Genomic DNA, 60000 nt, shown 5'->3' with positions numbered 1-60000 from the left:
GGACTTTCCCCCTGGGAGGGAATCCCGATCATAGACGGTAACGGTAGCCACGCCCCTCAGAACATACGCGACTTTATGGTCATTATTTTAATTAATGGGACCATAATTTTCCAAAAAGAATATTATGACATTAGAAATGAGACTTTAAACTAGTGACTGGAAGCAGAAAGTATTCATGACCATGTTTATTAAGGTAATACAGTCTAGGTGAAGTTGGGCCCAAAACTTTTTTGCTTTTTGGGTCCAGTCCAGCGCCACAACAGGCCATTATATGAACTACCGATTTCAAATGAGGCTTCACGAAATATCTGGCTGACTGCCCCCCTGGTCATAACATGTCTATGGGGACTGTTATGAAACAAAACCTTTGCAGATATAAAGAGGATAATTCAAGCTTTCCAAACAGCTTGTTGGTGAGTTTAACGTTGTTTAATACAATCAATCAGACAGGACTTTGGATGTATGGGCTTTCAATGCCAGAACGTTACGTGCATACTGCATAGCCTCTATTTTGTGTTGTCCTTTTAGCATAACCTCTGACTGTACTACCTTTACTGTTTACAAAGTTGTTACCCCATTCTGACCTGAGATCAGATTCATACAAGGTTTCCACTGGACACACACTGGTCTGATGAACCCATTCTGACCTGAGATCAGATTCTAAAAATGTCAGTCGTTCTTCGATTTTTCAAAAAATAGCAGACCTACAAGCTCGTATCGCGCCACTCGGTGGCGCGATATGAGCTTGTAGATCTGCTATTTTTAAATAGCTAAAGCATAACATGATGCTGACACCAAAATGGGTGCCCGGTCAGAATGGGTTAATAAAGTATTCAATCAACCAATCAACCAATCAATCAAATGAACCTGGCGGCCTCAGCTCTGTGTCTCTGCTCCTCTTCCAGCTCCATCCTCAGCCTCTCCTGGGTCTCCTCCCTCTGCTGCTGCCTCCTCTCCTCCTCTCCTCTCTCCCACCTCCTCCTCTCCACCTCCTGCCTGCGTCGCTCCGCTCGCTGGGCCAACTCTGCCCTCTGCTGGTCCTGACGTGCCGCCGCGCCGCGCAACTGCACCTGGAAATGAGGATCCAAAAGTTTAAAGGTATATTCAGTGATTTCACTTAATTCAAATATCACTTATTTTTTTGTTTTGTTGTGATAATCCTCTCTACTATAGAGTATGCTGGCCATATAAGGAGTTCCTCCCCTGTCCCCAGTTAACCCCTGGGGGTCAAAAAACCTTAGGTTTCGTTTTTGACTCTCTATCCTGATTGGACGAAAGGCTGGGTCCCACAGCCAAAAACGAAACCTACGGTTTTTTTGAGTGAAATCACTGAATGTACCTTTAAATTGAGCTTTTTAAAAACAAGCACCTGGAGTACCTTTTGTTTTCGGATTTGGGCATCTACGGTTAGAAAATGCCAAAATATGGTACAAATGGAATTCATAACATCACCAAAAATGTCCAAAAACATTGACAAGTATAGTAATACAAACGTGTGTGTGTGTGTGTGTGTGTGTGTGTGTGTGTGTGTGTGTGCATGTGTGTGTGCGCGCGTGCGACCTCGGGATCGACTGCGTTCAACATCAGCTGCTCCTCCGTTGCCGTGACAACGGAGCATGAGGACGACAGGAGGCGGTTACGGGATGACCGGGGACACATGTCCTCCGCACAGGAAGTAGTGGATTTCCTGTCAGCTGACTGCTGGGACCTTGCCGATTGGATGTCAGTGCCGTCAGCTGACTGCTGGGAGACTTCTTCTGATTGGACCTCAGTGTTGTCAGCTGTCTGCTGTGAGCCTCCCGATTGGACGTCAGCGGTGTCAGCCGAGTGCTGGGAGAATGCCGATTGGACGCCAGCAGCGTGGAGGGTGTGTCCATCTGTCTCCATGGCAATGTCTCCGTCTTTGTCTGTCGACAGTGGTGGAAACACACATTCTTAATTCAGAGGCTGACATAGGTCTACGTCAAATGGTCCTTTAACCCATTCTGACATGAGATCAGATTCATACGAGGTTTCCCCTGGACAAACACTGGGTCTGATGAACCCATTCTGACCTGAGATCAGATTCTAAAAATGTCAGTCGTTCTTCGATTCTTTAAAAAATAGCAGACCTACAAGCTCGAGTGGCGCGCTACGAGCTGTATCCAAGCCTAGCAGGCACACACCCCACCAGTGAGACACAGAGTGAGTAGACAGACAGAAATAAGCATTTGTGAGGACCAATTATATGAAGATGCTGTTGAAAAAATGATTGAAGTGCTTATTTAAGTAAAACAGAATCTGTAGTACCTCTTCCACCACCGTCTGTGGGTCTGTCTGAGTCCGTCTGTCCGGGGGCGGGGCTGAGGTCGAGAGGAACCAAAACCTCTTCCTGTCCCTGCTGTTGTTTGACGTTGTCGCCCTCTACTGGTACAGCATCGTTATGTTTACCTGAAATCACTTTAGTTTATCATTTTAGTTTAACCACTTACTGTAGAGTAGACCCTCTATACACGAGGATGGTGTTCATATAAAACGTCAAAATAAAGTATCGTTTGCTGCTGTCATTTAGACGAGAACCGTGTTCTCAGGAGGTGAAAACGCAACGAAGTGAAACCGCCTCCCAGAGTGGAAATCTTTGAGAACGCCGTTTCCTATGGTCTCCATATGAACAGGCAAAACGGTGAATCCGCAAAACTTATGACATCATGGCTCACGTTGGCTCACAGCGCATATGTTTATTACATTGATGCAGAGCAATATCACAAGTAAGACGCGCAAACGCGGGAAGCGAACGCAGCTCGTGTGTGTGTGGTTGTGTGTGTGTGTGTGTGTGTGTGCTACAGCTGCGCCCTGTGTGTGTGTGTGTGTGTGTGTGTGCTACAGCTGCGCCCTCTGGTGGCGGGCGGGTGGTGTAACAGCGTGACACACACACACACACACACACAGACATTCAGCCCTTGCTGTCATAGTAAGTGGCTCACTGCGTTCGCAATTATGATATAATGGAGTTCCTGAACAAGCCTCCCTCCTCGCCTACAAAGTGATGCTCATCAGCGATGTTGAATGTAAAACCATGATGTAAATAAAAAGCCTTGTGATAGACGGCAGCAGCGTTTATTTAATAAATATATATCATCCCGTGGCGCGCCCAGAGCAGTGTTGCACCGCTTGCGTCTTCTTCTTGTACGTGGGTGACCTGTCTATTTGGCAGCCCGTTATCGCCATCTAGCGACAGTAATAGCATAATAGCACATTATATCATAACGTGTGCGTTCTCGTGTAAAGGGTAAGAAAAAATTAGAACGCAACGGGACTTTGACGTGTTATATGGAGATGGTCGCCGTCTAAAAGAGGCCGTAGTAACACAGACCTGAGTGTCACTGTACTTGCATTCTTCTAAATATAAGGTTGGATAAAGTAAAGGGGCAGTCCATAGTACTGTCTCCGACCACCGAACTTTTCGTCGGAAAGATCTGACTTAAATTTTTTCTCCGAAGTAGAGTTCGGCGAGTCACAACATCTGGGAGTGCAGCTTTCAGAACAAGAATTCGGAGGAATGCGTTTCAGAAGTTGCGAGTGACGTCATGTTGTAGTTTTACCGGAGCTTTCAGAGTGACGTCATGTTGTAGTTTTACCGGAGCTTTGAGTGACGTCATGTTGTAGTTTGTACCGGAGCTTTGAGTGACGTCATGTTGTAGTTTGTACCGGAGCTTTGAGTGACGTCATGTTGTAGTTTGTACCGGAGCTTTGAGTGACGTCATGTTGTAGTTTGTACCGGAGCTTTGAGTGACGTCATGTTGTAGTTTGTACCGGAGCTTTGAGTGACGTCATGTTGTAGTTTGTACCGGAGCTTTGAGTGACGTCATGTTGTAGTTTGTACCGGAGCTTTGAGTGACGTCATGCTGTAGTTTGTACCGGAGCTTTGAGTGACGTCATGTTGTAGTTTGTACCGGAGCTTTGAGTGACGTCATGTTGTAGTTTGTACCGGAGCTTTCAGAGTGACGTCATGTTGTAGTTTGTACCGGAGCTTTGAGTGACGTCATGTTGTAGTTTGTACCGGAGCTTTGAGTGACGTCATGTTGTAGTTTGTACCGGAGCTTTGAGTGACGTCATGTTGTAGTTTGTACCGGAGCTTTGAGTGACGTCATGTTGTAGTTTGTACCGGAGCTTTGAGTGACGTCATGTTGTAGTTTGTACCGGAGCTTTGAGTGACGTCATGTTGTAGTTTGTACCGGAGCTTTCAGAGTGACGTCATGTTGTAGTTTGTACCGGAGCTTTGAGTGACGTCATGTTGTAGTTTGTACCGGAGCTTTCAGAGTGACGTCATGTTGTAGTTTGTACCGGAGCTTTGAGTGACGTCATGTTGTAGTTTGTACCGGAGCTTTGAGTGACGTCATGTTGTAGTTTGTACCGGAGCTTTGAGTGACGTCATGTTGTAGTTTGTACCGGAGCTTTGAGTGACGTCATGTTGTAGTTTGTACCGGAGCTTTGAGTGACGTCATGTTGTAGTTTGTACCGGAGCTTTGAGTGACGTCATGTTGTAGTTTGTACCGGAGCTTTCAGAGTGACGTCATGTTGTAGTTTGTACCGGAGCTTTGAGTGACGTCATGTTGTAGTTTTACCGGAGCTTTGAGTGACGTCATGTTGTAGTTTGTACCGGAGCTTTGAGTGACGTCATGTTGTAGTTTGTACCGGAGCTTTGAGTGACGTCATGTTGTAGTTTGTACCGGAGCTTTGAGTGACGTCATGTTGTAGTTTGTACCGGAGCTTTGAGTGACGTCATGTTGTAGTTTGTACCGGAGCTTTGAGTGACGTCATGTTGTAGTTTGTACCGGAGCTTTGAGTGACGTCATGTTGTAGTTTGTACCGGAGCTTTCCGACGAAAGGGTCGATGGTCGGAGACAGTATGGACTGCCCCCTTAAAGGAGAATTCCATGCTAGAATGCTTTCTTATCTTTCTTACCTTTCTTTGTAGTTGTTACGTCACCACCAAATAGGTCCAGGTGGTTTTTTTTGTGCAAAAACTCCTTATTGGCTATTTCCCCTACCATAAGCCCTCAATGAATTGCATTGAATTGAATGGGGCTATGGGGTGTTGTGCTAATTCGCTAATTTCCATCAAAATAAGTAGTAAAGTGTGCCGCTTGGGATATTATTTACATTATGAAGAGATGATATATACAAAGAAATTATAATTTTGAGCGATGGAAATAAGCGAATTAGCACAACACCCCCATAGCCCCATTCAATTCCCATTCAATTCAATGCAATTAATGTAGGGCTTATGGTAGGGGAAATAGCCAATAAGGAGCTTTTGCACAAAATAACACCTGGACCTCTTTGGTGGGGACGTAACAACTACAAAGAAAGGTAAGAAAGCCTTTTAGTATGGAATTCTCCTTTAACTTATTTACAGAACTACTGCTATATAGATTGTTCAGCTTTACCAACAACAGATTGTTTCAGTTTCTTCCTCCTTTTCGTCCTCTTCCCAGCGGACAACACCTCCTCCTCTGGAAGGGTTGCTGCTCGTCTCCCTCCTCCTCTCTCCGCTTTCATCCATGGTTCTCCTCTCGCTCCTCTCTCCGCTTTCATCTTTCTCTTCTTCAACAAACAAACAAACAAACAAACAAACAAAATGTTTCATTTAATGCCAATGTGTAAATAATCTAAAACAGGTGGTTTCAGGACCCATTTTTTGGGAAAACACAATTATAAGGATTTAAATTATAATTTAAAATGAATAATTTGTTAACAAAAAGACAAAATAAACAGTCATAATTGCCAGCTGCAGCAAGCTCTTGTTTGTAATCCGTTTGTGTGCCTCAGCAGCTTCACGTTGCAGCGTTTGGGTTTTATTGAGCATGCAAACTTTCCAGGAAAAGAATGGCTGTAGTTTGTATTAGTCCACCAATGAGACTCGCAGAAATGGTGCTATCTTATAATGAGCATTAGCGAGGACCAATAATTATTATATTAAGATAAAGTTGTAAATGGGTGAAGTGCTCCTTTACAGAACCAATCACTCGCACCACATTCTGGACTGTAGGCGTCTCCTGGGTCTCTGCTCTGTTGTGATTGGACCTTTCCATCCCCTGGGTCTCTACTGCGTTGTGATTGGCGCTCTCCTGGGTCTCTGCTGCTTTGTGATCAATGCTTTCCTTCTCCTCGGTCTCAGCTGCTTTGTGATCAATGCTTTCCTTGTGGTTCTGGCTGTTGATTGGGGGATCATTACTTCCTGCTTCCTGTCGCTTGCCGTGTCCTCCCCTACCCTTCTTCTTCTTCTCTTCATGTACTCCTCTCCTGCCCAGAGAAAGAGTTATGCTTCATCTACTGTTTATCCATTTGTACGACTGTCACTCACGGAAAACAACCCTCTTACAGTTCATGTTCATGTTAGTTATTTGTATTAGCAAGAAACCCCCGACTAAAATCACCATGAAGTTGAATAAAAAATGAACAATCCAGAATATGCTAGGTTGTGAATTTGTGATGTTATATGGGCGTGTTCGGAAATACACTGACGTACACTGTGCAATGCAAACTAATAGGCGAGTGCGCTCTGGTGCGGTATTTCCGAACGCGCCCATAGTCCCGTAATGTGTTTCGTTAAAAGAGACACACCCTTTGTGTCTTTGGAACTGTGTTGAAATTACCCTAACTGTGACCTCCACCGACCTCTGACCTCCACTGTGCTGCCCTCTCCTGGCAGGCTGGGTTGACTCCTCCTCCACTTCTGTAGCTCCTCCTCCTCCTCCTGGCTCCTCCTCCTCCACTCCTCCTTCCTCCCTACGGACACGCCCCCTCCTCCTCCCAACATCCTGCTTAGCATCCTTCCTCGTTTCCTTCAATGTATCTGTCCTCGTTTCCTCGTCGGCTCGCGTTTGTGATTCCTCCTTTGTCGTGGCTGTGAACACAAAACACTCTGTGAACATGAGCCAATCGAAACACTCTGTGAACATGAGCCAATCGAAACACTATGTGAACATGAGCCAATCGAAACACTCTGTGAACATGAGCCAATCGAAACACTATGTGAACATGAGCCAATCGAAACACTATGTGAACATGAGCCAATCGAAACACTCTGTGAACATGAGCCAATCGAAACACTCTGTGAACATGAGCCAATCGAAACACTATGTAAACATGAGCCAATCAAACACTATGTAAACATGAGCCAATCGAAACACTATGTGAACATGAGCCAATCGAAACACTCTGTGAACATGAGCCAATCGAAACACTATGTGAACATGAGCCAATCGAAACACTATGTGAACATGAGCCAATCGAAACACTCTGTGAACATGAGCCAATCGAAACACTCTGTGAACATGAGCCAATCGAAACACTCTGTGAACATGAGCCAATCGAAACACTCTGTGAACATGAGCCAATCAAAACACTCTGTGAACATGAGCCAATCGAAACACTATGTGAACATGAGCCAATCAAAACACTCTGTGAACATGAGCCAATCAAAACACTCTGTGAACATGAGCCAATCAAAACACTCTGTGAACATGAGCCAATCAAAACACTCTGTGAACATGAGCCAATCGAAACACTCTGTGAACATGAGCCAATCAAAACACTCTGTGAACATGAGCCAATCAAAACACTATGTAAACATGAGCCAATCAAAACACTCTGTAAACATGAGCCAATCGAAACACTATGTGAACATGAGCCAATCAAAACACTATGTGAACATGAGCCAATCAAAACACTATGTGAACATGAGCCAATCAAAACACTATGTGAACATGAGCCAATCGAAACACTATGTGAACATGAGCCAATCGAAACACTATGTGAACATGAGCCAATCGAAACACTATGTGAACATGAGCCAATCGAAACACTCTGTGAACATGAGCCAATCAAAACACTCTGTGAACATGAGCCAATCGAAACACTATGTGAACATGAGCCAATCGAAACACTCTGTGAACATGAGCCAATCGAAACACTCTGTGAACATGAGCCAATCGAAACACTCTGTGAACATGAGCCAATCGAAACACTCTGTGAACATGAGCCAATCAAAACACTATGTGAACATGAGCCAATCGAAACACTCTGTGAACATGAGCCAATCGAAACACAATGTGAACATGAGCCAATCAAAACACTCTGTGAACATGAGCCAATCGAAACACTCTGTAAACATGAGCCAATCAAAACACTCTGTGAACATGAGCCAATCGAAACACAATGTGAACATGAGCCAATCAAAACACTATGTGAACATGAGCCAATCGAAACACAATGTGAACATGAGCCAATCAAAACACTATGTGAACATGAGCCAATCAAAACACTCTGTGAACATGAGCCAATCGAAACACTATGTGAACATGAGCCAATCAAAACACTCTGTGAACATGAGCCAATCGAAACACTATGTGAACATGAGCCAATCGAAACACTATGTGAACATGAGCCAATCGAAACACTATGTGAACATGAGCCAATCGAAACACTCTGTGAACATGAGCCAATCGAAACACTATGTGAACATGAGCCAATCGAAACACTATGTGAACATGAGCCAATCGAAACACTATGTGAACATGAGCCAATCGAAACACTCTGTGAACATGAGCCAATCGAAACACTCTGTGAACATGAGCCAATCAAAACACTCTGTGAACATGAGCCAATCAAAACACTCTGTGAACATGAGCCAATCGAAACACTATGTGAACATGAGCCAATCGAAACACTATGTGAACATGAGCCAATCGAAACACTCTGTGAACATGAGCCAATCAAAACACTCTGTGAACATGAGCCAATCAAAACACTCTGTGAACATGAGCCAATCGAAACACTCTGTGAACATGAGCCAATCGAAACACTCTGTGAACATGAGCCAATCGAAACACTCTGTGAACATGAGCCAATCGAAACACTCTGTGAACATGAGCCAATCGAAACACTATGTGAACATGAGCCAATCGAAACACTCTGTGAACATGAGCCAATCAAAACACTCTGTGAACATGAGCCAATCGAAACACTCTGTGAACATGAGCCAATCAAAACACTCTGTGAACATGAGCCAATCAAAACACTATGTGAACATGAGCCAATCGAAACACTCTGTGAACATGAGCCAATCGAAACACTCTGTGAACATGAGCCAATGAAAACACTCTGTGAACATGAGCCAATCGAAACACTCTGTGAACATGAGCCAATCGAAACACTCTGTGAACATGAGCCAATCGAAACACTATGTGAACATGAGCCAATCGAAACACTCTGTGAACATGAGCCAATCGAAACACTAGCCTATGTGAACATGAGCCAATCAAAACACTCTGTGAACATGAGCCAATCGAAACACTCTGTGAACATGAGCCAATCGAAACACTAGCCTATGTGAACATGAGCCAATCGAAACACTATGTGAACATGAGCCAATCGAAACACTCTGTGAACATGAGCCAATCGAAACACTCTGTGAACATGAGCCAATCGAAACACTCTGTGAACATGAGCCAATCGAAACACTATGTGAACATGAGCCAATCAAAACACTCTGTGAACATGAGCCAATCGAAACACTCTGTGAACATGAGCCAATCGAAACACTCTGTGAACATGAGCCAATCGAAACACTCTGTGAACATGAGCCAATCAAAACACTCTGTGAACATGAGCCAATCAAAACACTCTGTGAACATGAGCCAATCAAAACACTCTGTGAACATGAGCCAATCAAAACACTCTGTGAACATGAGCCAATCAAAACACTCTGTGAACATGAGCCAATCGAAACACTACTGTATGTAAACATGAGCCAATCGAAACACTCTGTGAACATGAGCCAATCAAAACACTATGTAAACATGAGCCAATCGAAACACTCTGTGAACATGAGCCAATCGAAACACTCTGTGAACATGAGCCAATCAAAACACTCTGTGAACATGAGCCAATCGAAACACTATGTGAACATGAGCCAATCGAAACACTATGTGAACATGAGCCAATCGAAACACTCTGTGAACATGAGCCAATCGAAACACTATGTGAACATGAGCCAATCAAAACACTCTGTGAACATGAGCCAATCAAAACACTCTGTGAACATGAGCCAATCAAAACACTCTGTGAACATGAGCCAATCAAAACACTCTGTGAACATGAGCCAATCAAAACACTCTGTGAACATGAGCCAATCGAAACACTACTGTATGTAAACATGAGCCAATCGAAACACTCTGTGAACATGAGCCAATCAAAACACTATGTAAACATGAGCCAATCGAAACACTCTGTGAACATGAGCCAATCGAAACACTCTGTGAACATGAGCCAATCAAAACACTCTGTGAACATGAGCCAATCGAAACACTATGTGAACATGAGCCAATCGAAACACTCTGTGAACATGAGCCAATCAAAACACTCTGTGAACATGAGCCAATCAAAACACTCTGTGAACATGAGCCAATCGAAACACTCTGTGAACATGAGCCAATCAAAACACTCTGTGAACATGAGCCAATCGAAACACTCTGTGAACATGAGCCAATCGAAACACTCTGTGAACATGAGCCAATCAAAACACTCTGTGAACATGAGCCAATCAAAACACTCTGTGAACATGAGCCAATCGAAACACTATGTGAACATGAGCCAATCAAAACACTCTGTGAACATGAGCCAATCAAAACACTCTGTGAACATGAGCCAATCAAAACACTCTGTGAACATGAGCCAATCAAAACACTCTGTGAACATGAGCCAATCAAAACACTCTGTGAACATGAGCCAATCGAAACACTACTGTATGTAAACATGAGCCAATCGAAACACTCTGTGAACATGAGCCAATCAAAACACTATGTAAACATGAGCCAATCGAAACACTCTGTGAACATGAGCCAATCGAAACACTCTGTGAACATGAGCCAATCAAAACACTCTGTGAACATGAGCCAATCGAAACACTATGTGAACATGAGCCAATCGAAACACTCTGTGAACATGAGCCAATCAAAACACTCTGTGAACATGAGCCAATCGAAACACTCTGTGAACATGAGCCAATCGAAACACTATGTGAACATGAGCCAATCGAAACACTCTGTGAACATGAGCCAATCAAAACACTCTGTGAACATGAGCCAATCGAAACACTCTGTGAACATGAGCCAATCGAAACACTATGTGAACATGAGCCAATCGAAACACTCTGTGAACATGAGCCAATCAAAACACTCTGTGAACATGAGCCAATCAAAACACTCTGTGAACATGAGCCAATCGAAACACTCTGTGAACATGAGCCAATCGAAACACTCTGTGAACATGAGCCAATCGAAACACTCTGTGAACATGAGCCAATCGAAACACTCTGTGAACATGAGCCAATCGAAACACTCTGTGAACATGAGCCAATCGAAACACTATGTGAACATGAGCCAATCGAAACACTCTGTGAACATGAGCCAATCGAAACACTCTGTGAACATGAGCCAATCGAAACACTCTGTGAACATGAGCCAATCGAAACACTCTGTGAACATGAGCCAATCGAAACACTAGCCTATGTGAACATGAGGCAATCAAAACACTCTGTGAACATGAGCCAATCGATAGAGTCTATGGGTGCAGGCACAGAAAACGCCTACAGCGGGCACCTCTTCCTTGTTTTTAGACAGCTGGTGGATGGAAATGACGCTAGTGTGCGGCTTCAACTAGTAGCGTCTGCAAAGTGTTTCCCCTTTTTGCCGATTCGACAAGTTGAAGTAAGTAAGTACAAGTTGAACTATAGCGGGGTGCAGTACTAAGTTCCGACACCTAACCATAACCGCAAGCAGGGGAGCAGCGCATGTTCGATCGGTAGTCCGACCGTTGTTCCCGCATGTCGGAACTAATTCCCCGTCGGAATTACGTTCAGATCCCCTTACCTATAGCGTTCATTCAGCAGATGTTTAAAACCCGGAAGAGACGCGTGGTCGCGTGGTCCTTAAGTGTAGGGTGTAAACCCTATACTGACATGAGGTTATTTCAATGACGTCATAATGAGTTGACATTACCTGCGTCGTCACACTGGTTGGCGCTCCCTCTCATAGCCTGGGGGCAGAGAAAAACAGCCAGGTGGGAAGAGAAGTCAAACTGCCCTTTGAGTAAATCTAATGTTACTGAGAAATAGTGGCTCATTATGTAGAAGTAAACATAGTCATCCAAATAATTGGACCCTTTGACCCCCCCCCCCATTTTTCATATAGATTGAATACCTTATGTATGGATGGTAGATGTTTCAGGAGCTCTGGGTTCTTGTTTATGGGTGGAAGATGGTTTAGGTTAGCTGTAGGAACATCTTCCTCTGGAAGGCACGCACACACACGCACGAGACACACACACACACACACACACACACACACACACACACACACGCACGCACGCACGTACACACACACACACACACACTTTGTCTGTCCCTGAATTACCTCTAATCCCCTCAGATGACATGTTTTATGCACTCCATTGTTAACCTGACGCTGCCAGATCCAAGAAGCTTGCTACACAAATTTGTTTCACAGCTTATTGGGATCTGGGATCGCGGAAGCAAATTCGATGACGGGGCTGTTCCTTTTTTTCAAGATACTTGGTAGATGATTGGATGGGACCGTCTGTCTATCACCGTGTGGGCGTGCAAACACAACCAATCATATTGACGTGTCTATATAGCTTCACATCCGGTTTCGCCCATGTCCCGCCCTTAGCTCACGCTGATTGGTCCGGTACGGAACGGATTTTTGTCAGCTCAACTGTCTGAGAGATCCCAGATGAAGGCTGTGTTGGGATACATGGTTACCCAATACCGCCCTCATCTGGCAGCGTCAGGTTACTCCATTGTTCCCTTTTCTTCAAAAATAGAAGATGTACAAGCTCTCATCCTGGACGATGTCGCTACATACAGTACATACCGTGGTTATGTGTGACATCATCAAGGTGCAACAGGTCCTGAGTGAACCCTGCCGTGATGTCATCATACAGGGACAGTTGAATGATTTCCCCATCAGGACCCATGAGCAGACTGCCCAGAGAGCTGCCTGCTTGAAACTCTGACAACAAGCAACTTTAAATTAAAACTACGTTTATAGAGCGTCGCGTCGCAATGAAAGGGGGCGACGAGGGCACCAGAAAAGAACTCCCCATAAATCTTTCCATAGACGTTTAAAAATATATTTTTTTAAAGACATTTAAAGCCTCGGACAAAGTCAACTCGGATGATGACAAATCATGATAATAAACACAATAGCAAAAATGATTTGTTTTTATTGCCATGATTTGTCATCATACGAGTTAATTGGCTTAGTTTTTCCAAGGCGTACTTTCTGAAACGTCTATGGAAAAATGAATGGGGAATTCTCTTCCATGCAGTGCCCTCGAAGGGGGTGAGACTGTGACGCTCTAGGACCAATGGTTAAGAAAAACTTGTTTTATATTTTGTCACTTGTATGTCGAAAACAGTTACTTTTCAGGAAAATGGAAAAAAGAAGGTGCCGTGGCATTAGTGTCAACTGCAGGCAGGCGTTTTTTGCCTATGCTGGGGTTTAACCCATTTTGCGCGGGAACCCCTTTTGGTGTTAGCGTTACGTTGTGCTTTAGCTATTGAAAAATAGCAGATCTACAAGCTCATAGCGCGCCACCGAGTGGCGCGCTCATCCCTTCATTCCCCTGGTTCTAAAGTCCTGACGTAACTCGCTCATCCCTTCCATTCCCCTGGTTCTAAAGTCCTGACGTAACTCGCTCATCCCTTCATTCCCCTGGTTCTAAAGTCCTGACGTAACTCGCTCATCCCTTCATTCCCCTGGTTCTAAAGTCCTGACGTAACTCGCTCATCCCTTCATTCCCCTGGTTCTAAAGTCCTGACGTAACTCGCTCATCCCTTCATTCCCCTGGTTCTAAAGTCCTGACGTAACTCGCTCATCCCTTCATTCCCCTGGTTCTAAAGTCCTGACGTAACTCGCTCATCCCTTCATTCCCCTGGTTCTAAAGTCCTGACGTAACTCGCTCATCCCTTCCATTCCCCTGGTTCTAAAGTCCTGACGTAACTCGCTCATCCCTTCCATTCCCCTGGTTCTAAAGTCCTGACGTAACTCGCTCATCCCTTCCATTCCCCTGGTTCTAAAGTCCTGACGTAACTCGCTCATCCCTTCCATTCCCCTGGTTCTAAAGTCCTGACGTAACTCGCTCATCCCTTCCATTCCCCTGGTTCTAAAGTCCTGACGTAACTCGCTCATCCCTTCCATTCCCCTGGTTCTAAAGTCCTGACGTAACTCGCTCATCCCTTCCATTCCCCTGGTTCTAAAGTCCTGACGTAACTCGCTCATCCCTTCCATTCCCCTGGTTCTAAAGTCCTGACGTAACTCGCTCATCCCTTCCATTCCCCTGGTTCTAAAGTCCTGACGTAACTCGCTCATCCCTTAATTCCCCTGGTTCTAAAGTCCTGACGTAACTCGCTCATCCCTTCATTCCCCTGGTTCTAAAGTCCTGACGTAACTCGCTCATCCCTTCATTCCCCTGGTTCTAAAGTCCTGACGTAACTCGCTCATCCCTTCATTCCCCTGGTTCTAAAGTCCTGACGTAACTCGCTCATCCCTTCATTCCCCTGGTTCTAAAGTCCTGACGTAACTCGCTCATCCCTTCATTCCCCTGGTTCTAAAGTCCTGACGTAACTCGCTCATCCCTTCCATTCCCCTGGTTCTAAAGTCCTGACGTAACTCGCTCATCCCTTCATTCCCCTGGTTCTAAAGTCCTGACGTAACTCGCTCATCCCTTCCATTCCCCTGGTTCTAAAGTCCTGACGTAACTCGCTCATCCCTTCCATTCCCCTGGTTCTAAAGTCCTGACGTAACTCGCTCATCCCTTCCATTCCCCTGGTTCTAAAGTCCTGACGTAACTCGCTCATCCCTTCCATTCCCCTGGTTCTAAAGTCCTGACGTAACTCGCTCATCCCTTCCATTCCCCTGGTTCTAAAGTCCTGACGTAACTCGCTCATCCCTTCCATTCCCCTGGTTCTAAAGTCCTGACGTAACTTGCTCATCCCTTCCATTCCCCTGGTTCTAAAGTCCTGACGTAACTCGCTCATCCCTTCCATTCCCCTGGTTCTAAAGTCCTGACGTAACTCGCTCATCCCTTCATTCCCCTGGTTCTAAAGTCCTGACGTAACTCGCTCATCCCTTCATTCCCCTGGTTCTAAAGTCCTGACGTAACTCGCTCATCCCTTCATTCCCCTGGTTCTAAAGTCCTGACGTAACTCGCTCATCCCTTCATTCCCCTGGTTCTAAAGTCCTGACGTAACTCGCTCATCCCTTCATTCCCCTGGTTCTAAAGTCCTGACGTAACTCGCTCATCCCTTCATTCCCCTGGTTCTAAAGTCCTGACGTAACTCGCTCATCCCTTCATTCCCCTGGTTCTAAAGTCCTGACGTAACTCGCTCATCCCTTCATTCCCCTGGTTCTAAAGTCCTGACGTAACTCGCTCATCCCTTCATTCCCCTGGTTCTAAAGTCCTGACGTAACTCGCTCATCCCTTCATTCCCCTGGTTCTAAAGTCCTGACGTAACTCGCTCATCCCTTCATTCCCCTGGTTCTAAAGTCCTGACGTAACTTGCTCATCCCTTCATTCCCCTGGTTCTAAAGTCCTGACGTAACTCGCTCATCCCTTCCATTCCCCTGGTTCTAAAGTCCTGACGTAACTCGCTCATCCCTTCCATTCCCCTGGTTCTAAAGTCCTGACGTAACTCGCTCATCCCTTCCATTCCCCTGGTTCTAAAGTCCTGACGTAACTCGCTCATCCCTTCCATTCCCCTGGTTCTAAAGTCCTGACGTAACTCGCTCATCCCTTCCATTCCCCTGGTTCTAAAGTCCTGACGTAACTCGCTCATCCCTTCCATTCCCCTGGTTCTAAAGTCCTGACGTAACTCGCTCATCCCTTCCATTCCCCTGGTTCTAAAGTCCTGACGTAACTCGCTCATCCCTTCATTCCCCTGGTTCTAAAGTCCTGACGTAACTCGCTCATCCCTTCATTCCCCTGGTTCTAAAGTCCTGACGTAACTCGCTCATCCCTTCATTCCCCTGGTTCTAAAGTCCTGACGTAACTCGCTCATCCCTTCATTCCCCTGGTTCTAAAGTCCTGACGTAACTCGCTCATCCCTTCATTCCCCTGGTTCTAAAGTCCTGACGTAACTCGCTCATCCCTTCATTCCCCTGGTTCTAAAGTCCTGACGTAACTCGCTCATCCCTTCCATTCCCCTAGTTCTAAAGTCCTGACGTAACTCGCTCATCCCTTCATTCCCCTGGTTCTAAAGTCCTGACGTAACTCGCTCATCCCTTCCATTCCCCTGGTTCTAAAGTCCTGACGTAACTCGCTCATCCCTTCCATTCCCCTGGTTCTAAAGTCCTGACGTAACTCGCTCATCCCTTCCATTCCCCTGGTTCTAAAGTCCTGACGTAACTCGCTCATCCCTTCCATTCCCCTGGTTCTAAAGTCCTGACGTAACTCGCTCATCCCTTCCATTCCCCTGGTTCTAAAGTCCTGACGTAACTCGCTCATCCCTTCGATTCCCCTGGTTCTAAAGTCCTGACGTAACTCGCTCATCCCTTCATTCCCCTGGTTCTAAAGTCCTGACGTAACTCGCTCATCCCTTCCATTCCCCTGGTTCTAAAGTCCTGACGTAACTCGCTCATCCCTTCCATTCCCCTGGTTCTAAAGTCCTGACGTAACTCGCTCATCCCTTCCATTCCCCTGGTTCTAAAGTCCTGACGTAACTCGCTCATCCCTTCGATTCCCCTGGTTCTAAAGTCCTGACGTAACTCGCTCATCCCTTCCATTCCCCTGGTTCTAAAGTCCTGACGTAACTCGCTCATCCCTTCCATTCCCCTGGTTCTAAAGTCCTGACGTAACTCGCTCATCCCTTCGATTCCCCTGGTTCTAAAGTCCTGACGTAACTCGCTCATCCCTTCCATTCCCCTGGTTCTAAAGTCCTGACGTTACTCGCTCATCCCTTCCATTCCCCTGGTTCTAAAGTCCTGACGTAACTCGCTCATCCCTTCCATTCCCCTGGTTCTAAAGTCCTGACGTAACTCTCATCCCTTCCATTCCCCTGGTTCTAAAGTCCTGACGTTACTCGCTCATCCCTTCCATTCCCCTGGTTCTAAAGTCCTGACGTAACTCTCTCATCCCTTCCATTCCCCTGGTTCTAAAGTCCTGACGTAACTCTCTCATCCCTTCGATTCCCCTGGTTCTAAAGTCCTGACGTAACTCGCTCATCCCTTCCATTCCCCTGGTTCTAAAGTCCTGACGTAACTCGCTCATCCCTTCCATTCCCCTGGTTCTAAAGTCCTGACGTAACTCGCTCATCCCTTCGATTCCCCTGGTTCTAAAGTCCTGACGTAACTCGCTCATCCCTTCCATTCCCCTGGTTCTAAAGTCCTGACGTAACTCTCTCATCCCTTCGATTCCCCTGGTTCTAAAGTCCTGACGTAACTCGCTCATCCCTTCCATTCCCCTGGTTCTAAAGTCCTGACGTAACTCGCTCATCCCTTCGATTCCCCTGGTTCTAAAGTCCTGACGTAACTCTCTCATCCCTTCCATTCCCCTGGTTCTAAAGTCCTGACGTAACTCTCTCATCCCTTCCATTCCCCTGGTTCTAAAGTCCTGACGTAACTCGCTCATCCCTTCCATTCCCCTGGTTCTAAAGTCCTGACGTAACTCGCTCATCCCTTCGATTCCCCTGGTTCTAAAGTCCTGACGTAACTCTCTCATCCCTTCCATTCCCCTGGTTCTAAAGTCCTGACGTAACTCTCTCATCCCTTCCATTCCCCTGGTTCTAAAGTCCTGACGTAACTCGCTCATCCCTTCCATTCCCCTGGTTCTAAAGTCCTGACGTAACTCGCTCATCCCTTCCATTCCCCTGGTTCTAAAGTCCTGACGTAACTCGCTCATCCCTTCCATTCCCCTGGTTCTAAAGTCCTGACGTAACTCGCTCATCCCTTCGATTCCCCTGGTTCTAAAGTCCTGACGTAACTCGCTCATCCCTTCCATTCCCCTGGTTCTAAAGTCCTGACGTAACTCGCTCATCCCTTCCATTCCCCTGGTTCTAAAGTCCTGACGTAACTCGCTCATCCCTTCCATTCCCCTGGTTCGCGGAAGTAATTTCTCTATGGAGAACAACATGGGGTGATCTTAATATCGTCTACTATAAGCGTTGTGGTCCAAAAATAAACAAGCTGTCTCTGCGTTATTGTCAGGGAGGTGTCTCTGTATCGTTTGCAACAGTCAGTCACTCATATATGATATACAGTCTGCTTCTAGCGAAAATGTAACTAATTCAGCAGCAGTAACATTAGCGTTTTCTCTCAGTCAGTTGATTCTTCATATCCATATGAGTGAAGCGGCCGGGGTGACATGTTTATTTTTCAAACACAGTTCTTATATGAAGCAATCTAAAAATCCTCCTATGGCGATTTCAATGCAACTAAAGAAATACATGAACCTGGGGACTGACGCCCTCTACTGAAAGTGACGTCAGACTTCGGTGCTCTACATGACCCTAGGCACACGCAAAGCCACGTAGTTGGAGTAACGGGATGTCGGAAGTCCCCCCCATTGGTTCAATTTCAATATTTATAAAACCCACAAACCAAATTTGACGCTCAATTAACTCGTTTAGCCGACTGCCAGAATTTCCCTCTAGAACTGTCACTGCCATAATAGTTTTTGAGCGCTTTAACAAATCTTTCAAGACCCACAGAATATTTTGTACGTTCTATCATGAGGTAGGTATGAGATGAACACCCCAAATCTCAAATTTAATATGAGACCAGGGAGAAAAACACCAAATGACGTACGATGCGTCAATGGCAGTGTGTTGGATTGAAATGTCACAATGACCCCTTTTCCACCAGTTGGTTCCCAGTGGGAACCGGTTCAGTTCTTTTTGGTTTTTAGTCCATGAGCCAGAGCTCCAAAATGGGTGGGCAAACTATACCCTATATTAAATTGTTTATAGGATCAATACAAGTAAATTAATACATGATAACCCTTCCACAGTAGTAGCTTTTACATATTTTTGATTATTTTGCATATTTTCCTACATAATGCCTCATTTGCATATTTAAAAATGTAAAATGTGTAATATAATAAATCATTGCCTTCATGTAAGTACTCAATTGGGGAAGTTTCATGGTGATAACAATCTAATATAGGTATGGTTTTGCCTACTCAATTCATAATTAACGTTCTCAATGTTGGAGCTCTGGCTCATGGACTAAAAACCAAAAAGAACTGAACCGGTTCCCACTGGGAACCAACCGGTGGAAAAGGGGCCAATGTGTACTCATGTAGTATCTGTCACTGTAGTACGATAAAGTAGGACATGAATTTACAAAACAAAAAAAGCATGAGTTGAAATATGGAGATGCCCGTCAGTAACTAAATGTAATCATATGAAAAAGAGCCAATCACACCTCTCAGTTCCGCAGGCAACACCCCTCTCTGGGGGTCACTGGACTCCCAGGCATCCTGGAGGTCAGGTCCTGTTTGACCCCTCCTCCTCACTACACTCCTTAACACTCCTATTGGAGGAAAGGATGGGAAAGATTACAGTTTTGCGCACAGACACACACACACTTACGCACAGTGTACAGTGTATACAGTATTCTGTAGGCTAAAACAGACCTGTCTTGGGGTCCATTCTCCCTGGTAGTAAGACGGGCAGCACCAGCACCGTTCCGGGTTGGAGACAAACTCCCTCTGGCTTTCTCGGAGCTTGAACCCCAGATGTGTCTAGACACCCACTGTCCCACGAGGGGTCCCGGTGGTCCCAGGACCTGTCGAGGCGGGGGTGGGCCAGTTGGTTTTTTTGGGAACCATGGTGTATAGCAGTGGTTCTCAGTGGGAGTTGGACCCTAGCCTGGTTAATAAACCAGACAAATATCGCACGGACCGCGGGATATTAGTCTGGGGAGGCTCAGCTTGGATTTCATTTCCAGGGGGGGCGGGTTGAAACATTTTCTCTTTGACGCAATTGGTCAGAGCTACTGTCAGTCAAAGGTCTCAAGCATTGAAAGTCACTGTACCAAAGCCCGCCCATATTGCATACCGTGTCCCGATTGGCCGCCCCATTTCTCTGGTGTAGGAAATGGGCGTACAATTGAGCCTCTCCAGACCGTAATCCGCCGGCAGGCAATTTATTTTTGCCAACGGCTGATTCGGTCTGGTTTATTAACCAGGCTAGTGGGACCCTCCTTCACCCCCCCCACCCCCCGACTAGCACTTGGAATTGTGGGAGTTGAGGCATTACATATTGTTTGACTGGGTTCCACACACACATTATTGTGAAAATAGCCGATCTACAAGCTCACAGCGCTTCGCAATTTGATGAGCTTTGAGCTTGTAGATCGGCTATTTTTCTAAATGTTTGCCTCTTTCTTATATGCTAATATTTGACAATTTGGTCAATGTTTAACCATTCTTAAAAGGTCTTAAAAGTGCTTAAATTGTCACTTTAAATGTACAGATACCCTGTATACAGTTAGTGAATGTACTGTATGTTGATTTGTTTACTGAGAAAACAATGTTGCACATTACGCTAATTATCTGGGGAACCCCCACAATCATTTGGTGAGTGGTGACCCCTCTGGTGGTCCCGACCCACAGTTTCAGAACCACTGGTGTAAGTAATTACACATACTCAAGGAATTTGAGCTATTTACTTGATTATTTCCATTTCCCGATACTTTATACTTCCTACTAGGGCCGGGACTAATTGCGATTAATTTACATTAATTAACTACAGAAAAATTTATTGCGATTAACTACAGATAAATTAATCGCACCTTTTTTTTCACCGCGGAACGTTTCTCACTGGGCACTTTTCTATAGTACTGAAAACTGGAAATAATAAAAAGTCACCCCATTTTGTGTTGCCTAGAACTGGAGGTCTGACAAAAAACAGTAACAATATGAAGTAAGTACAGCTTTGTGATGTCACTGAGATGTACTTTTTACTGTTACTAATTATTTTTCAGACCTCCAGTTCCAGGCAACACAGAATGGGGTGACTTTTTATTATTATTTCCACAACAGGTATATTAATGACAGTAAAATGTTGAAAATGAGTGGTATCCTGTAGTCACTATTCGTTGATTCACTGGGATACCAAAAAACATTTAAAAAAAAGGTTTCTCGCTGTTCTCGGGTTGAATATTGATATGCGATTAAAATGCGATTAATCTAGATTAATCGCAAAGCCTCTGATTAATTAGATTAATTTTTTTAATCGAGTCCCAGCTCTACTTCCTACATACATCCTAGAAGCAAATATTGTACTTTTTACATCACCCATGTTGTGCTATTTAAACAAAGTTTGGACATGTTTTTAAATACTTTACTTTTGAACACATGGCTTTTATCTTGTAACAAGGTATTCCTCCATTGTGGCGTTGCTCTTTTTATCGAGTAAAAAAACCCAAACATCTGAGTACCATTACCTGTGGGCTTGATCTTCCAGAATGGGTGGGAGGAGGTGGTATTTCAGCCCAGCTCCAATCTGCTGAAGACCCAACAAATGCTTTATTACACACCAGGGATCATCAACAACCCATTCTGACCTGAGATCAGATTCATAACGAGGTTTCCGCCGGACACACACTGGTCTGATGAACCCATTCTGACCTGAGATCAGATTCTAGAAATGTCAGTCGCACTTCGATTTTTTAAAAAATAGCAGACCTACAAGCTCGTATCGCGCCACTCGGTGGCGCGATATGAGCTTGTAGATCTGCTATTTTTAAATAGCTAAAGCATAACGTGATGCCGACACCAAAACGGGTGCCCGGTCAGAATGGGTTAATCAGTTCAAGGACTGAGAGATAGAGAGAGATGAAGCAGGGACCCCCCCAGTATATCGTATATTATACCTAATACATATTCTGTGAGCTAGCAGCTCACAGCTATAGGAGCTGACATTCTAAATTATGTATTTACTTACAATGGCAGTAAATTAGTTGAGTTTTGATTGATTGAAATATTTATTAACAGTTTGTAGAATTTACAGTAGGCCTACATTTTACAGAGGCCAGTTTCGAATTGCAGCCATCCGTAGGTGCCCTTTGAGAGCGGTTTTGAAGGAGTCAAGGGATTCACATGTCTTAATGACTGTTGGTAGGGCGTTCCACATTTTGGTGGCATAGGAGCGAAAATAATTTAGTCCCTTGTTTGTGCCGAATCTGGGTTGTACATGGTTTGTTGCACTCCCTCTGGTGTTGTGGGTGTGGACTTCGTTTACATTAAGGAAGTATCTAGACAGGTACATGGGTATCTTAGTGAAGTATTTAGACAGGTACATGGGTATCTTAGTGAAGTATTTAGACAGGTACATGGGTATCTTAGTGAAGTATCTAGACAGGTACATGGGTATCTTAGTGAAGTATTTAGACAGGTACATGGGTATCTTGGTGGTGTATTGAATCTTGTGGACCAGACCCATTGCAAGATGCTGTACTCTGTCGTCGACCCTAAGCCATCCCAGCATGTCAAAGTGGGCAGGGGTGAGGTGGGTTCGGGGGGTGAGGCCATGTGTTACCATGATTACCATGTCTACTGGTTCCCCCTGGGGTCGTCTCTGCGAGGTCACAGGGGGGAGGGGCACACCTGATAGAAAGAAAGGAAGAATGAAAGATCCAACGTTATTTAGTCACAAACACTTGTTATGACATTTGGTTGGTTAAATAAGGGATAATTTTGCAACTTTTCACGACTCTCTTACAACGAAGTAGGGCATTCGTTTAGGAAAAGAAATAAAGCAAATAAACATACAGAATATGGAATTATGAAATATGGAGATAGGCCTACAGTAATGCCATGAACAGAACATAACGTTGGGGCCGGGGCGGCAGTGGTTCGGGGTAGGGCTGCACGATATGGACAAAAATTCCTATCACGATATATATGGCAGATATCTCGATATCGATAGGATACGATATATCGTGCAGCCCTAGTGTGTTTGTGTGACTGTGTGTGTGTGTGTGTGTGTGTGTGTGCGTGTTCGTGTGTGCAGGACAGAGGGACAAACGGAGTGATGGTTTATTTTCCGAGGGGCACAGGCTAAAACAGAGGGCTGGCTTTAGAAGTGGACGATATATCGATATGTCGACGATATATCTATATCGCGATACCGTTGCCTTTGTGCGATACTGATATTGTGCATGTTCATACCTCGATAACGATACGATAACGATATATTGTGCAGCCTTAGTTCGGGGGTAGAGTGGTCGCATGGCAACCGGAAGGTTCCCAGTTCGAACCCGGGCTTCTCCCCCCATGAGTTACGAAGTGTCCTTGAGCAAGACGCTGAACCCCTAATTGCCTTGCTTGGTTTCCTCCGCCACCGGTTTGTGAATGTGTGTGTGTGAATGGGTGAATGTGTGTGTGAATGAGTGAATGCAATGCACAAATCTATGTAAAGTGCCTTGGATTAACCCATTCTGACCTGAGATCAGATTAATACGAGGTTTCCAACTGGACACACACTGGTCTGATGAACCCATTCTGACCTGAGATCAGATTCTAAAAATGTCAGTCGTTCTTCGATTTTTCAAAAAATAGCAGACCTACAAGCTCATATCGCGCCACTCGGTGGCGCGATATGAGCTTGTAGATCTGCTATTTTTCAATAGCTAAAGCATAACACGATGCCAACACCAAAATGGGTTCCCGTACAGAATGGATTAAGGCATTATTATATAAATGCACCATTTACAAAGACTAGCGGTCTTACCGGCCATGTGGGCCTGTCTGCTCCCGGCCAGGTGCCCTCCATAGTAAGTGACGTGGGACAGCCGACTGTTGCTCCAGGATGAGTCCACGGTGGCCGTGTTCAACACACACACAGCCTGGTCCTCCGTGTCAGAAGCCTCATGGTTCCGGGCCTGACTTTGGTCTTCCATATCAATGCAGCTGTGATTCAAATCCGCTCCATGTTGATCTGTAGCGCCTGTCTTCACGTACACACAGTACACGTCACCTCCTCCTGCTCCGAGATAAGAATACTGACAGCAGACGAGATGAGAGGAGGGATAACATGAAGGAAAGAGAGAGTGGTGGAGAAAATAGTACTTTAAAGGACCACTTCACCACTTTTCAACCTATCTTCATAGAATAGGTCCTCACTAATAATCTTGAAAAAATGGCGCAATTCTTTTCTACTCGGTCTGTGTCTCATAGGAGGGCTGTGGGCAGTTCAGAAACCGCCATCGATGGGGAATACAAGCTAATAAAAACTGCAGGCTTTCTAGTCCTGAAAAGTTGCAATGCGAAAATGGAAGCCATCGTTCTCACGATAGTAAAAATTTAAACATTTTTGTAAAAAAATCTTGTTTAAAAAATAATCTGCCTAATGATGATGTCACTGGAAGACGGTTTCTAAACTTCCCACAGCCCTCCTATGAAACACGGACTGAGTAGGAAAAAAATCGTGCCATTTTATCATGATTATTAGTGAGGACTAATTATATGAAGATAGGTTGAAAAGTGGTGAAGTGGTCCTTTAAGAATACAAAACACAAATGACAGCAACGTGAAAATGAAAGAGAGTCACACTTCATGTGCTTAAAGGATCACCTCAGACCTCACCCATTTTCATATCATCATACAATTGTTACTTATACTAATAATATTCATTATAATATGGTACAATTTGTGTCTACTCTGTGTCTCAGAGGAGGGCTGTAGACAGTTCAAACATGCCTACCAGTGGCATCATCGGTAGGCAGGTTTCCAGCAAGGGAGATTTTTAAATGAATGCAGACAACAATGGCTTCTATTATTATTATTATAGCAGTTCCTATACCTGGATTCCTCATGGATGGTGTGACCGGTGTAGGCGTGTTTCTGAACTGCTCGCAGCCCTGAAGATTAAGTCGTCCTTTAACCCATTCTGACCTGAGATCAGATTCATACGAAGGTTTCCACTGGACACACACTGGTCTGATTAACCCATTCTGACCTGAGATCAGATTCTAAAAATGTCAGTCGTTCTTCGATTTTTCAAAAAATAGCAGACCTACAAGCTCGTATCGCGCCACTCGGTGGCGCGATATGAGCTTGTAGATCTGCTATTTTTCAATAGCTAAAGCATAACATGATGCCAACACCAAAATGGGTGCCCGGTCAGAATGGGTCAACAGATGTAGGGGTTGAGTCTATGCGTCCACTTTAGACCGATTGTCCAAACTAAAATAATCCTCACATTCGTTTCATTTATATCCTAACCCAATGTTGTCCCAGTTTGGATGAGTAGCAGATCACCTGAGGCTGTGCTGGTTCACCTGGGGTCCTTCGTCCGTGGCCTGGCCCAGGATGGAGCACTCTTTGTGGAATAGTGGTCCTCCTGGATGTATGGAGAACCAGCCCTGGATTAAGCTCTGAGTGAGTGAGTGGGATGGGGTTGTTTAGTTAACAAAAGTGAAAGAACACAAACCAGAATATGAAATAAATACATTTTTAAAAACACATTTTAGTTAAAGGTATATTCAGTGATTTCACTTAATTCAAATATCACTTATTTTGTTGTTTTGTTGTGATAATCCTCCCTACTATAGAGTGTGCTGGCCATATAAGGAGTTCCTCCCTGTCCCCAGTTAACCCCTGGGGGTCAAAAAACCTTAGGTTTCGTTTTTGACTCTCTATCCTGATTGGACGAAAGGCTGGGTCCCACAGCCAAAAACGAAACCTAAGGTTTTTTGAGTGAAATCACTGAATATACCTTTAACTGAAATAAAATAAAATCACACCTGTGTGAAGTGAGGGGCACTCTTATCATCGTATACATCATCATGACGTATAACATTCGTAACAACAGTCTATTCGCTCACATATTCGACACATATGACGTAAATTCTCCATTCATCGTCAATGGGGGGGGGGGGGGTCATGCTCAGACATCAGCTGCTGCAGGGATCAATAGGTCCTACTCAGGCAGAGCTGCAGGGGTCAATAGGTCGTACTCAGGCAGAGCTGCAGGGGTCAATAGGTCCTACTCAGGCAGAGCTGCAGGGGTCAATAGGTCGTACTTGGACATGCACACACTCAGTCACTCTCAGGAGTGCTTGGCACCGTTCAAACAGCTACAGAAACTGAAACTTTGTGCTAATTTAAATCATATAGAAAATGTCTTTAGTTTTAGTCTTTGTCAAAAAAATCTACAGAAATAGCAGAACATGCTAATCTAAAAGCTCACAATGTGTCATGATGTGACGTGTAGATCTGCTAATTATTTTTAAGTGGTGCAACCACTTCTACATCCAGCATGCAATGTCCATGTACCCGTGTACCTGTTTGTGTACCTGTGTGAGCACGAGTGGTGTGCGCATGCGTGAAATTGGAACGAGAGAAGTATGTGACATGGCTGCCACCTGCTGGACGCAAACGATACAGAGAAGAAATTGGAACGATACAGAGAAGAAATTGGAACGATACAGAGAACCAATAGACGGGAGTTGCACCACTTGGTTCACACTGGTGTGATTTTTGCTATTTGTATGACCTTGTTGAATCTTACCCCTGACTAATCCTACAAAAAAACAACTAAAACAAACCAAAATAAAAGTCATCCTTTTCACAAAGATAGTAAAAAAATAAACTAAATTAAGGTGAAATTAGGCTATTCAAGAAGTAGAAATTCAAAACTATAATTACCTTGTTGTTGGACCTCCGTCACAGATGTGCGCCGTGTTTCTGCTCCAGGGTGGAGCTCTGTGTCTGACAGAGCAGTCCTGGATGGATGGAGCAGATCCAGGCATCAGGAGATACAGTGGCGTGCACAGATAGACACTAGGGGGTGCTAGAGCACCCCCTGCCCTTTTGGCAATTTTGCTCTTAAAAAAAAGAAAAAAATCTTAATTTGTAGTGTGTGGACCATGCGGTGACATTGATCAAATCTTGATAAAAACGCTTCTACTATATTATTTAGGCCCCCGCAATCTAAAGCTATATGTTTCTATGTCAGTGGTTCTTCGATTAAAGAAAAATAGCAGACCTACAAGCTCGTAGCGCGCCACTCGGTGGCGCGCTATGAGCTTGTAGGTCTGCTATTTTTCAATAGCTAAAGCACCAAAATGCCCCAAAATGCGCTGCACAAGGTGTCCTTTTTTTTCACTTGAGCACCTGCCCCTCTAAATGTCTGTGCACGCCACTGATCAGGAGATACAGTGGCATTCCGACTATTTCGCTTCTACGTGCGGTTAAGAGTTAGGGACAGGAGGATTAGTAATGCTGTGAGTCGGAATGGCGATGCGGCTGAATAGCGGGGCTTCGGAATGCCTTCGTGTAAACCATGGTTAGCCAAACAGTTTTGTTTGATGGGCAGAACACAGAACACATCAAACCATGTGACGTCCATTGGAAAAGCATTGAGGCTGCAAGCAAACACAGACAGAACATAGAACATGCATTCTGCATGTGTGTATGAGGCCTGACAGAATTAGCCTGGTTAATAAACCAGACCGAATCAGCCGTTGGCAAAAAATTATTTGCCTGCCGGCGGATTTCGGTCTGGAGAGGCTCAATTGTGTACGCCCATTTCCTACATCAGAGAAATGGGGCGGCCAATCGGGACACGGTATGCAATATGGGCGGGCTTTGGTACAGTGACTTTCAATGCTTGAGACCTTTGACTGACAGTAGCTCTGACCAATTGCGTCAAAGAGAAAATTTTTCAACCCGCCCCCCCCCTGGAAATGAAATCCAAGCTGAGCCTCCCCAGACTAATATCCCGCGGTCCGTGCGATATTAGTCTGGTTTATTAACCAGGCTATGACAGAATACCTGGAGGACCTCGACTTTGTGGATGATGTTGCACTACTCCTCTCACATGGGTTAATAATGCGGATAAACAACAAACGCACAAATCCTATAAACATCGGGGACCAGACACTGGAAGAAGTCGACAAATTCACATATAATTCGCAATAACCAAACAGGCATTAACAAACATGGAACCCACAAGGAAAACGGAGCAGAGAGAGACCCAAAAACCTGGAGAAGGAGCACAGAGCTTGATGTTAAACGGAAGGGACTGACGTGGAAACAGCTGGAGAGGACGGCACAAGACAGACGAGGGTGGAAACGACTCAACAATGGCCTATATGTTCTGAAAGGAATATAACGGCCTAATTAAGTAAAGTATGAACATTTTGTCAAGACGGAAATGATTATGATACTTATGCAACATAATCGCAATCATCTCAAATAGTTGCGATCACACAGTTATGGAATGATAATTGTGACAGTGCCTACCCAGTCTGTGGTTCAGTCCTCCTGTATGGGTGCAGGATGTCTGACCCAGGACGAGAGTCTGTCTGTGGGATATCATCAGTCGTGGATGTTTGGAGGTCCAGCTCTAACCTGATTTCCCTCCGTGCCTTGTGCCCCTGATGCTCCTGCTCCTCTGTCAGGAGACACACGTGGATTCTTTGTTTTCATGTATTCAAACAAACTCCAAGCAACAACAACACGTACTCTCACTCCCAAAACCAACCGCAGTGACTTCTGTGGGGCAAATCTGACCAGACGGAAAACGTCTGACGTAACGGGGGGGGGGGGTCCCCTGCTGAATGTTAGCCACGTCCGTTCAGTCGACTCAGGCAGAATATTGTTAACCTGACGCTGCCAGATCCAAGAACTTAAGAAGCTTGCTACACAAATTTGTTTCACAGCTTATTGGGATCTGGGATCGCGGAAGCAAATTCGATGACGGGGCTGTTCCTTTTTTTCAAGATACTTGGTAGATGATTGGATGGGACCGTCTGTCTATCACCGTGTGGGCGTGCAAACACAACCAATCATATTGACGTGTCTATATAGCTTCACGTCCGGTTTCGCACATATCCCGCCCTTAGCTCACGCTGATTGGTTCGGTACGGAACGGATCGGTGTCAGCTCAACTCCCTGAGAGATCCCAGATCCCAATAAGCTGTGAAACAAATTTGTGTAGCAAGCTTCTTGGATCTGGCAGCGTCAGGTTAGAATATTGTCCCCAGAGACGTCATGCGTTTGCCATGTGGTCAAAGCCGCCCCAAAGCCGCCGCACCTGTTTGTCATCTTGAGAGAGAGAATACGTTACTATCAGCTGTTTACTTTCATTTAACCCATTCTGACCTGAGATCAGATTCTTATAAATGTCTTCTACAACCTGACAGTTTTCTGATAAAGCTGTGTTTCTATGTCAGTCGTTCTTCGATTTTTCAAAAATAGCAGACCTACAAGCTCGTATCGCGCCACTCGGTGGCGCGATATGAGCTTGTAGGTCTGCTATTTTTAAATAGCTAAAGCATAGCATGATGCCAACACCAAAATGGGTTCCCGTTCAGAATGGGTTAAGTGGCTACTGTAATGATATATAATTATAAACCAAAAGTTATTATCCATCCATCATTTTACCTCCATGGTATTTCTGTCCATGGGGTCTCAGAGGTTGCGGCTCGGGTGGGTAGGAATTGGAGTCCTGTGGGACCCGGTGAGGTCTGAGATGGAGCCTGGACTGGCGGGGTGAAGTTCTGGGTGTTCTGGGGCAGGGAGGTGGGGTGCTGGGTGTTCTGGGGCAGAGCGGTGGGGTGCTGGGTGGTCTGGGGCAGAGCGGTGGGGTGCTGGGTGGTCTGGGGCAGGGAGGTGGGGTGCTGGGCGGTCTGGGGCAGAGCGGTGGGGTGCTGGGCGGTCTGGGGCAGAGCGGTGGGGTGCTGGGTGGTCTGGGGCAGAGCGGTGTGGGTGGGCAGCCATGGTGCAGGAAGGTGGGTTCTGCTCTGAACTGTGGAAGAGTGAGAGAGATGGATAAAAACAGAAGCCAAATTACAATACTTGCAAACTCCATCTGCGACTGATGTGCCATTTAGATGACAACAGGGGAAATAACATAGATGTGTCTTCTGTATAGACGGCAACAGCATATTCGGGGGGTTGAAACCACAACAAAGTTATGAACACCCTTTCCAGAGTGGAAATCTTTGAAAAGGCTCTGCTTTCACGTCTCCGTATGAATGGTATAAAACGCTGTGATGTCATGGCTCATGTTAGCTCACGCAGCGAATGATGTACAGTAGCCTAAATGATGTACAGTATAGCCTAAACAAACAGCTGTGATAGGAGGTAGTAGGGACGTGGTTCTATACGCATGCTGCAGTGTGACAGATCTATCTGGCAATTATGCGTCACCACAACCTAGCCGCACCTGGGATGGCGTGCACACTGCAGCATTTTGAGTCACTGTTGCGTCTCCTTCTAAGCGCAGAATGAGCACTCAGGAGGTGAGGATTAGTTGTGAGTCCAGAGCAATCATGCAGTAGCCACGGAAACTTCCCATAGATCCGAAGGCCCGTTAGTCAGAACATGCACTGCTCCCGTGCTTGCGGTTAGGTTTAGGTTTGCTCCCGTGCTTGTGGTTAGGTTTAGGTCTGCTCCCGTGCTTGTGGTTAGGTTTAGGTCTGCTCCCGTGCTTGTGGTTAGGTTTAGGTCTGCTCCCGTGCTTGCGGTTAGGTTTAGGTCTGCTCCCGTGCTTGCGGTTAGGTCTAGGTTTGCTCCCGTGCTTGCGGTTAGGTTTAGGTCTGCTCCCGTGCTTGCGGTTAGGTTTAGGTTTGCTCCCGTGCTTGTGGTTAGGTTTAGGTCTGCTCCCGTGCTTGCGGTTAGGTTTAGGTCTGCTCCCGTGCTTGCGGTTAGGTTTAGGTCTGCTCCCGTGCTTGCGGTTAGGTTTAGGTTTGCTCCCGTGCTTGCGGTTAGGTTTAGGTTTGCTCCCGTGCTTGCGGTTAGGTTTAGGTTTGCTCCCATGCTTGCGGTTAGGTTTAGGTCTGCTCCCGTGCTTGCGGTTAGGTCTAGGTTTGCTCCCGTGCTTGCGGTTAGGTTTAGGTCTGCTCCCGTGCTTGCGGTTAGGTTTAGGTCTGCTCCCGTGCTTGCGGTTAGGTTTAGGTTTAGGGTTAGAGATATGGATAGTAATTTCGGAACAATGAACCTTCTGACTAATGACACGCGGCACCGTAGCCACATTCCAATACGTTTCTGCCTACTCACTTCCCGTTCTGGATGCAAAGCTTTTCTTTTGAAAATGCTTGTGAATTGAGCTGCATGACGTGCGTCCTATAGCTCTCACACCTATGCACAACAAACCATACCAAAGTTCTGTTTGTATGTCTCTCTCAGAGTAATGGGGATCCTTGAAATTACAAAGTTTGAGAACCATTGTGCTACACTAAATGTACAGTATATTGGACTGGAAGACAGTGTGGAGTGAGCAGAAATTAAGCTATTGGAATTAATTTAGTCTTATGCTTCTTTACCTGCTTGTTGCCGTAAGTCAAGATGGCTGCCGTCAGCTCCCTTAAGGTGCTCAGCTGCTGCTGATCCACTTCCTGTCTGGCCTGCTGCAAGCCCTCCCTCCTTCTGTTCCTTGTCTTTGATTGGTAGGCGGTTGCCAGGGAGACCAGGTCCTGGAATGATGAGGTCAGATCAACATATGGAATGTCAGAACAGCTCAGCTCCATATATGGAGATCTAAGGGTAGCAGCAGGGGGCAATGTCTTGAGTGTACAGCGTTTGATAGGGTCTGGCCATATATGGAGCCATTGGAGCGTGTCTTGAGTGCACAGGGTTTGATGAGGTCCGATCAACATATGGAATGTCAGAACAGGTCAGCTCCATATATGGAGATCTAAGGGTGGCAGCGGGGGCAGTGTCTTGAGTATACAGGATATGATGAGGGACCAGGGAGGGCCTGTTGAGAACTCTATACTAATAACTGTGGGGTGGGCCCGTCTATAATTTTGTCAAAAGAAGAGGAAGGATGGGTGGGGAAGGACTGATCAACATATGGAAGGATGGGTGGGGAAGGACTGATCAACATATGGAAGGATGGGTGGGGAAGGACTGATCAACATATGGAAGGATGGGTGGGGAAGGACTGATCAACATATGGAAGGATGGGTGGGGAAGGACTGATCAACATATGGAAGGATGGGTGGGGAAGGACTGATCAACATATGGAAGGATGGGTGGGGAAGGACTGATCAACATATGGAAGGATGGGTGGGGAAGGACTGATCAACATATGGAAGGATGGGTGGGGAAGGACTGATCAACATATGGAAGGATGGGTGGGGAAGGACTGATCAACATATGGAAGGATGGGTGGGGAAGGACTGATCAACATATGGAAGGATGGGTGGGGAAGGACTGATCAACATATGGAATGTGAGAACAGGTCAGCTCCATATATGTCAGATGCAGAGTATCTGGCTGGCTCCATACAGTATGATCTAGGTGATGATCCAGTCTTCTCCATGTATGTCTATCCAGGGTTTGATGAGGTCAGTGTCGTGACACAAGGTGTGATACGATGCACTGACTGACTGACTGACTGACTGACGGGAAATGCAGATTTTCATATAGTAAACGCGACCTACAGTCGCAAATAAAATTACATATTATATTACATATAATTTTGCCCCCCTAACTTCCATAAATGCTATTTAATAAATGCTAAAGTGATTTTGACAAAACCAGCTAACTCCATTGGACTCTCAAACTGTCTGCTAAAGACAGCTAATTCCACAATAAATCTGACAATAAAGTCACAATACCAACCTTGATGAACAATCTTCATTTAAAAAAACGCACATGCGCGCGCACCCCCCCCCCCCCCACACACACACACACACACCCCCACACACACCCACACACACACCCACACACACACACACACACACACCTGTGAGTAGAGGATCAGGGGTCCTTTGCGTGTGCTATAGGTCTTCGGAGGGGCGGGGTCTAGCCCACCCAGCAGGTGACCGCTATTGGAAAGCCGCAGCAGGGAACCATGTGACCTCCAGATGTAGTAATCCTATTCGACGAGAGGGTGTAAGGTGAAGGCTTCATTTGAATACTCTTTGAACATGAGCATACTTGAATTAAGTTGAATAAAAGTAATCCAGTGCAGTGATAGGTCGTTGAGACATGGAAGAAGGTTCATTTTATAATTCCCCGAACCCCCTTCATTCATTCTGTAACAGTATTTTCATTCTGTTCCTTTAAATCAGTGCTTCCCAAACTTTATCATGTCAATTAAGGACCCCCAAAATGACGGACGGACCCCCCCCCCCCCCCCCCCCCCCCGATTTAAAAATATAAAACAATTAAAGACGTGTGTGTGTCGTATATACCTGTGGCGTGTAGCAGACGTCTAGTCGTGTGTGTCGTATATACCTGTGGCGTGTAGCAGACGTCTAGATGTGTGTGTGTCGTATATACCTGTGGCGTGTAGCAGACGTCTAGGCGTGTGTGTGTCGTATATACCTGTGGCGTGTAGCAGACGTCTAGGCGTGTGTGTCGTATATACCTGTGGCGTGTAGCAGACGTCTAGATGTGTGTGTCGTATATACCTGTGGCGTGTAGCAGACGTCTAGATGTGTGTGTGTCGTATATACCTGTGGCGTGTAGCAGACGTCTAGATGTGTGTGTGTCGTATATACCTGTGGCGTGTAGCAGACGTCTAGGCGTGTGTGTGTCGTATATACCTGTGGCGTGTAGCAGACGTCTAGGCGTGTGTGTGTCGTATATACCTGTGGCGTGTAGCAGACGTCTAGATGTGTGTCGTATATACCTGTGGCGTGTAGCAGACGTCTAGGTGTGTGTGTCGTATATACCTGTGGCGTGTAGCAGACGTCTAGGCGGGTGTGTGTCGTATATACCTGTGGCGTGTAGCAGACGTCTAGATGTGTGTGTGTCGTATATACCTGTGGCGTGTAGCAGACGTCTAGGCGTGTGTGTCGTATATACCTGTGGCGTGTAGCAGACGTCTAGGCGTGTGTGTGTCGTATATACCTGTGGCGTGTAGCAGACGTCTAGGCGTGTGTCGTATATACCTGTGGCGTGTAGCAGACGTCTAGATGTGTGTGTGTCGTATATACCTGTGGCGTGTAGCAGACGTCTAGATGTGTGTGTGTCGTATATACCTGTGGCGTGTAGCAGACGTCTAGGCGTGTGTGTGTCGTATATACCTGTGGCGTGTAGCAGACGTCTAGACGTGTGTGTCGTATATACCTGTGGCGTGTAGCAGACGTCTAGTCGTGTGTGTGTCGTATATACCTGTGGCGTGTAGCAGACGTCTAGGCGTGTGTGTCGTATATACCTGTGGCGTGTAGCAGACGTCTAGGCGTGTGTGTGTCGTATATACCTGTGGCGTGTAGCAGACGTCTAGGCGCGTGTGTGTCGTATATACCTGTGGCGTGTAGCAGACGTCTAGATGTGTGTGTCGTATATACCTGTGGCGTGTAGCAGACGTCTAGATGTGTGTGTCGTATATACCTGTGGCGTGTAGCAGACGTCTAGACGTGTGTGTGTCGTATATACCTGTGGCGTGTAGCAGACGTCTAGGCGTGTGTGTCGTATATACCTGTGGTGTGTAGCAGACGTCTAGGCGTGTGTGTCGTATATACCTGTGGCGTGTAGCAGACGTCTAGATGTGTGTGTGTCGTATATACCTGTGGCGTGTAGCAGACGTCTAGATGTGTGTGTCGTATATACCTGTGGCGTGTAGCAGACGTCTAGGCGTGTGTGTGTCGTATATACCTGTGGCGTGTAGCAGACGTCTAGGCGTGTGTGTCGTATATACCTGTGGCGTGTAGCAGACGTCTAGATGTGTGTGTGTCGTATATACCTGTGGCGTGTAGCAGACGTCTAGGCGTGTGTGTGTCGTATATACCTGTGGCGTGTAGCAGACGTCTAGGCGTGTGTGTCGTATATACCTATGGCGTGTAGCAGACGTCTAGGCGTGTGTGTCGTATATACCTGTGGCGTGTAGCAGACGTCTAGACGTGTGTGTCGTATATACCTGTGGCGTGTAGCAGACGTCTAGACGTGTGTGTCGTATATACCTGTGGCGTGTAGCAGACGTCTAGGCGTGTGTGTCGTATATACCTGTGGCGTGTAGCAGACGTCTAGGCGTGTGTGTGTCGTATATACCTGTGGCGTGTAGCAGACGTCTAGGCGTGTGTGTGTCGTATATACCTGTGGCGTGTAGCAGACGTCTAGGCGTGTGTGTGTCGTATATACCTGTGGCGTGTAGCAGACGTCTAGATGTGTGTGTGTCGTATATACCTGTGGCGTGTAGCAGACGTCTAGTCGTGTGTGTCGTATATACCTGTGGCGTGTAGCAGACGTCTAGATGTGTGTGTCGTATATACCTGTGGCGTGTAGCAGACGTCTAGTCGTGTGTGTCGTATATACCTGTGGCGTGTAGCAGACGTCTAGGCGTGTGTGTCGTATATACCTGTGGCGTGTAGCAGACGTCTAGATGTGTGTGTGTCGTATATACCTGTGGCGTGTAGCAGACGTCTAGATGTGTGTGTGTCGTATATACCTGTGGCGTGTAGCAGACGTCTAGGCGTGTGTGTGTCGTATATACCTGTGGCGTGTAGCAGACGTCTAGGCGTGTGTGTCGTATATACCTGTGGCGTGTAGCAGACGTCTAGACGTGTGTGTCGTATATACCTGTGGCGTGTAGCAGACGTCTAGACGTGTGTGTCGTATATACCTGTGGCGTGTAGCAGACGTCTAGATGTGTGTGTGTCGTATATACCTGTGGCGTGTAGCAGACGTCTAGATGTGTGTGTGTCGTATATACCTGTGGCGTGTAGCAGACGTCTAGATGTGTGTGTGTCGTATATACCTGTGGCGTGTAGCAGACGTCTAGTCGTGTGTGTGTCGTATATACCTGTGGCGTGTAGCAGACGTCTAGATGTGTGTGTCGTATATACCTGTGGCGTGTAGCAGACGTCTGGACGTGTGTGTGTCGTATATACCTGTGGCGTGTAGCAGACGTCTAGGCGTGTGTGTGTCGTATATACCTGTGGCGTGTAGCAGACGTCTAGTCGTGTGTGTGTCGTATATACCTGTGGCGTGTAGCAGACGTCTAGATGTGTGTGTGTCGTATATACCTGTGGCGTGTAGCAGACGTCTAGGCGTGTGTGTGTCGTATATACCTGTGGCGTGTAGCAGACGTCTAGGCGTGTGTGTGTCGTATATACCTGTGGCGTGTAGCAGACGTCTAGGTGTGTGTGTCGTATATACCTGTGGCGTGTAGCAGACGTCTAGATGTGTGTGTCATATATACCTGTGGCGTGTAGCAGACGTCTAGATGTGTGTGTGGTATATACCTGTGGCGTGTAGCAGACGTCTAGGCGTGTGTGTGTCGTATATACCTGTGGCGTGTAGCAGACGTCTAGGCGTGTGTGTGTCGTATATACCTGTGGCGTGTAGCAGACGTCTAGGCGTGTGTGTGTCGTATATACCTGTGGCGTGTAGCAGACGTCTAGGCGTGTGTGTCGTATATACCTGTGGCGTGTAGCAGACGTCTAGACCGTGTGTGTCGTATATACCTGTGGCGTGTAGCAGACGTCTAGACCGTGTGTGTCGTATATACCTGTGGCGTGTAGCAGACGTCTAGTCGTGTGTGTGTCGTATATACCTGTGGCGTGTAGCAGACGTCTAGACCGTGTGTGTCGTATATACCTGTGGCGTGTAGCAGACGTCTAGACGTGTGTGTGTCGTATATACCTGTGGCGTGTAGCAGACGTCTAGATGTGTGTGTGTCGTATATACCTGTGGCGTGTAGCAGACGTCTAGGCGTGTGTGTGTCGTATATACCTGTGGCGTGTAGCAGACGTCTAGATGTGTGTGTGTCGTATATACCTGTGGCGTGTAGCAGACGTCTAGGCGTGTGTGTGTCGTATATACCTGTGGCGTGTAGCAGACGTCTAGGCGTGTGTGTGTCGTATATACCTGTGGCGTGTAGCAGACGTCTAGATGTGTGTGTCGTATATACCTGTGGCGTGTAGCAGACGTCTAGGCGTGTGTGTGTCGTATATACCTGTGGCGTGTAGCAGACGTCTAGGCGTGTGTGTCGTATATACCTGTGGCGTGTAGCAGACGTCTAGGCGTGTGTGTGTCGTATATACCTGTGGCGTGTAGCAGACGTCTAGATGTGTGTGTGTCGTATATACCTGTGGCGTGTAGCAGACGTCTAGATGTGTGTGTGTCGTATATACCTGTGGCGTGTAGCAGACGTCTAGATGTGTGTCGTATATACCTGTGGCGTGTAGCAGACGTCTAGATGTGTGTGTGTCGTATATACCTGTGGCGTGTAGCAGACGTCTAGTCGTGTGTCGTATATACCTGTGGCGTGTAGCAGACGTCTAGATGTGTGTGTGTCGTATATACCTGTGGCGTGTAGCAGACGTCTAGGCGTGCGTGTCGTATATACCTGTGGCGTGTAGCAGACGTCTAGGTGTGTGTGTCGTATATACCTGTGGCGTGTAGCAGACGTCTAGACAGGTGTGTCGTATATACCTGTGGCGTGTAGCAGACGTCTAGATGTGTGTGTCGTATATACCTGTGGCGTGTAGCAGACGTCTAGGCGTGTGTGTCGTATATACCTGTGGCGTGTAGCAGACGTCTAGATGTGTGTGTGTCGTATATACCTGTGGCGTGTAGCAGACGTCTAGATGTGTGTGTCGTATATACCTGTGGCGTGTAGCAGACGTCTAGATGTGTGTGTCGTATATACCTGTGGCGTGTAGCAGACGTCTAGATGTGTGTGTCGTATATACCTGTGGCGTGTAGCAGACGTCTAGATGTGTGTGTGTCGTATATACCTGTGGCGTGTAGCAGACGTCTAGGCGTGTGTGTCGTATATACCTGTGGCGTGTAGCAGACGTCTAGATGTGTGTGTGTCGTATATACCTGTGGCGTGTAGCAGACGTCTAGGCGTGTGTGTCGTATATACCTGTGGCGTGTAGCAGACGTCTAGGCGTGTGTGTCGTATATACCTGTGGCGTGTAGCAGACGTCTAGGCGTGTGTGTGTCGTATATACCTGTGGCGTGTAGCAGACGTCTAGGCGTGTGTGTGTCGTATATACCTGTGGCGTGTAGCAGACGTCTAGGCGTGTGTGTGTCGTATATACCTGTGGCGTGTAGCAGACGTCTAGGCGTGTGTCGTATATACCTGTGGCGTGTAGCAGACGTCTAGACGTGTGTGTCGTATATACCTGTGGCGTGTAGCAGACGTCTAGGCGTGTGTGTCGTATATACCTGTGGCGTGTAGCAGACGTCTAGGCGTGTGTGTCGTATATACCTGTGGCGTGTAGCAGACGTCTAGACGTGTGTGTCGTATATACCTGTGGCGTGTAGCAGACGTCTAGGCGTGTGTGTCGTATATACCTGTGGCGTGTAGCAGACGTCTAGGCGGGTGTGTGTCGTATATACCTGTGGCGTGTAGCAGACGTCTAGATGTGTGTGTGTCGTATATACCTGTGGCGTGTAGCAGACGTCTAGATGTGTGTGTGTCGTATATACCTGTGGCGTGTAGCAGACGTCTAGGCGTGTGTGTCGTATATACCTGTGGCGTGTAGCAGACGTCTAGGCGGGTGTGTGTCGTATATACCTGTGGCGTGTAGCAGACGTCTAGGCGGGTGTGTGTCGTATATACCTGTGGTGTGTAGCAGACGTCTAGATGTGTGTGTCGTATATACCTGTGGCGTGTAGCAGACGTCTAGATGTGTGTGTCGTATATACCTGTGGCGTGTAGCAGACGTCTAGGCGTGTGTGTCGTATATACCTGTGGCGTGTAGCAGACGTCTAGACATGTGTGTGTCGTATATACCTGTGGCGTGTAGCAGACGTCTAGGCGTGTGTGTCGTATATACCTGTGGCGTGTAGCAGACGTCTAGGTGTGTGTGTCGTATATACCTGTGGCGTGTAGCAGACGTCTAGGCGTGTGTGTCGTATATACCTGTGGCGTGTAGCAGACGTCTAGATGTGTGTGTCGTATATACCTGTGGCGTGTAGCAGACGTCTAGGCGTGTGTGTCGTATATACCTGTGGCGTGTAGCAGACGTCTAGGCGTGTGTGTGTCGTATATACCTGTGGCGTGTAGCAGACGTCTAGATGTGTGTGTCGTATATACCTGTGGCGTGTAGCAGACGTCTAGGCGTGTGTGTCGTATATACCTGTGGCGTGTAGCAGACGTCTAGACGGGTGTGTCGTATATACCTGTGGCGTGTAGCAGACGTCTAGGCGTGTGTGTGTCGTATATACCTGTGGCGTGTAGCAGACGTCTAGGCGTGTGTGTCGTATATACCTGTGGCGTGTAGCAGACGTCTAGATGTGTGTGTGTCGTATATACCTGTGGCGTGTAGCAGACGTCTAGATGTGTGTGTGTCGTATATACCTGTGGCGTGTAGCAGACGTCTAGATGTGTGTGTGTCGTATATACCTGTGGCGTGTAGCAGACGTCTAGATGTGTGTGTGTCGTATATACCTGTGGCGTGTAGCAGACGTCTAGATGTGTGTGTGTCGTATATACCTGTGGCGTGTAGCAGACGTCTAGATGTGTGTGTGTCGTATATACCTGTGGCGTGTAGCAGACGTCTAGGCGCGTGTCGTGGCGTCCTGTGTTTTTGTGGGAGAACACGACCCGTCCACAGCCTCTGCTCAGAGCTGAAAGAGTTAAATCCTTCATTCTGAGTCTCTGAAAAACACAACATACATAATCATATCCATACAGTATACAGTATAACCATACAGTATACAGTATAACATACATCATATCCATACAGTATACAGTATAACATACATCATATCCATACAGTATGTATACAGTATTGTATGTATGTACAACTCATTAACCCATTCTGAACGGGCACCCATTTTGGTGTTATAGCATCATGTCGTGCTTTAGCTATTGAAAAATAGCAGATCTACAAGCTCGTAGCGCGCCACCGAGTGGCGCGCTACGAGCTTGTAGGTCTGCTATTTTTTTTTTTATCGAAGAACGACTGACATTTTTTTAGAATCTGATCTCAGGTCAGAATGGGTTAATCAGACCAGTGTGTGTCCCTGCAGTGGAAACCTGGTATGAATCTGATCTCAGGTCAGAATGGGTTAAGTACCGGATGCCACGGACGACAAGACGTCTTCCCTTGGGAATTCAATTATTATTTTTTCATCCATATTTTGAAAAAATCCTCTAATCTGGTGTACAGGTGATGACATCATGCACATTACATGCATAATAGAATTACAAATTATTTCTTTCTTTATAACGGGGGAATTGACCACCAGGTGGCGCTGAAAGAGTTGGAGGCAAAAAAGGTGTTCTTTTTTATTAACAGTGTTAACCCATTCTGACATGAGATCAGATTCAAAAAATGTCTATTACATCCTGACAGTTTCATTATTAACCCATTCTGACCTGAGATCAGATTCTAAAAATGTCTTCGCTTTTTCAAAGATAGCAGATCTACAAGCTCATATCGCGCCACTCGGTGGCGCGCTATGAGCTTGTAGATCTGCTATTTTCCAATAGCTAAAGCATAACATGATGCTGACACCAAAAGGGGTTCCCGCGCAAAATGGGTTAAATAGCTCTTTATTGTGAGAGTAATCATTGCTATAGTATTTGTTCAGTAACAGTGTTAAATAGCTCTTTATAGTGAGATTAATCACAATACTACTTTTACTCAAGTCCAATTTGAATACAGGACTTTTACTTGTAAACAGATTAGTCTTGTGTTGTGGTATATTGATACTTTTACTCAAAACTCTTTTTTACATAAATTAATTTCCTAATTTGTCAAACAAAACGGACATGTAAAGTTCACACCGTGTTACTTCACGACATGATAGCAGATCAACACTTTTTTTAACATTTTGAAAGTAAATGTTTTGAAAACACAAGGTTTCCACATTCCACCCAACGGTGACGATATATACAATATATACAAGCTCTAGAACTACTGTACAAGCTATAAGTACTGTCTGTCTGTCTGTCTGTCTGTCTGTCTGTCTGTGTCATGAGACTAAATGTTTATTTCTAGTTACATGTATAAGTCTCGTACCTGAGATTTGCTCTCAAAGATGTACTTGTCCTCTGCACTCTCTCTCTCTCTCTCTCTCTCTCTCTGTGTGTGTGTGTGTGTGTGTGTGTGTGTGTGTGTGTGTGTGTGTGTGTGTGTGTGTGTGTGTGTGTGTGTGTGTTTTAAAGTGTGCATCAGCTGATGCCAAGGTAACACAAACACAGCCACTTTGACTCCATCCCTAGCAACAAGACCTCAAAACACACAACACACACATGCTGAGAGCATAGCAACAATTAAAGCCTGTGCGTGCGTGCGTGCGTGCATGCATGCGTGCGTGCATTCGTGCGTAAATAAATAAATAATAAAGAATATATTGTATGCTCAGAGTTGTTCTGGACACTATAGGCCAATTGATTGATTTATTAAACTCATGTTTATTAATTTTATTAAGAGTAAACAAATAAACTATACCATCATGCAAAATGTTGGACAAAATAGTTTATATCGAGGTGCTCAGATGTCCTATTGTGCTCACCTATCTTGTATCCGCATAGTAAGCATTGAAACCTATTTGCTATGAAATACGCAGATTGATTAAATATGTACCAAATGAAAAGTCCCCCCAGGTTGGCAGAGTGAGAGTAGCGCCCAGGAATAGGTCACCTCAAACATGAACCAACAGGTCACAGGTCACCTCAAACATGAACCAACAGGTCACAGGTCACCTCAAACATGAAGCAACAGGTCACAGGTCACCTCAAACATGAACCAACAGGTCACAGGTCACCTCAAACATGAACCAACAGGTCACTAGGTCACCTCAAACATGAACCAACAGGTCACAGGTCACCTCAAACATGAACCAACAGGTCACAGGTCACCTCAAACATGAAGCAACAGGTCACAGGTCACCTCAAACATGAACCAACAGGTCACAGGTCACCTCAAACATGAAGCAACAGGTCACAGGTCACCTCAAACATGAACCAACAGGTCACAGGTCACCTCAAACATGAAGCAACAGGTCACAGGTCACCTCAAACATGAAGCAACAGGTCACAGGTCACCTCAAACATGAACCAACAGGTCACAGGTCACCTCAAACATGAACCAACAGGTCACAGGTCACCTCAAACATGAACCAACAGGTCACAGGTCACCTCAAACATGAACCAACAGGTCACAGGTCACCTCAAACATGAAGCAACAGACAGACGACAAGAAAAGGACAAAAAGATAGATAATTCTAAACAGCTGAACTGGATGTAGACCCTCCCCCAAGTTCCCTCCCCTTTCAACTCTCCAGGGTGGGGTTCATCGCGTGGGTGGTGCTCAGTGGAGGTGTGTTCTGTAGGATGTTGGATTTAATGGGGGGGGGGGGGCTCAGTGGAAGGTGTAGTAGTGGATGTTGGGGGTGGGGCTCAGTGGAAGGTGTAGTGCAGTGCAGGGCGACTGTGGCTCAAGAGGTAGAGCAGGTCGTCCAATGATCCATGGGTCGGCGGTTCGAATCCCGGCTCCTCCTGTCTACATGTCGAAGTGTCCTTGGGCAAGACACTGAACCCCAAATTGCTCCCGATGTGCTGGTTGGTACCTTGCATGGTTTCCGCTGCCATCGGTGTATGAATGTGTGTGTGAATGGGTGAATGTAATGCACAATCTATGTAAAGCGCTTTGGATAAAAGGCGCTATATAAATGCACCATTTACCATGCAGTGTTACCCAACCTGTGTGCCGCGGCACTTTAGTGTGCCGTTTGATGTGTCCAGGTGTGCCGCCTGATTTGACCGAAAGTAACACTAACCCTCCCCCTAAAGCAATAGCTACTGAGCTGCAGGCTTCCTATTGTTGCGTCGTTGTCACACGTCTAATTAGACGTACGTGCGACAACAACGACGACGCGGAACAATAGACTCTTAACGACGCATGCATTCTCCCTTCTCCCGTAAAACTTCACCGACATTTTTCTTAAATGAGCACTCTACCACACATAGCCTTATCAAAACGAGGCACGGAGGCAGTATTCATTCACAGAACAGAACACTGCATTGCTGCTGCTGCCGGACTGGCGCCGCAGTTCAACATTACGCTTTTTTTCTTTTTAAAATAATTTCCTGAAGGATAAAGTCGCTTCATGATTGAAGATTAATGAGTGATAGATCTGTGTGTTGTTGTTTACTCTCCCGTCCGTCTGAAACAACACCCAAGCAAAGAATTAAAGGTATATTCAGTGATTTCACTTAATTCAAATATCACTTATTTTTTTGTTTTGTTGTGATAATCCTCCCTACTATAGAGTGTGTTGACCATATAAGGAGTTCCTCCCTGTCCCCAGTTAACCCCTGGGGGTCAAAAAACCTTAGGTTTCGTTTTTGGCTCTCTATCCTGATTGGATGAAAGGCTTAGGTCCCAGCCAAAAACGAAACCTAAGGTTTCTTGAGTGAAATCACTGAATATACCTTTAAACATTTTCGGTGTAGGCCAGGCCTGTCCCCGATTCTGATCACTAGGTACGCTGTTGACGGAAGATTTCACCCTTCTGAGCAGCGTACACTCACTGCGCAAAGAACGTTAAAGGCCCACCGTTTTTTTTTTTATTCGAACCTTAATTTTATATATTCAGTTATTAATTTATTGTTTTGATTCGAAAATTCGTTTTAATATGGAATATTCGTTGGCAGCACTACTTACTGTCTCTGTCCTTTTTTTCTTTTTAAAGTTATTTGATGAGTGCTGTCATGTTCAAATAAGTTTTACTCTGTCAGAAGTATAATGTGTTTGGTATCAAAGACGTTTTACTATATATATATACACACACACACACACACACACACACACACACACACACACACCCCGTATATATATCTAGGTGTGCCCCGAGATTTTTAGGCTATGAAAAGTGTGCCCTGGGACAAAAAAGGTTGGGAAACACTGGTGTAGTGGATGGTGGGGCTCAGTGGAAGGTGTAGTGGATGGTGGGAACGTACACATGTGCATCTGAGAGACACATCACAAACACCAGGGTCGTGACCGACGTGCTCCTCCAGTGGCTTTCTGGACACCTCGGCAACCAGCTCCGTCATGGGCAGCTCCAGTCTCCTCTCCAGTTTGTCTGGGTCCATAAACGATGACGCGTAAACCATGGCATTTCCCTGGCCGAGTATGGTGATCTCCAGCTCGTGCTCTGTCCTGAAATAGTCCAGGAACTGCCTGAGTTATGGGACATGATGGTGTTGTTTTCACAATTGTCTCTACTAGACCTGTGCCCGTCAGGCACCAGCCTACTCGAGAACAATGGAAATCAGGAATGCATACACCCCACGCTATATGCCCGTTGTCATAGCACCCGATTTGAACTCGCAGACGGAGGCGTTGCCTAGCAACCTGGACAGCACTACAGGTCTGTTTTTATCTTTAGCCGGTTGATATTGATATAATATTATAATACATATTATATTATGATATAATTGATATGTTTACATTTCTTTTTTGAAGGGTGCTACCCCTCCAATGCATGGATTTTGAAGATTACGTCATATGGTAGATGAGTCTATGGGATTTGTTATGTTTGTTTACAGCACTTTTCTATGTATTTGATGCATTACCATGTGTTGTTCTTGCTTAACCCATTCTGACCTGCATGAGATCAGATTCATACGAGGTTTTCCACTGGACACACACTGGTCTGATGAACCCATTCTGACCTGAGATCAGATTCTAAAAATGTCAGTCGTTCTTCGATTTTTCAAAAATAGCAGACCTACAAGCTCGTATCGCGCCACTCGGTGGCGCGATATGAGCTTGTAGATCTTCTATTTTTCAATAGATAAAGCATAACATGATGCTAACACCAAAATGGGTGCCCGGTCAGAATGGCTTAATTAATGTAAATCGCTGTAAATGCCTAAATTGTAAAGATGGAAGGAACACGTTATTCCAACCAGCTCCTTTCGGGTGCCCTAGGGGGCTGACCAGCCGGGGAGCTGACAAGGATTACTGCATGTTTTTTGTGAGGGTTACCTACCCTAGGGAACACAGGGAGAACATGCAAACCCCACACAGAAATGCCCTTTCGCCAAACCCCACCTACGGTATGGGCGCTGATGATGTGGACGAGAGAACATGCCCCGCAGCGTCCATGACGGGAAACGAACCTGGGACCTTCTAGCTGTGAGGCGACGACTGCGCCACTGTGCCCCCTGCTGTTAGGCCTACATTTCTGACTAAAAAAATAATTAAATCAAAAAATAATCAAGACATACAATATAAACAATAGTCTGTCTGTAATAAGATGTCCGGAGTCCATGGCCTAGTGTGTATCAAACGTTGAGTAAGTTTTGCTTGAAATTGAAACGTTTGATACTAGTTAAAACACTGGTTAAAAGCCATCTGGGTCTCCTGTCCCTCTCAGTAATACCGGCACTCCTAGCAGTACTGCCAGTATTCTACCAGTACTCATCCACTCAGAGCCACTTCCTGAGGACGGCCATCGCAGAGCCAAAGGTTCCATGTGGTTCCTGGTGGCTCCTCCCACGGTGAGCCAAGAGCAGGGACCCAGCCTCTGGGCCATGTCCTGCTGCCAGGAGCTGGGAGGCCACCTCCTCCACATCCCACCTCCTCATCCTCTCCTCCTGCTGCTGCCCGGCGAGCAGCAGGGAGACCAGTGCGGGGTACAGGGCCGAGGAGACGCAGGCCACCAGGAGGCCGGCGTCCAGGAGCAAGGAGAGGAGCTCCTCGTCGGCAGCGTCTGGCGTCATGCCGTTGACCTGATCCAGGGTCAGCCGGAGCAGCTGCTGATCTCCGCTCTCGGCCATTAGCTTGAGGGCGGCCAGCAGGGAGCCTGGTTGGTCCATGAGCATAGCGGCCACCTGTCGGACGCACGGCGTGGGGAGCCGGTGTCCGGTGCCATAGAGGGAGCGGATCATGGCCAACACCCGCTCGTCCCCGTCCACTTTCCCCTCCTCCCTCCGGGGGCAGTGTGTGAGCAGGGCGGAGGTCAGCTCCACCCAGGGACTGGACAGCTCCTCATTCATCGTCATGGGCGGCCACACCCGAAGGAGGAGCACAAGCAACTGAAACTCCTCCCATTTCCGGGCGGCCTCCAGCAGCTCCCGGAAGAGGGCATGTCGCTTGTCTTCACTCTCGACATCCTCCATCTGGACCACTCGTGGTCCGTCTCTCAGGATGTCCCGGGTCCTGTGGAGCAGCAACAGAGCCATGTCTGCGTCTCCGAGGCTGAAACGGCTCTCTAGGATCTGCAACACGTCGCAGCGTGGCCGCAGAGGCAGTGCATCATCACAGCAGAACGGTCGCAGCCAAGCTACCAGGTGGTCTGAGGTCACCGTGCCATAACCACTCTCCGTGGCAGAGTGCACAGCGCTCACCATGGCCTCCAGCACCCAGAGGGGTTGTGGGTAATTCAACAAGGCATCTGTGTGGCTGCTGAGCGCAGACACTAGTCTCCGCACCGCGTCCTGAACGACCGTTCTGACCGACAGGTCCGGGAGGGGCGTGACGGACAGTAGCTCTCCGATCAGCTCCAGGGGCTGTCCGTCAGTCGTCATGGTAACTGCCAGCTCGTGCACTCTGGATCTCTCGGAGCGGGAGAGGTCGAACGCCCGGCCGTAGCCTCGTAGCTTTGCCTGTCGGCTGTCTCTGAGCGAGACGATGAAGGCGTGGCCTAGCGCATCCAGGTGGGCCTGTGCACGTTTCAGGTGGGCAACGGCCTGCTCAAAGGTCGACACAGCTGCCTCTGTCCCCTCCTGCTCAAAGGACAACACAGCTGGGTCTGTCCCCCTCCTGCTCAAATGACCCTCTATTGGGTTTGTCTCCTGCTCAAAAGTCAACACAGCTGGGTTTGTCCCCTTCTGCTTGCCTTCCTCTTCTCCCCTCCTCTTCCACTTCTCCCCCAGCTGACGCAGGGCAGCGTGGGCTCTCCTGACCACCTCACAGCGAGCCTGGACACTCAGCTTATCGGCCGCCGCGGTGGACAGCGTGATGTCGTCCAGGAAGAGGACGACGTCGGCGGGGCTCAGTCTCTCCAGGTATCGGCTGCAGATGTCGTACGCGTGAAGGAAGTCGCGGTCACCCTGCGGGGGTCTCTTCAAGAGCTGGGGGTCCCCGTTCCAGAAGAGCCTCTGCAGCCACGCGGTGTGCACCGCGCTGGCGGTAAGCGTTGCCCGTGGCGATGTGTGCCCGTGCGTGGCGCCGCCGGGCATGGGCAGGTGGTGAGCCAGTTTGGAGAGCGACAGCACGTTCTGGCTGGTTAGGACCGGACCCAGAGCGGTCAGCGGGTCCGAGGATATGTCCGTCAGCTTGCTGTAGTCCACTCCATCAGCGACAGCACGGATCTTCCTGAGCAACTTGACGTGGGAGTCAAGGCTAATGCGGCCGGTGACGAAGGCCTCACAGCCGGCGGCCTCCAGCAGCGTGTAGCAGTAGAGCAGGAGGCCCAGGTCGGTGCCCTCAACGGCAGGCAAGACATACTTCATCATGTGGCCATGGAAGGCCTGCGGTTCTGCCTTCAGCAGCTCAAACAGCCCCAGAGACTGGCTCCGCCTCTCAATGTCCTTGGTGGAGAGGCCGCTGTCCGTGAAGAGGAACTCCAGCTGTGTCATGTAGACGTCCCACAGAGGTACGTCGTAGCGTTGGGCGAGACACAGAGCGGTCCTGAACACGTCGTCCTCCAGCGTCTCTGCCAGGCCCAGAATGCTTTCCTTCTTGTACTCGGTGTCAGAATTGAACCGCTGGACGTCCATGCCGCGGCACAGACCTCGGATCGCCTGGGTCTGAGTCACTTCTGTCAGACGCTCGTTGTACGCAAGCAGCTGGCCTATCAGCTTCTCCAACTCCTCGGGCCAATCCGAATGTGCCGAAACGTGTCGGGTGACCAATTGGATCAGCAGTGTCGGATTGGCGTGATAGAGGGTGCGACTCTTGTCCTCGAAACAGGGCACCAGGTGGGCATAGATCAGCAGGGAGTAATAGTATGCCGCCAGCTGCAGGCACACAGACGACTGGCTGTGCTTCTCAAAACACCTGTTGGCATCCAAGACCTGTGGCAGGGCCAGTAGATAGGCCAGAGCCAGCGTCAGGTCTCTGGGGAGAGCATCACCGGCGAGCTGCAGCAAGACCTCCGTAGAGGAGAAGGGCGACGACTGTCCTTCAGTCTTCATCTCGGCCAGTTTGCCGGTCCTCAGCAGAACCTCTGTGAAGTTCTCCCGAGGCATGCCGCTGCCAAAGGACACAAATACGTCCTGACTGGGGTCTACGTACGGGTGGTCAAACAGCTCCTGGTAGAACGGGCTGCAGCCCTGTCTCTCTAGGTCGGCGTTCTCACCCGCCGCGTCCTGGTTAGCGGAGCCGGCGCCGTCACACTGAGTCGGCCGGGGATAGTTGAATGAGTCTTTCAACCAGCAGTTGTCTGCAGTGATTCCGGTCAGGGCGACCTTGGTGGTTGGTCCCACGGTGGCCAGGACTTCGATGGTTGTGGCTACGGCGGTCTTGTGGAGCAAGTCCCCCCCTGTTCCGACAGAGGACGCCAAGCTCGGGGCCCCAATCTGGGGGAAGTTGGTCTCGTCTACATCCTGTCTTGTCTGGGCGTCGGTGGGATCCATCTGCTTGTTGACCGCCCGGTATAACACCCGGGCATGAAGATCGCTGGAGGCGGCCAGGAGGCTGTGGATGTCGTTGGGGGGGCAGTGGGCGAGGGAGAAGCCCAGCAGCTGTTCTCGAGCCCCCAGGTCTGTGTAGGCCTCGCTCTGCCCCAGCAGACTGCTCACCTCCCAGCCCAGACTGTAGCCTGTGGCCATGAGGTCCCGACAGTGGACGTAGGAGGCCTTAAAGTCCAGACGCCGGAGAGCGTGCTCTGCCAGCAGGGTCAACACTTGACCTGTGCGCTTGACCTCGTCATCTCCCGCCACCCGGAGGAGCCTGGCCAGATGCAGCATTGCGGCAGATTGTTTGTAGGCTGTAGAACACTGAGAGACGCACTCTTCCACCACAGACAGGCGATTTGACCGCAGGCGCACTTGAAGTGGCAGCATGTTAACACCGAGGTCCTCCAGCTGACAGAGGGCACCGATGAGGTCCAGTTCCTCCTGGATCGCCGGGGGACAGTCTGTAATGAGCTGGAGACCAGCCCTGGCCAGGTCCATGCAGGGGTCAAGCGATGAAGTGGAGGAGTTGAAGTATTCTCTGGCTGCAGCCAGGACCAGCTCCACACTCCCGTCATAGGCCACTTTCAGGACTTGACCTTTGCCCTGGAAGGCGTGGACGGCTGGTGGCACGTTGCGGCTGACCTTTGAGCGGTGACCTTTGACCTTTGAGCGGTGGATGAAGTCGCCCGCCAGGCGGACGTTCTCCGCGCGGCCCGAGCACAGCAGGGACTCCACGTAGACCTGGAGACACGTCTCCACCTTCAGGCAGGAGGAGACGTCCCGCCGCAGGTCCAACACGTCCTGGAGGAGATCCCGCCACTCCGCCTCGCCGGCCGGGGGGTCTCTGCGCCCCACGTGTCTACAGAGCGTGAACATCAGGTGGTAGGCTTCCTCTTCGGTGTCCTGACTATTTTGCACGTAGGCGACGGGTTTCTGAAGGCCATGCTTCCCCAGCACCCCTAGCACGCCCAAATGCTTCTCCAGGCGGTCCACCCGGTCGTGGAGGGAGGAGGTGAGGTCCGTCTCCGGCCCATAGCCCCTCTCCGGCAGGCACTCCAAGATGTCGTAACACAGGCTGAGCTGATCACGATCATCTCTCTCACTGTTGTAAATGCACTCCAGAGCCACGGTCATCAACTGGTCCGAGTGCTCTATGATCATCTGCTGGCAGTCGGGCTTGGAATGCTGGAAGACGGCCAGAGGCAAAGAGAGGTCTCGCCGGGCCAGGCCGACCAGGTACTCCCTAAGCAGAACGCTGCACTCGCCGTCCGCCCGACGCTCACAGCGGCGCAGGAACGGCATCATCCACTGCAGGACGTCCTTCACGTAGCGCTCCTGGCTGGAGGAGTCCATGAGGAGGCGGAGCTTGTCGACGTCCCTGAGCTGCCGTAGGTCCCCAAGTGTCACGCTCGACTCACACGGCGTCTCGTATATCAGGGTTTCCATGGTGACCAGGTCATCGCACAACTGCTCCAGTCCGGGAATTCCGCGCTCCTTTCCCAGACTCACGAGTGCCAGGGCGCAGTCCACCTGACCGGAGCTGGACTCGATGGCCTGAGCTCTGCTCAGGTACCAGTCGGTCAGCAGCTGTATGGAGGGTGTGAGCGTATGGAACCTCAGCAGCTCTGAAGCCTCTTCATACAGGAAAGTGTAATCATCATCGCCGCCGGACGGTGTCTGGTCCAACACGGCTCTGCACTCCTCAGCTTCACACCAGTCCACGTCTCTGTGTCTCTGCGCCGTCCACGGAGCAAACAGCGTATCTCCATTGTCGTCCAGATAGGCCTCTGGCAGCAGAGCAGCATACTCGTGCGGAGAGGTGGTTTCTGGGAAGTTGCAGAGGATGGCGAGGCGATGTTCCAGTAAGTCTGCTCCGTGATACGTGAACAGGACACCCAGGGCCTGCACGTCGCCCTCCCTGGCATATTTTCTTGCGGCAAGAACGATATTCTCACTGCGGAATTCCCGGAAGAACTCTGCGTCAAACCTCTCCTCGGCAGCGTGAGGACCGCCCAAGATCTCTTCATACGTGGCCAAACGGTCCAGGTACCGGAGCAGCTTCAGTCGGTTCAGACACAGCTCCCTCTGCTCCAGTTTCATCCTGCCGAAGTCCACCTGGGCCAGCAGAGCTCGTCTCCTGCCGTTCTCCATCTCCTTCCTCTCCATTTCTCTCTCCTTCCTCTCCAGCTCCTCCTCAGCCGAGAGGAAGTCCTTGTATGGAGGAAGGTCATTAATGTCTGCGTCCTCAGGTATGGCGAAACTGCCCCCGTCCTCTCCGTTGCCGATGGCGATAAGGGCCTCCAGGCCACTTCCTTTGAGTCCGTACTCCAGCAGCTCCTTGACCGCGTCCACGTCCCCGGGCACTCGCTCAACGCACTCGCGCAGTACCGTCGAACGCTTCCTGATCCTACTCAGGTAGTCCTGCATGGAGGCGCTGCCGGCGGAACTCTTACTCCAGCGTCTCTGGTACAATAGGTCTGTGTCCAGGTCGTAGGCCTGTGCCACAGACAGGGCTTCGCCATACTCCTCATGGTCCATCTTCCTCTCGTAAAGCTGCATGGGTGTGGTGGACGTCAGGCTGACCAGCCGGTAGTTCTTGACCAGAGTGCGTGGCCGCTTGCACCGCGGTGGGGAAAAGCGTTCCATCGCTGTCACGTAGTGCAGGCCCTGCTTGACGTAGTGGAGGCAGCGGTCCTTGGGTGATGACTCGGCATCAGAGTCAGAGTCTGACTCCGCCTCCTCACCCTCACCGCCACTCAGGCTGCTGTCCAGATGGCCGCTCTTCTTCTGCACTTCACACTCCAGGCAGAGGAAGTGACCACTGTGTGCGGCGGTAAGGCGTGGCACAGGTTCTAACCATTCGCAGGACTTTCCCAGGAGGTTCTGGAGGCTCCTGACGGAGGAGATGCTGAGAGACCCAGAGCAGCGAGCAAGGATCAAGGCCTCGTTGCTCCACCAGCTCACATCCGACAGTGGGTAGTACTGCTCCTTCTCTTTTAGTTTCTTTCTCTTCTTCAGGGAGGCGTTCCAGTCTGGGTTGATGTCCTCACAACCCGGCTGTTGCTCCTGGCTCCAGGCGGCTCTCTGTCTGAGGCCGGGGACCTCCCACAGAGACAGGCATCCGGAGAGGTGAATCACAGCCAGCAGTCTGCCGTCAGGACTAAGGCTGAGACGGAACACGCCGTCCTGTTCGTCACCTCGTCTGGAGAAAAACCTAAAGCGGGGCAGGGCCTTCTTCTTCGTCTGAGTAGCACCGCCATCATCGTCACAGCTGGGGATGTTCTCGTAGTACGGAGGAGACCCAGACAGAATCCTCCAGGCTGTGATGCCACAGCGTGACGCCCCAGACTCACAGCCTCCGACCAGCAGCATCCGATGTCCAGGGTGGTATACGGCCGAGGCGACACCGTGGGAGTAGTGGGTGCCGAAATTGAAGCTGTGGCTCTCCCGGATGCTCCGATTGGTTCCAGCGACGGCGACCAGGTAGCTCTTCAGCCCGCCACTGTACGTGATGACCAGGAGCTCCGTGGACCACTGGGTGCTGGCCGTGTGCTCCAGGAAGACGAGGCCCGCCGCGGCGCAGCCGACGTCCCCCGGGAAGCCGAGCCCCCCGGGGGGGGGGATGGTAAAGAGCTCGCTGCCCGTCGGGTCAAAGATACGAACGGTGCCGGCGCTGTCGGCGTACGCCAGCAGGGCGCAGTCGCGGCTCCATGCCACCCTGCGCCACTTTGGACGGGGGTCCTCGGGCACCGGGCACTTCCCCACGGCTGATCCAAAGTCATCCCTGGCGGATCTGATCTCCACACATTGGTCCCGAACTACGGCCAGGAGTTTGCCATTGCTCGCCAGATCGAGCTGCCATTCGATCTGCCTGTCGGCCAGCCTGACGAGACCGGGAGGCAGATGATGGGAACGGTACGGCAGGCGGTGAAGGAGTGAACGGAACGCCCCCGCCACTGCCTCCACGATGACAGAGGTCGTCGTCTGCTCCTTGTTCGCTGGTGGCTGTGTGTCCGTTTCCGACGGCCATTCTGCGTTGATCAGTAAATCATATAAGATGTTTTCGTCTTCATGGGCCATGTTTACTGTACCGACGTTCTGTTCTGTCTGTCGTCCCTCTTCTTGTCTCTTTATGTCTCGGTTTGTCCCTCTCCATCATCACATCTATCTCTTCCATTGTATCTATACGGCCATCATTCATTTAAACACTGTAAACACTCAGACACCTTATATAGACAGACAGACACAATACAACACAAAGCATTGTCTTGCATTTCTTAATGATGTCAATTTGCGCAGGTGTTGTCTCTGAACCCGACGTTCCTTCAGGTAAATACTGTAGTACTACTAAAAATCACACCCGTGTGACCCTTATTGGCCAAGCGCTCCCACCAACATGTGATTGGTTGGCCGATTTGCTCGTTTACATATGACGTAAGTTTTCCCTTCAATGTCAATGGTGTTTAATCTTTTGCTGTTTCATTTACGTCATATTCTCCTCCGCGTGCATCATCAGTGCCCATACATACCCGAGGCAGGGTTGGCGAAACGGCCTTTCTGTGTGGAGTTAGCATGTTCTCCCCCCGTGTCCCCTGGGGTAGGTGCCCTCACAAAAAAACATGCAGTAATCCTGGTCTTTAAACTACCTCCCCCTGGCCAGCTGGGGCGCCTGATGGAGGGGAAAGGAACTGGTCTCTATACTGCCTCCCCCTGGCCAGCCGGGGCGCCTGATGGAGAGGAAAGGAACTGGTCTCTAAACTACCTCCCCCTGGCCAGCTGGGGCGCCTGATGGAGGGGAAAGGAACTGGTCTCTATACTGCCTCCCCCTGGCCAGCCGGGGCGCCTGATGGAGGGGAAAGGAACTGGTCTCTATACTGCCTCCCCCTGGCCAGCCGGGGCGCCTGATGGAGGGGAAAGGAACTGGTCTCTATACTGCCTCCCCCTGGCCAGCCGGGGCGCCTGATGGAGGGGAAAGGAACTGGTCTCTATACTGCCTCCCCCTGGCCAGCTGGGGCGCCTGATGGAGGGGAAAGGAACTGGTCTCTATACTGCCTCCCCCTGGCCAGCTGGGGCGCCTGATGGAGGGGAAAGGAACTGGTCTCTATACTGCCTCCCCCTGGCCAGCTGGGGCGCCTGATGGAGGGGAAAGGAACTGGTCTCTATACTGCCTCCCCCTGGCCAGCTGGGGCGCCTGATGGAGGGGAAAGGAACTGGTGAAAAGAAGCAGTTGGACTCCTTGTGCGTATAGGTCAGTCTGCTGCTGCTGCCCCCCCCCAGGTTGGCAGAGGAAGTGTAGCGCGCAGGTTAAGATAATTGGCACCGGGTGAAAAAATGGGTTGCAAAATCGTGGGATAGAAATTATAATAATTTATAAAGAGGTAATTTACGTCATATTTAGCGGAATTATCAGCTCTTATCATCATACATCATGCATCATCTCATACTGGCCAATCAGAATGCCTGTTGCCTGTGATTGGTTAGCTGATTTGCTCGTTTAAATGTTCTCTTCAATGTCACTGGTGTTTAATGTTTTGATGTTTAATTTACGTCATATTTAGCGGAAATCTGACATCATTTCTCCGTTCATTGTCAATGTTTGCCATGTTTGCCAAGATTTGCTCTTGAGACGTGTGGGGACAAAAGCTGTTCATAGAAGGGGCTAGCGCCCTTAAAAGTAACACCCGTGTGAAGTGAGGGGCACTCTTATAAGTCAAATCATAACTAGTCAGATCGGCACAGAATTAGCTACATTATCCCATTCTGAACGGGAACCCATTTTTGTGTTGGCATCATGTTATGCTTTAGCTATTTAAAAATAGCAGATCTACAAGCTCATAGCGCGCCACCGAGTGGCGCGATACGAGCTTGTAGGTCTGCTATTTTTGAAAAATCTGACATTTTTTTAATCTGATCTCAGGTCAGAATGGGTTCATCAGACCAGTGTGTGTCCAGTGGAAACCTCGTATGAATCTGATCTCAGGTCAGAATGGGTTAAGAGCCCCTTTCACAGACATCGGAGTCACAAAGTGCTTAACAACAATAAAACAATAAAGCAAGGAGACATAAAACAGAACAAACTGCAATGGTACGGTACATGTCACGGGGAAACCCGTGCCCTATAGACACTAGAAGACTCCACAATGTGAACCTGAACATTACAAACACACACTGCCCCATAGACACTAGAAGACTCCACAATGTGAAACTGAACATTACAAACACACACTGCCCCATAGACACTAGAAGACTCCACCATGTGAAACTGAACATTACAAACACACACTGCACAGCTGCTCCCATTCATTGACGGTCATCAAGCTCCTTGGAGGTGTCGCTATGTGTGTAGCGTCATATACTGTACTACTTATCGGTGTTGCCTAATGCTATCATAAATTGTTTTGTGTTTGATGTGATGCCTTGGAAAACATTCAGACTCTAAATGTGTAATTGTATAGTTGGTCTAACTCATGGGTCATGGTTTACCTGGTTTGAGTAGATTGGTCCAATTACTAATCATTGTGGGTGGGGTCTCACCTGGTATATAAGGGAGGCTTGTGGAAATGTTTGGGAGGGGAATCAGTTTAGTTTGAGACTAACAAAGGAGACGACTCCAGGGGAGAGAGCTGCCAGGGCCAGGAAGGCATAGCCTGTTTTCAGTTTCTTAAGTTCTTGGTTTGTTGTTTTTCCTTAGTTGAGTGGTCAAAGTGTTTTCTTACTTTTGGTTATTTGAAAGTGTATCGTCAGTCTTATTTCGGGAAGTATTATTTTTGCCTGCACAGTCAAATCCAGCATGGGTCGGTCACTCTGTGTTTTGAGGTAAATAAAATACCCCAAAAGATCTATACATTCTTGGACTGTCGATTCTTGGAGCCTTGGCCGTTCGGGCAACTTTACAGAACAAATCAAGAAATCAACGCAGGACTAAAGGCCTGTCTGAAAAGACAAAACAGTAGCACATACATGCACGCACAGAAGCACAACACACATGCTGTAACATCATGTATACTGTGTAGTACAGCCGTTGCCTCTCATACACCAACACTGCACAGTTTGTATACCTAGTGTCCAAATTCTTCTCTCAAGTCTAAAACTTTTTGGGGGCAAAAATAAGTTTTTTAGACTTTTTGATTTAGAAGCATTGTAAACCCTGCTTCTAAATAGGCTATGCACGGTTTAATAGTGCGTGTCTGCATGCATTGCACACCGTTCATGCAAATGCACACGTGCATGTGCGCGCGCACAGTCGCACGTGTATTATGGGGCGTCTCCCCACTTCTAAGATGTCATCGGGGTGATATGAATACTGCCCTCGCTGCGCCCCTCGCTTCTCCAGAGTGTGATATTGTTTTTTATTAGGGCCGGGACTAATTGCGATTAATTTAGATTAATTAACTACAAAAAAAATTATCGCGATTAACTACAGATAAATTAATCGCACCTTTTTTTTCACCGCGGAACGTTTCTCACTGTGCGCTTTTCTATAGTACTGAAAACTGGAAATAATAAAAAGTCACCCCATTTTGTGTTGCCTAGAACTGGAGGTCTGACAAAAAACAGTAACAATATGAAGTAAGTACAGCTTTGTGATGTCACTGAGATGTACTTGTTACTGTTACTAATTCTTTTTCAGACCTCCAGTTCTAGGCAACACAGAATGGGGTGACTTTTTATTATTATTTCCACAACAGGTATATTAATGACAGTAAAATGTTGAAAATGAGTGGCATCCTGTAGTCACTATTCATTGATTCACTGGGATACCAAAAAACATTTAAAAAAAAGGTTTCTCGCTGTTCTCGGGTTGAATATTGATATGCGATTAAAATGTGATTAATCTAGATTAATTAATCGCAAAGCCTCTGATTAATTAGATTAATTTTTTTAATCGAGTCCCAGCTCTATTTTTTTATAATAAAGACAAACGGTTTCAGACATAATGAGGTTATCGTGGCGCAACAGCAAATTGGCGAGCTTTACTAAAAGCTAAAGAAGGCAGCTAGCACGTACGCTATGCACCCGAACCAACGCAGATAAATGAATGCATATCAACACTGTCACTCAAACACTCAAAATGCTTCACGGAGGCAGGTAATGGAAGTGACAGTTCAATATGGAAAGGACAACAGAACAATGTATCTTTCCACATCCCGTGGCCATGCACTGGCAAACAGACATTTGTGATAATGCCAGTCGCTCCACTGCATTATTCCAATGTTTCGATTTTTAATCTCCAGTCTCGAATTTGGTGGCAGAACAACTTGAACTTGATTTTTGTTATACAATAATTCGATACAAGATATCTTGGTGTTTGCATTAATTATAGTCTGTCTACTTTGCATTTAAAAATATACAATACAATATTCCTTTTGCAGTGACTGAAAATATTTTCCCTTTATAGCAAGTGAAATTACTATTGAGGGTTTCTCCTCAATAGTGACAGCCAGACAGACAGACAGACAGACAGACAGACAGACAGACAGACAGACAGACAGACAGACAGACAGACAGACAGACAGACAGACAGACAGACAGACAGACAGACAGACAGACAGACTGACTGACTGACTGACAGACACTGGGTATGTTCACGTTGCCTGCATTGCACACCGTTCATGCAAATGCACACGTGCATGTGCGCGCGCACAGTCGCACGTGTATTATGGGGCGTCTCCCCACTTCTAAGATGTCATCGGGGTGATATGAATACTGCCCTCGCTGCGCCCCTCGCTTCTCCAGAGTGAAAATATATTTCCCTTTATAGCAAGTGAAATTACTATTGAGGGTTTCTCCTCAATAGTGACAGCCAGACAGACAGACAGACAGACAGACAGACAGACAGACAGACAGACAGACAGACAGACAGACAGACAGACAGACAGACAGACAGACAGACAGACAGACAGACAGACAGACAGACTGACTGACTGACTGACAGACACTGGGTATGTTCACGTTGCCTGCCGTGCTTTAGTAGTTAGTTCAGTCCGTAAATTGGGCCTCGATCCAGTTCGCTCTTTGTCATTGTCCGTGATTAGACACAAATTAGGAACACCTGCTGCTTAATTAACTCTGCCACTGCTCCTGAGAACCCCCCCCCCCCCCCCCCCCCACCACACCTTTTATTGAAGGGCGTCTTTGCCCGATTTTGCACCCAAATCCCTTTTAATCAAGTTAAATGTCACACAGTGTAACTATATAAAGAAGTACATTAAGGACTTTCTGTGGATAATAATGGTGGTATACTAACATGTGGCTCGATCCCGACATGTGCGGCAGGTTAAAACTATAACCCGTGGCTCCCAACATGCGTGGCAGGTTAACAACTAACCTGTGGCTTCCTGTGCGGTTGGAGCGTGCATGGGGCGAAGGTTCACTCCCTGATTAGATGGGGCTTAACCCATTCTGAACGGGAACCCATTTTGGTGTTCGCATTGTGTCGTGCTTTAGCGATTGAAAAATAGCAGATCTACAAGCTCATAGGTCTGCTTGTAGGTCTGCTATTTTCGAAAAATCGAAGAACGACTGACATTTTTAGAATCTGATCTCAGGTCAGAATGGGTTAATCAGACCAGTGTGTGTCCGGTGGAAACCTCGTATGAATCTGATCTCAGGTCAGAATGGGTTCATCAGACCAGTGTGTGTCCGGTGGAAACCTCGTTATGAATCTGATCTCAGGTCAGAATGGGTTAAGTTGGGCGTTCAGATGGTTAACCCATTCTGACCTGAGATCAGATTCTAAAAATGTCTTCTACATCCTGACAGTTTTCTGAAAAAGCTATGTTTCTATGTCAGTGGTTCTTCGATTTTTCAAAAATAGCAGACCTACAAGCTCGTAGCGCACCACTCGGTGGCGCGCTATGAGCTTGTAGATCTGCTATTTATCAATAGCTAAAGCATAACATATAGTGCTAACACCAAAAGGGGTTCCCGCACAAAATGCGTTAACAGCCTTTGCAGAGCTTCTCTGGGCTAAATTCCCAAAGTCTCGGGGCTAAAGACGGAAGATGTTCAGCCTTCTGCTCCGGGGGCCCTGTGGACATCACAACTCCCTGCCTGTGGAGCGCATCATGGCACAACGGCAAAGACATTCTTAGCTTTTCACCACGTAAAAACCCCACTATAGCCACCAGGGAGGGGTCTTATAGTTGACTATAACACTAATGGAACAGCCGCAACTAGAAGTGGAATATAGGCCTATAGAGTATTATTGCGTTGCTGTCGGGGCAGAAATCACCTATCTTATCTAGGGCTGTCAAAGTTAACGCACTATTAACTAGTTAACTCACAATCCTTTTAATGGCACTAATTTTTTTAATGCGCGATTAACGCACTGTGAAGTTTGACAGAATGGTTGAGAGACGCATGCATGTGAATGCAGGCAGTCAGTGAGCCCCGCCTCTCTCCCCCTCTCTCTCTCTCCCAGTGAGTCTACACAATTAGAAAACTTAGAAAACATGTTATTTTGATCAACATGGCCTGTTATCTCTCGTAATGGTATTGGCCAACATCAATACAGTTCTTTAGTTTGGGTCTGGAAGGCTAAATGTCATCAAATGGTGGTTCCGTGGCTCAAATGCAGAATGAATAATGGACCTTGATATGAAAAATCTTGAAAACCACTGATTTAAGGTATATTTAGAACGTATACAAAATATGCGATTAATTTGCGATTAATCACAGTTAACTATGGACAATCATGCGATTAATCGAGTTAAATATTTTAATCGATTGACAGCCCTAATCTTATCGTATTATTTTTCAGGAATTGATTCACACTCACAGTGTCACACAAAAGGCATCAAAAGTAGCAGAAACATGACGTGTAACCTGCTTTTGTCACAGTCACAGACTCTGCCTGTCTAGCTCTTGTAATTCTATGTTCTGTTCTAGTTGTTTTGGTTCTATGTTGTCTTGATTGATTGATTGAAATATTTATTAACAGTTTGTAGAATTTACAGTACATTTTAACCCATTCTGAACGGGAACCCATTTTGGTGTCAGCATCATGTCGTGCTTTAGCTATTTAAAAATAGCAGATCTACAAGCTCATATCGCGCCACCGAGTGGCGCGATACGAGCTTGTAGGTCTGCTATTTTTGAAGAATCGAAGACACTTTTAGAATCTGATCTCAGGTCAGAATGGGTTAATAATGAAACTGTCGGGATGTAATAGACATTTTTAGAATCTGATCTCAGGTCAGAATGGGTTAAGCACAAACTCAATACAAAGACTGTCAACTGTGAGTGGACGACCCAATTAAGCATTACACTTGTTTACAACAGGGTCCACATTGTTCAATTCATCAAAACATTTAAAGACATACAGACATTTAGAGACATACAGGTGTTTCTCATGTTGTAATCACTAATCAGCCCTCCTGTGTATATTATAGTCTTGTTCCCCAGTCAGTCCTTGTCCAGTCATTGTT

General features: G+C 47.5%; 1 protein-coding gene across 1 annotated transcript; it reads right to left on the bottom strand.

The window, feature by feature from the left end:
* Positions 1-45376: 45376 nt before the first annotated feature.
* Positions 45377-52651, bottom strand: LOC310866420 (NBAS subunit of NRZ tethering complex-like; the record flags this gene model as incomplete). Its single annotated transcript, XM_083776024.1, has 2 exons — positions 45377-46675; positions 46763-52651. The coding sequence occupies 2 exons, from the start codon at positions 52649-52651 to the stop codon at positions 45377-45379; spliced, it is 7188 nt and encodes a 2395-aa protein (XP_083632150.1).
* Positions 52652-60000: the final 7349 nt, after the last annotated feature.

The sequence above is a fragment of the Protomyctophum parallelum genome (genome assembly GCF_964188405.1).
Source record: "Protomyctophum parallelum genome assembly, chromosome: 11".
Classification (NCBI taxonomy): domain Eukaryota; kingdom Metazoa; phylum Chordata; class Actinopteri; order Myctophiformes; family Myctophidae; genus Protomyctophum; species Protomyctophum parallelum.
The sequence above is the reverse complement of the archived record's forward strand: the minus strand, read 5'-3'. Positions and strand labels throughout refer to the sequence as shown.